The 60,241-nt window shown below is 28.0% G+C and overlaps 3 protein-coding genes across 4 annotated transcripts; all 3 read right to left on the bottom strand.

Moving 5' to 3' along the window:
* Window positions 1-24,353: 24,353 nt before the first annotated feature.
* On the bottom strand, window positions 24,354-27,048 carry LOC113553325. The gene is made up of 3 exons (XM_026956604.1): window positions 26,354-27,048; window positions 25,550-25,747; window positions 24,354-24,830 (listed from the first exon to the last, which is right to left on the bottom strand). Exons 1-3 carry the CDS (start codon window positions 26,463-26,465, stop codon window positions 24,751-24,753), a joined length of 390 nt encoding a protein of 129 aa, XP_026812405.1. The 5' UTR covers window positions 26,466-27,048; the 3' UTR covers window positions 24,354-24,750.
* A 9,023-nt stretch (window positions 27,049-36,071) lies between these two features.
* On the bottom strand, window positions 36,072-41,316 carry LOC113551628 (nucleolar transcription factor 1-A-like). The gene is made up of 2 exons (XM_026953980.1): window positions 41,091-41,316; window positions 36,072-38,118 (listed from the first exon to the last, which is right to left on the bottom strand). The coding sequence occupies exon 2, from the start codon at window positions 38,110-38,112 to the stop codon at window positions 36,391-36,393; it is 1,722 nt and encodes a 573-aa protein (XP_026809781.1). The 5' UTR covers window positions 38,113-38,118; window positions 41,091-41,316; the 3' UTR covers window positions 36,072-36,390.
* A 3,401-nt stretch (window positions 41,317-44,717) lies between these two features.
* On the bottom strand, window positions 44,718-56,971 carry LOC113551629 (cytochrome P450 4C1-like). 2 transcript variants are annotated; one of them, XM_026953981.1, is made up of 8 exons: window positions 56,877-56,971; window positions 48,986-49,203; window positions 48,537-48,731; window positions 48,126-48,375; window positions 47,761-48,052; window positions 47,150-47,226; window positions 46,886-47,075; window positions 44,718-46,806 (listed from the first exon to the last, which is right to left on the bottom strand). In XM_026953981.1, the coding sequence occupies exons 1-8, from the start codon at window positions 56,895-56,897 to the stop codon at window positions 46,475-46,477; spliced, it is 1,575 nt and encodes a 524-aa protein (XP_026809782.1). In that variant the 5' UTR covers window positions 56,898-56,971; the 3' UTR covers window positions 44,718-46,474. The 2 variants fall into 2 exon arrangements, with proteins under 2 accessions (XP_026809782.1, XP_026809783.1); XM_026953982.1 differs by lacking the exon at window positions 48,537-48,731.
* Between the last annotated feature and the right edge of the window lie 3,270 nt (window positions 56,972-60,241).

Below are 60,241 nucleotides of genomic sequence, written 5' to 3'. Positions count from 1 at the left end.
TAAATATTACATTTTCACGCGATATGTTTGTTGTTGTTTGAATATATATCAAACAGCGAAACGCACGAGCGACGCGTATACCTCCATAATATATTATATATACATATAATTTTATGTTATGTACAAAACGTTAAATAATTTATTATGTTTTAAGCTCTGTACTCACAGGCGGAATTATTATCGGTACAACGAGTATTGCAATATAATATTATATATCCAGAGCTGGGTAAGTTTAGTCATTATTTTCAACCAGTTAAAGTTAAATTACTGTAACATAAAAACTAACGAATTTAGTGAAAATAATAGCTTAGATTAGAATAAAAGTGAGGAGTTAGTTTTTATTATTGTTTAAAATATAATTAAAATAAATAATATATGACAAGAAATGTAAGTATCTAATACCACAAAACACTATTTATTAATTATTATCCAGTATTCTAATCGCCAGTCACAAGGGGGTAAGTATTGTGCAAACGGTTCACCCCCATGTGGCGATAACACAAGAAAAAAAAGTCACAAGTCACAAGTAGTTTTACACGGAACATTCTAAATTTCGCGTGATTACAAAAATAAAAATAATTACATTTGAGTATCAACAATTCGAATTTTGAAAGAATTATAAATAAACTCGACTTATGTATTTTTCAAATGATTATATATATATATATATATTATATACATACCTCAAACACAACTTATAAACATTTCAAGCGGCAAGAAAAAAAATTGCGTTATTGCAGCTGTAGTGTGTTTTTGTTTCTATAACGCGCTAAATTAGATATTTTCGTGCATCAACTTAAATTATTATACGAATTAAAACCAACTAGTTACCTATGCGTTAGAAAGATATATATTTAAAATATTTGAAATAGCATATCGCGTGGAAAAGAAATTCGATCGATAATGATGGGATTGACGGCCGGCTGCAAGTGAGATACCACTGTGCAAACACCATGACACCATGTTATCGAATTATCGAGAGTCAACCGTATAGTCTCTACAGTATTAATTATAATATGCGGCAAAACCGTGTCGTATCGTCGGTGCACACTATACGTCTAGTGACTACTATAATATAATAGTACCTATAGTAACAGTGTATCGCGTAAAACTACCTATATTATACCAACGTTTATAGTAATAACGGTAATATTTCACTACACGTACCTATATAATATATTACGGTCTGTATTTTAAGGTGATTTTAGGTCAGGTTAATGCGCGTGCGTTATCTCGTCCCCGCGTTTTACGGGTTCGCGGGCCGGGAAAACGTTTTATAATATTATACCGTGTGAAAAAATAAAATGCCGTTAGGTAAAGTGTTTTGAAAACGAATGGCGTTTCCAGACGATATATATCGACACTGATTTATGCGTTTCGACGCAACATAACATCAACTGCTACCGCAGAAACCCCGTGCGAAAGAGTCGACACAAAGTCGACGACGGAGGCACGCGAGACGATGTGCTCATTTCCGCAAAACGCGATGGAATTACGACGCAACGTAATATTTCTACTAGGTCGTTGCGGACTGCAGAGCCGTAATAAACCACCGCTGCCGATGGCCGGCCGGATGGACCGGAAGAATTATGCGGTGGCTTGAAATCGACGACGTGTGTTTGCAAAACGTATACCGTGCACAGTGTGTCTGTGTGACCAGTGTGGGAGGATGGGATGAATATGAATCATTGTTTTTGGTGGATATCATTTCCGGTTTAATCGTTGCCACCGTTAAGTCAAGTGTGCGTGGTAGTTTTTTTGATGCGCAAAAATAACACGACATATAATAATAATAATATATTATCATATCGATTGATGTGAAAATAATATATGCGTCACTGCAAGGGGGAGGAATATGTTTTAAAATCTGGTAGGCTACAGGCTGCTGAAATGAATATACAGCGCATAATCATTTATGTATAATATTATACTGCTGCTTCTACTATAATATACTACCTATATTACTGTCTAATACTCAAAAGTGAGCAAGTAAGTTCATAAAAAATATTTAATTTTAGTTAAGATGATTTGAATTAATACGCGATAGTTAAGTTTCGTTTATACATTTAGATCGTTGAGTTTAAAATGAATATGAAAAAAAATATTAACTTAAATAGGCTTAAAAAAAATTAACAATCTATTAGTTCAATAAATTAGTTTACGAATAGCATAAAGATACAATGACTATGTTTTTTCTAACTTATTAAATTAAAGTTAATAAATTTATCATAATAATGCACGCTTCAGTATATTGAGTTATACATATCTCAATTAGTAGCTTATCAAATATTAATTGTTTTATATCAAATATTATTTTAAGAACACCGGTCTTATTTGTCACTTTTACAAATATAAAAACTTTTTTTTTTTAAACATTGAATTCGAATAATTATGGAATCACTTAATTTATAAAATAACATAATTTAAAATAAAATATGAATTATATCACAATTATATTATATACCTATTAGTCACTACTACTACTACTACTACTACTACTACTACTACTACTACTACTACTACTACTACTACTTCTACTACTACTATTACTACTACTACTACTACTACTATTATTATTACTAGTACTAGTACTACTACTTCAATAATACTACTTTACTATACTACGATCGATGCACGTATTGTGTGTATATTATTGTATTATGTATATACATACGCAATCCCGAGGAAAATGTCAATATTTGTATTTAATTAAAGGCTCGAGTTCAAACAATACCGCCAAAACACCAATAACACAACGGCCGGCTACTATGCATATAATATTATACAACACCGGCGCCGCATGTCCGCGAGCTTTCAGTTTCATAAATTATAATATACGCGGAACGCCGCGCACCGCTTTTTGTCCTCGTGTCGTCGTTTTCGTCGCCACCGTCGTTTATAATATAATATGACGTTACGTCTTACTACAATATTGTACAGGTACCTACAACGTTTCGAACACGGAAAGCGTACAGCACATACATATATTATAATATGCATTTTGTGTATATGGGACCACTCCGGTCAACCCCTATAGCTATACCCGCAACCATTTATTATATGCATCGACGTGGTATAAAAATTGTATGCATATATTTAAACGTATAAAAAGGGCTGAGAATATAATAGCCCAAAAATTCCGATCAGATGTCTAAAAAAAAAATATGTCAACAATGTCACAATAATAGATGTTTTGTATATTTTAAGCCAAGTTGGAGAATATCCGCTTGTAAATCTATACTTACTGCGTTATTTATGTGAAAAAAGAATACAATATTAGATTAATATTTCACAGTTGAACTTGACGCCGTCCGTTGCTACCACCACCTAACCTAACCCTCGGTTTTTACGTGCGCTTTGTCCGATTTAATATTCTGTTATTTTAGTTTGTATTTTTAATATTATAATATTGTTTTGCAACTAACACAATATAACACCTGTGCTCATAGGAAAATATTTTCTGAAACCTATATTTATTATAAATTATCGTGTAGTCGTGAAAAAAGCACTGTATTTAACACGAATCGGGTTTCTCCTTTATTTGATCGACGTTTAGCCCGTAGGCCGTACACGCCACCATGTAGACATAATTAAAGACACCATTGAAATATAAATCTACAATAAAAATAATTTTAAATCTTTCACAAGCCGATATGCACTAGCACGTTTCCCGTATACTATCCGCACATATCATTATTGCGCAAAAAATGTTTCGATAATAAGATAAGCTTTTCCCTTTACGTGTTTATAAATATAACCGTTTCAAATCGAACTGCAGAATTCTATTAAATATACGTACGATGACATCGATCTCGGTGACCTAATAATATACATAATTCAATAATCGTATTAAACCTACACTATTGGATCGTTACATCGACCTCATAATATCTGTTATACACGCACTCATAAATTAGCGTGTTGAGCTGCAGACCTTACGGTGTACGATAGTGCCCCAGTGACGGTCAAACCGATGGGGAGGGGTTGGTGAGGGGGATAGATCCCCCCGTGACTTTTTTCTTTAATATTTATAACAATTAAATTTATGTCTATATATTTTACTATAATGTTAATGTATTAAGTTTTGTTTTATTTTTATTTCACATCCCCCCATGACAAAATAATTTAACCAACACTGTAGTGCACCGATATAACACTATCAATGCAGCGCTGGTAAACATTAGCTGATCACAAATGCACAGGTTAAACATTTTACGGAGCGTAGGTACTAAGTACAATATTTCAGAGCATGAACTCCCGGTTACTTAGTTCATCAATGTCATCAAATCGGTCTACAGATCATCCACACATTTATCGCCATATTGACTATGTAACTTCTAAATGTTTGATACCATAGACATTCAGTGATCGCTGATCAGTATAGTTCACATAAATTATTGGAAAAATGCCAAAAATGTCTTTCTTCTAATGTATACGATAGGTACTGATATATTATTATAATATGTTCACGTTATTCCTTGATTCTATACGTAGCATCATTAATATTTTAATTTTATGATCAGCATTCTATTATTAAAATTGAAACGTTTTACTAAAATGACAAATTATTTCAGTATCTAATATATTAACTGTGTATTATAGTTATCATACTTTAACAATCCGATCGGACCCTGATTAGGTAATATTAACGTACTTATATATTATAAATTATAATATTGTATAATAACTAATATAGTTTTTACATAAAATGCTGTACAATTCGTTAGTACGTAGCTTATAAATATTTTTAATGTTCAAATAATTCACGTCAATACGTTAACGAGTAACTATGACGGTTTTGATGTTTTTGATTTCGATTTTAATGAAAAGAACGGTTAGCTTGGCCTGAACCAATAATAATATGTGTGTACCCAAATCATCTAACGTGACGTTATGCGTGTATAACTGTAGGTCGTTGATCCGAAAAATCTGACGCCGTTTCCAGGAAGCTTGAATAACGATAACAATGACGGTGATGACAACAACAACAACAATAATAATAATATATTGGCAGTGGAATATAATAATAATAATATCATACTTTTGCGCTAGTACTGCGTATTATTGCAGTGATCCGCCGCCGCCGCAGTAGTCGTCGGCGGCGCGCGCGGATAAGCAATCGAATTCTCAGAGACGGAGCCAGTGGGCTCCGGTATACGCCGGTGAGTGGTTGTGTTCGAGGGGTTGAACGGCTGGTTGAGTGGGCGAGTCAGGTGGTGGGCGGGGGAGGGACGCGACCGCTTTCCACCCCGCGCCATGTCGTGTGTATACGCACTCGACGGCACGCTCGGTACGGCGATGGGGGTAGGTTAGTGTACACACGCACACACACACGCGCGCGCGCGCGCACACACACTCTCTCTCGGGGGCGCGTATAGGGACATCAATACCGGTGCTCGTATACAATATATATACTATACACACACACACACACACACACACACACACACACACACACACACACACACACACACACACACACACACATACCCACTCGCGTACACACACGTACAAACGTACACACGTGCATCGTTCACAGCGTAGCATACGCGTAGGTATATATATATATATATAGTGTGTATATACACGGGATGTTTCGTGTGACGGTTGTCACCGCAAATGATTTATTTTTCGTGTAATTTATTTTGTAAAAACTCGTTAGACGTGGCGATTCCGATGTGACGCCAGGCCCCCGTGGCAATTTTCTAAACGCGGTTTCGACTCGAAACGTTGCTGCACGTTTCCGTCGTTGGGGCCGCAAAGGTCGGTCGGAAACCTCGGCGGTTTGCCGAATTCAGCTGTAGACCATTATTGCATAGTACACGTATAATCAGATGTTCTGTGATCAGATATAATATCGACGTGGTTACCGATCGTTATTCGTACACAACACGTATGGATGCAGTCGCGTGTGCGATAAAGATTTCGCAAAAAACGTACGAGTTTGAGTGTTTTGCTGTTAAGTCATCGGCTAACCAAGAACGTCTTCGCCACGTTTGAGATTTTATCCAACCGCTATAGCCCTCACCGGGTCGTACAAAAATTAGTTCAATCGTCTCAAAAATGTGTACATTTTCAGGTTTAACTATCCTGTGCAAACATTAAAAAAATGGTAAAAGTAGTATTAAAGCATATTACTTACTATATTATAGTCTATATAGATTTAAAATTTAAATCATCATAACCCTCGGGTACTCACGGAAAATTATAAAATAAAACTATATGCATAACTACTTATATAATATTGTGTAATAGGTACCTACTCATGCATAATTGAGAGAGATAATAATCACGCCACTTGCATTGGGGTAATGATGATAATTAGAACGAATATTTTTTTGTCGATCTTTTGTGTGTTTTCAATACAAATCATAAAATAATCGTATGGTTTTTACTATATTTTAAACGCGGCGAAAAATATAAAACAAAATAATGATAGCTTCAATCCGTAAAACGAATTGTTAAAATGTTATTTGTTCACTGTAGAGGCCGAAGCGATGAAACATCCTGTATATTGTATATAATATTCACGTATACCGCGGTATGTATGTACAGCGTAGTATATGAATGCGTGTGAAACAGCCCTTTACACCATCACCAAGATGGTATTTTATTAATGAGCATACTACCATAGGTGAGTCGCTTATTATATACGACGACAGGACGGACTTGTTTTTTGTCATGCGTGTGAATTACAGACACCTTTTTATCCTGTTTATTATTATTTCTATCGCGTGTGTACGTCGGTAAGAGGTTTTTTTTTTTAAAATTTCTTCGCCCATAATAAATTATTTTTATTCGTCGGAATTACATATTTCTTCGTTATTACACTACAATACGTATCACTGGGTACCTAAATATATGTATGTATATACATTTATATGTGTGTGAACTGTGAAGTATTGTATCTACACGCCTTTTTGGGCGGCAAGACTGTAACAATATAATATTATAAGCAATTATTTTTTAAAATATTTTTCCTATTTACTTTGTTTACATATCTCTCAATGTTTAATACCTACCTACTGTAGATCACAATATGGAAATATAGATCACTTTTAGATTCTGAGTAGTACGTTACTTACTTAAATATTGCAGGTTGTATACAATGATATGGGTTTTTGTTTTGGTATCAATCATCAGCTTTTGAAGCAATGAAAATGTTCCAATTTTCAAAATACTACAATAGTGTATGGTAAAAAAACCCTAATCGTTTTAAAAATAAGCAGGAAAAATAAAAATAAATTATAGAAACCAGAAATATTTATAAAACGCACAATTTTTCGACAAAATCAGTTTTGTTACAATTCAAAAAGTTATTAATCGTAGATATTCAAATATTTATTATATTATTATCATTGATTTTGAAAAAAAATATTTCAGTTTCTTTAGTGGCATTTATACACATTTGAAATTTTCAAATTACGTTAAAAAATTGTAAATTACAATTTTTCCTTGAATAATTTTAGTCATGGATTTAATTCAATAGATATTATTTGTTATGCTAACATTATCAGGAGCCCTGAAACTTGTGAAATTAAGTATGACGCATATTACTGTATTTTACACATAATTTAATTTTTCAAAATATTTTACTTTTGGTGCTATACGGCCGATTTATACAACCAAGCTTATATTTAGGGAGGTGGGCAGAGTGAGTAATTGTCCTCCCGCTGGAATTTTGGGAGCAATACATTTTAGTAATATTTTTCATGTTTCACCAACTATAATTTTAATAATATAAAATAACGTAAATATTTATTTTATTTATATTATTATTGTTTTGTTGATCTGTAACTGGAAATTTAAAAAATGTAATTACCGAAATGTTTTATAGGGTAGTTTTTCTAATATATATTAATATGAACGATTCCATAGAAATATATTTTATTACATGTTATACTTCGACTAGTGATGACGAAATTATGCAAAACACAGTCCACAACTGGTATAGTTTTTAGTTGTAATTTGTTACACTACATAGTATATACAACGACATCATGATAACATCATAATAATACTTGTATGTTTAATGCGATAAAATATGTAATGAGAATTTGATTTTACTTAACTACATGCTAATGTTTTAATAGATTCTAATTCGTGTTTCAACAATGTAAAAAAAGGTAAATAATATTAACACATTTATAACTGCTATTGCAATTGGTTTAAGTGCATACAATCAGGAGTATAAATTATATTTATTTCGAAAACTCAAAAATCGATATCATCACCGTAATAGTTTGCGTTGATATAACAATTATTTAGGGATTTTGAGTATTTTTTTTAAAAAACTGATTCCAGTGAAAAATGATACCCGGCATACCGTCGAGTTAGCAGCTGCTGTACGACACCAAGATTTATCGACGGATGTATTCTCGATGCAGTTCTATAGTTTCGTGTTTTTTTTTTTTTATTATTATTGATAAAATGCGCGGCCACGGTCGTCGTCGATCCCGTAAAATAAAAATATAAACGTTTTCGAAGTATTTAAAAGAAATATAGGGAGGGGATAGAGAATACAGAAACGATGAACTTTTTTCACCCCATGTATATATATATGCTATTATATTATATGTACGTGTAATAATGTATAGATAAAAGTTAACGAATTTCCGATCACGTCCCATTATGCAAAATACTGAAAGCCGGTAGTCGGTCAAATACATTTTATGTTTATATTTAAACTCATGTTGCAGTATTTAGTATTCACCAACTGTTTTTCCCCCCTACACCCCCTATCACCGCGCACCGCCGAATGCACCTCCGCGCTCATTGTGTAGGTACACGGTTTAACTGTACGCATAAATCTGTGTGCGTAAAAAGTTTGCCCTAAAAAAAACAGTATTATTAGCTAAAGTCTTAAAAAAAATCACGGTTATAGTTTTTTAACGTTTTAAAAACATCAAGCCTACCGCAGCTCGTGTACCGTATATGTTTCAGAGAAGACGGACTTTTAAGATATCCAATAGATCATCCAAAACCATAACGAAATTAAAAATATTCGTTTAATTACAATATCAATCTAATTATTCTGTATTCTGATTTAATAGCAAAATATCATATGCATATTACTATAACCCATACACATTTTTTCAGGCAATTGTTGAAATCATTGTTAAATCTTTTGCAGAGCTCACTGTCGATTTCGTCGGTTATCCGTTGAAAGTTGAAACATGTAATTACCCTCTTCAGACCGATAATCATTCGAGATTGAAGCACATTAATAACTACAACTTTTTGTGTCTCCGTAAAAATAATGCACTAGGCGTAGGTTCACATTGTCTCAAAGACCATTATTTGGAAAGTGAATCAGACACGATTAAAAGAATTGTCAAGCAACACAGCAATATGGTGATTTTTAGCTTCCAAAATTTTGCTGAGTGTAATTTTTCGTTATTGCTATGGGAAATATATTGATTGAAATTAAAAAAAAATGTGATCTATTGCATTTTTTAAAACTGTCTCTTCTCTGAAACACACCATTATTACTTGTACACAACCGCGATCAACAAATACCAAAGTCCCATACATATTATTAACAGGAACAAGAACGAAAAAAACTGGTTCACTTTAATTTATGACGAATATTATCCACGTGGATATCAACGTAATGTCCACACCCATTTTATTGTAATTAGGGTTGCGAGTTTAACACCGATCCATACTGTACAAACAAAAAATGTCCATATAAATGCAAAATGTAATTCATTGCTATATAATTCAAACTCTAGGTATGTTATCAAATTTGCATTTCACTATAAGCTAAAAATAATGCATTTGGCTATAAATCCACTGAATTATTGAAATTATGGATAATTACAATGTATACGTCATAATACAATGATCGAGACCGGATATCGAAGTGTTATGTACTCGTGTAGCACTACAAAACGTCACTTACACGGAATAATTACTATTATTGTTCTAATTAATAAACATATACCTCTATATATATATATATATATATATATATATATATACATACATATAATAAATACACATAACTACGTATTTATTTTTTGAACGTGATTACAATTCTTGAACATGTTATGCTAACGGTCTTATAAAATACTGCTGGTTTACCGATTTCTGTATACGTCGTATGATATACCATAGTGGTGTCGTGTTTTTAATAACAATTTACAATCTATCAACCATGTTTTTTAGAACCACCGCAGTAAGTAGTAAACGTTGGTATATAGCTGTATAGGTTGGCGTCGAGCAGGCGCCAAGTGGGGTAGGTAGCCCCCCTCCCCGTCGGATGTATCAAAATGTGTTATTTAAATTTAATATTTTGCGTTATCTTATGTGAATATATTGTTATATTATTCAATCACGAATCTTCGTCTTTTATTTTTATAACATGCGTTTAAAGTATTCATAATAATTAATAATAAGAAATTATTGCATTAAGTACTATTGCATATGTATATAATGTATATAAATATATATACATACCCGTATTTACCAGTAGGTAAATAGTAAATATGTATAGATATTTATAATCCGCCCCTCCCGTTAATGTAGGTTGGATCCGCGCCTGGCGTCGAGCCGCTTTGGTAATAGAACTATTATGCGCAAATATTGTTTATCGCCGCAGCGTCGAATATGAACTTTCCGCCATCCGACGGGCGCCCGCGTAAAGGAAACGCGCGTGTGTATAACACTGCTGTTTCTCTGTCTGTACAATTGTTTTTATTAATCTCGTACAAAAATTGGTCCGTATTGATTTGCCTATATACTACGGTTATTATTTCGGTTTGCGGAATACTACGCGAAAATCCTATTTCCGATTTTAATAACACGTAAAAATATTACGGACGAGTAACGACGAATTGACATATTATATTATTACATCAATATAATATATATATATATATTATACTACAACTACGGTATCATATATTCTACTGCGAGTATATAATAATAACGGCAGTGGTATATATACATAATAATAATAATAATAATATGTACATAGAAGCGGGCGAGTTCTGTCGATTTACGAGCGCGGGCGCGTTCGGGTCAGTTCAATACGTTGTAATATTAAATACGTAATATACGTATATCATATTATATAATATGCGGGTCTCTCGCTTCAGAACGACCGGGGGACCGGCGGTCCCTCGTCATCCGCATTCGATTAGGGGGTATGTTCGGGCGGACGAGGGCGCGTCGTATTATATACACAGTAGGTAGGTATAATATTATATTTTAGGCGATCGTGAAATCGGTAAACGCGGACGTCTGTTATTTTCGTGTACGTCGGGTCCGTTTTACCCGCAACTCATCGTAACGAAACGTTTTTTTTTTTTTTTATTATTTATTTCTACGACACGTTATTTATTGTACAGTATACTATTATAATAGAATGACGTTACGTTATATTTTAACACGGCGTTTTGGATAGGCAATACAGGTACACAACCGTCTCGTTCCCGCGGTGACAGTTGCTGTTCTCCGGTGATCCCATGACATAATACCGTTGAGCAGGGTTTCCACTACACCGGTACGCCGCGGGTCCTGCCGTGGTTCCGTTTATTTGATGTGTAGGCATAACAAAACGTCGGTAACGGGTTACCTAAAAGTTGATAATCTTCGATTCTGCTACGCGACACGGCTCTAATGACACTTTTTAATCTACCCTAACCCGGCTTTAGAACGGTAATACGAGTTAACACTAACCGGTTTATTCGTTTAAATTTTGTCCGCTTGGAATGTGTGACGAACATTGAACAATCGATATTGCTTTCAAATTGCATACATCACTTCAACGCACCACTGCCTGAGCTAAGCACGGTACATAGTCGCGTTTGTATTATAATGCACTTATTGTTGTATTTCGGCCTCCGCGTCATTTGAAAAAACGTACTACGAACATAACAACAATTTCAAACGGACAAAGATAGCTGATAACTTAAAATTTAATGATTGAGGAATGTGGAGGAATGATATAGAAAATAGAAACGTGTTGTATATTTTCTGATTTGCCTTCGCCGGTGTTCTTTAATCTCGCAATGTAAACTTTAATGTTATTTACTTACCATCAAAACATTTAGTATAAATATCTGAAGTATATACAATACTTGATTGGTATAAATATTAATGGCCCGGTGTCAAAAATGTTTATCGTTTTCGGACGTTTTTTGGTTAATTGCAAATCAAACCTTGAAACCTATTATTCACATGATCTTTGACGAATAATTTAACTGATGCGTTGTTTATACTTGATATTATTATAATTTATAAATTTTTCACTGATTCGTACCTAAAATAGTATTATACGCATTATATTAGTACTATAATATATTATGATTTGCGTTGCTAAAAATATTTCGCAAAAAATGAGAAATGCTTCTGTTTTCCGACTCGTATTACACGGATCGTATAAGCATCATGATATTATATACGTTCGAACGTAAAGTACGACTTATATTTAGACGGCTAACAATGCCGGTGTCCTGCACATTTTATCCTCTTCCCGTCTCTCTGCGTGTTCCTTCCCTGACTAGTCAAGTATTATTATTTTTCTTCGTGTGTATTCGCGTTTACGTATAAGTACGTCACATTAGCGTGTTCGTATAAAACGTAATATTATATTATGTAAGACGTACACATACGACACGAACGTCGCGCGCGGCTCGACTTTTATTAGATATTATTATATTATAATATACTGCAAATACAGGAGGGGTTTTTATGCGTTTTTCCTCAGATCCTGTTCGGAGAAACACGGCCAACCACCATGTGCACACACATACACGACATAACCACTCGAGTTTCGGTGCATTTTGTGCCGAGACGATGGTTATTTGTTTTTTTTCGTGGCACCTTGTTATGGCACAGCACCGCGAATCGTACGAAACGTAAAAATATCGGTCTGCGCGTAGTACGGCGACCACGCATGTCGTCGAAATAATATAACGCGAAGTGCCGAGGCCGCAGACACGTACATATATATAGTATAAGTATTATAGGTTTTCTGCACGGAAAAAAGCAATCAACCGGGTCCGAGTAATAATTTATGCAAATAAACATCGAATTAAATTTAATTATAAAACGATTAAACATTTTTTTGGTTGTTTTGCGATGTTAAACGGTCAGCGAACGAAAAATAAACCAAAAATTTCGTCTAGTAATTTTGAGTTTGCCACCTCCCCTCTCCGCTGCAGGAAACGGGCACGTCAAATTTTATAGAAACCGTCGAACAAGCGATTGCCGATTTGCCTTCTATAATTTTTTTTCTTTTTCTGGCCGCGTCGTCGATGCAACGTATATTTCCATATAGGTACATTGAAATATTATACGCATAGTTACTCGCCCCGGTAAATGTTCAAAATCTATATACACGTAGGTCATCGCAGATATGTACAAAATATTATACTACATAGTGTATAGGTAGGTCGGCCGTGGTATACGTTTTTATTTTCCATTATTATAATGCCGGTGTTAGTATTGTGGGTATATACCATGGGTCATGTATACCTACTCACCGTAGCTGTATATGTGTATTATATGTATTAAACCTGCAGCCGTGCGTTGAAATTGTTCTACAATCGGGGGTTCCTTGTTTTTCCCCTTATCGATCTCGAATAAAGTCGATTTACTATTTAGAGTTCCGCCGCCGCGTATTTTATTTCGTTTTCTCGTGACAAAGGTCGCGAGGAAAAACAACCTCGTGATATAGCTAGCTACTATACACATTGGGCCGTACGCACTTACTTATTAACAACGTACGCGCACCGATCCTTTTGAAATATTTATTCGTAGTACCAGTATAGGTAGTACCTGCCTATATAACATATTCGTGTGCATCGCGGCTAGTGACTAATGTTATTAGTCTACAGCAGTCCCACGGAGGTCAAAAAATACGCATTGTTCAAAAAATTATAATATATTATACATTTTTATTATTTAACGGTATATTAAGATATAATATCATAATATTATTGTAATTGTATGCAACTTTTTCGTGCTATAATCGTATTGTTGTTGTTGTTGTTGTTGTTGTTGTTGAGTTAAATACTGTTTTGCTAAAAAAGTATTTCGCACAAAATGTATGCACGTACATAATATAATAGCTGTCACTGTGATTGTCTAATATTTCTTCAAAAAAATATAAATACTTTTAAACAATACTTAAGAATCTGACTTAATTAGCGCTTTGCAAATTATTCATTATTAAAATTCGTTAAAAAGTTTTTTCTTTAGAAATAAGCTAAAAAAAATTGTTTGATTTAATTTAACTTTAACAATTTTGTAGGCGATTCGACTAGATATTGATGTAACGATCTCCGTATATTTTCAAGACAAAATAAAAATAAAATTCAAACTGAACTTTTTTTTAATTTAATAAACTTTAAACAATTCATAATTGGTGTTGATTTAAATCTATGATTTATATTTATCATTTTAATTTCTTTCGCATACATTTACATTTTATTAGGTAATATTTTAATAAGAAGTTATCATTTTATCAAAATATACAATAAATAGAATACTGTAAGTGTGTAAAAAAAAATATTGATTTTAACCAAACTATAAAAAATGTTGTTCGGTTCAAATATTTGAAGTAATCAGTTCATTTTTCTAACCTAACCTATCGTTTTAATTTATAATGAATATATACTAACTAAATACGTATAACTACATGACATCCTTAAAATACAACTGTTTATTTATTCATTCAGTTATAGAAAAATAATAATTTTATTATCGACTGGTCACTGGTCGATAGAATATATCGCCACTTAGCAGTTGAATTAAATACCGTTGTGTAGGTATTTTAAGTAGTAATCGTATTTTATAAATCAATCTAGTTTTCATCTTGTCTACGATGTGTAAATGTTTTGATTTTCCTCTGAACCGATCCATCTCAAGACACTCTAGACCAACTTCTATGTGTAGGAAATAGCGTGCAACCGAAATTAGGCTATATTTTTTATTTTTTATAAAAAAAACTAACTGCCGTATAGTAGAGTTCTATACTTATACACATGATTTTCGAAATTTCGAACGTTCAGTTTCAATCCATGTTTAACGCGATGACCGTTTGATCTACTTTTCTCATTTTTTCTTTCACTAGGTTGTCTTCTTCAGTATTGTCATCGTGCATTCATGCGCGTATAATATTGTAAACGCAATTTTATTTCAATTCCGACTATAGTACCCTAGCTGCAGTTTGGGACGTTTGGGTCAAATCCATAATACAGAAATGTAACATCACGATAATGGTTTGCTATACATTTACAAGCTGTCAATATCGTTCACCCGTCGATTATTACCAATACAAATGCGACCGCGACTGCTGTGGACATTTTTTATATAGATAAACCTGCCTAGTAGCTACCACTAAAATAATAATAATAATTATTATTATTATTATCAATAATAAATATAATAGTTTTATTTGTTGCGGTCATACGCGGTAGGTCAACGATAAATAATATATTATATACGTAACTTTTATCATATAAACTTTGGTATATAGAAAAACATTTATTATCTGTGCACCATGCACCATGTATATTGAATGCATTTTTTATTATCTACATACAATTGTTTAGTCTTAGATACAGCGCATTTGCATACTTTCTGCTTCAAGTCAGGCGTAGCAGATATTGCTACCTGCTCATTTTTCCTTCATATCATGATGAATATAAAAAATAAGTAAAATCAAGATTGAATGTATGGATGTGTCATTAATATTTTTTTTTATATTTTACCGTTTCTATAACATTGTACTATATTCTAATAATATGAAAAGGAAGCTTTCAGATTTACCTAGTTTCTTCATTGACATTAGTATTAAAATAATCATTTAGATATATTAGATATATTTATAATATATTGTATAAGTTAAAAATCTAAACCATAACTCTTAATTATTACTAGGCATCGTGGGCCAATTACTATGCTCTGAATGCACAATATGAAAAATTAAATATTTTGATGAATCATTACAGATTTTTTAGGGAGGGAGTGGCTAATAATTTATTATTTAAGGGAGAAATAACTAAACTTTAGTATGATGCATGATGTATTAGTATAATATAGGTACCTATAATATAATTTTTTTTTCATAGCTATTTTTAGTTATCTTTATGCTTTATCACAATTTAAAACATTAATACGTTTACTATGCTATACTTCTTACATGATACGTGCGTACAAAAGAGACCAGAACACTGTTAGTGTTTTTAAATTGTCTTAAAATTTTGGGGAGGGTGACAGGTTTAGCGGTGAGTTTAATTGAGGAAATGAGGCAAACCCTTCACACATATTCTTAAGCTAAGTTTAATTTTTAATATTGTTATCATGTTATAGCTATATTCATGTACAATTTAAGACAGGTGGTCATCAGAATTACTTGAATACCCATATGTTTAGATTTGTTTTCTGATTATTTTCTTGTTTGACGAATGTATTTTCGCATCAATCACAATAATATAGCATCTAATATAAAATATATTGATTAAATACATTTTATCATTGCTATGAATCGTTATTCTTATATTATAAGATATTATACGTTAAATTTGTTATACCACGCCATCGCACTCATAGTGTCTCGTTTATCGATCAGGTAATTATTATTTCATATTATTGTTAGTTAACGCCACGCGTTTCAACGTACAGAGAAATACAAAATGTCGCAACTTGTTTGGTGTTATAATATTATTATGCAAATGTAATCACATTAAAAGTCAAAAAGAAAAATATAAGTCTTAGATATTGGTTATTGTGTCTTTAGAGTGCAGCGATTTTCAGCTGATGACACGATTTTGTTAGGTAGGTAATATGAGTAAGTATCATATTATTATAATGAAAACTACTTTATTGAAAAAATGACTATTTACTTAGACTCATTAGATAATAATGTGTAAATATGTAATAACTAATAATTAAAAGTTAGTAAAACGACTCGTCAGTTTCAATTATTGCGCCTAGGCAACCAATTTAAACGTTTCTGAGTGTTTTTGAACACATGTTTCCTACAAATAATTATTCCAATCTATTGTAGTGGGTATATTACAACACAATTTTACGGAAGCCAGTTTGACAGTTTACCAACCCAACAAAATATAAAGCGTAATGTTCACAAAACCGTATGCAATAATAGGTAATGTAAATGTAATAAATGTTCTACCCAGATAATTGGGTATAACCACTATAACCGCTTTAACCAATAGGTAGGTACCAAAATATTTTAGTGTATGAAAGCTATGCTAAATTAAAAAAAAAAACAATTACTGGTAATTGGCGTGGTAAGATAAAATGTAAAGAATTATATTATCGTATTTATTACAGTTAAAAAAGTGCAGAATTTATCTGCAGGTCGTTGTAGCAATCCCTTCAAATATATTATAATTTAATAAATTTAATAAAATGTGTATGTTCATTAAGATTTTATCAACGTGACTTAACGAGACAGTCGGGGCACTAACACCGAATGTCTTTGAATCGATCCAAGAATCACCAAACGGTGCCAAAGTGGCACGCGTTACTTAGGTATAGGTAGGTATACCTAGTAGTTTTCGGCCAAAGTTTGCTCATACATAATATACGTGTTTTATTAATGATCATTATCGTTCCTCGCGGGCAATACAACCTAGGTACGAACTTTTGTTAGCACGACGTATAAAATTGATTTAAATCTGTTCGCTATGTTTGTATGTGAAAACAACAATCAGGTATTTTCAATTATGTACAGTTTTTGAAGCCCGTTGGCGAAATTTATTGTAGAAAAGTTTTAAGTTGGGAAAGTAAATAAAATAAATAAATCTTTGTTGCAATAAATAGTATGTATTTTTTTTCATCACTTAACTTTATACAGTGGACGCGGAACACCAGATGCCCGTTGTAGTTGCGATTACTCGATAATTTAATTTCATGTCATTGAAGAAAAAAATTATCTATAGGTAAGTGAAAATATATAAAGGTTACAATGACGTAGCCAGGAAGTCATTTTTATTTTTTTCAAGTGTACCTATCAGCAATACATTATCTTACCTCCTCGACACAAGTCCCTCTTGAAAAAAGAGACTTAAATGTATCTAAGTGATCGAATTATACGTCTAAACATGTCAATCAAATTATGATTCGTATTTATTCGTTATAACTTTATAAGTTATAAGTTATAACGATAACTCATAGGTAAGTACACTACGACAGACTAACTAATATTATATATTGAATCTGTATAAATATTTTAGCATTTTAGCATTATCATTAAATCAACGAATTATACACAAATATAAAATGAAATACCTCTGTAATAATTATTATAATCAGTATAGTTAATATTTATAAATAAAAACAAAGGCATAAATAAACAAGGAGAGAAGAAATAGGTAAAAATATAATATTAAAGTTTATTCAAAGTACGAATTTGTATTACGATTATAAGTTAAGCGATAGATAGAACTACTTATAAATGAATTAGTAGAATTAAAGTACTTTACCTATCTATCGAAATATCCTGTGTATAAAATTATTGAGAAAAGCCTTTAAGTAAAAATTTAAATATTAGGTTATATAAAAAAAAATCTGAATTTTGATCAGTAATCACTATTTACTCGAATTCTAATCGAATTCCTACTAAAATATATTCAAGACCTGAAATATGAAAAGAATGTTATCCATTGTCTATATTTTAATATCGTAAAACAATTTTTGAATACTTTTCTTCTATAAAATAACAACAAAAAATACATACAACCTATCGCAGTTTGATAGTTGATGCGTGTAGGTTTTTACTCTTTATTAATAATTTTATTATCTTGGTAGATACGTTTTATTTTTCAAATTGCATTACGAAATTATTTGACCAAGTTGAAGAAGATGAGATAATAAAATTAATTATTTTTGAGTTTCATGTATTTAAAAATGTGAATTAAGTACAAAACCAATTGAAATATAAATGTTTATTTATTTTAAGTGTATCATCTATATTATCTAATATCAAGTTATTAATTTTTAAAAACTGATTAAACAATTGTATACACTCGATTAGATAATAACTAAATAAAAATTGACTATAATGTTATATGTGATAATCATTAATCATTAAACCATTACACATATTTTAATATTTTATCATAGTATATTCTAAAAAAAATTTATTAAAACACATACCTAGCACAATTTTGTATTTTTGTACATATTTTTAATTAAAATGAGCAATTTCAAAGTTAATCAAGATTTGGAATGTAGATATGTATCTGTTCAATATTGACTATTGAGCATTCAAGAAATAATATGACCTTTTTCAGTGTTGTGTGTGTATCAGCGAAACATAATGGAGTTAAATATAGCAGATAATTTCTCTGAAATTCTGATGTATCAAAATTAAAATTTAAACAAATAGATTTCTATTTATTGAACTTTATCTGCCAACCATAGTATATATAGATTTATGATAATGGGTTCAGTCGTTCAGAAGATATGGGGCTATGGAAATGTTAAAATTATAGCAATAATTATTAATCTATGATCTATCAATATTATGCCACTATAGTGCAATCGTTTTATTGTGTGATTTTTTTGGGTTAATATGAATAATATGATAACACACAGATTGATAAATATTACTTTATCAACTATTTCAAAATTTGTATGAAAAGTAATACCATACCAAATTATACGAAGTAATAATGTCTTGAATGGTTATTATTTATATTAATATTATTATTAATTAACTTAATATACCTATAGTATAGATGTATATGAGTAAATTAAATGAACTACAATCTAAAAAGACGATTATGGAAATATGTAAGAATAAACAGAATAAATTATCTCGATTCAAACGTAAATAATGCCTACGGCCTACCTAACTATTGTAATTAAATATTTAATAATAATTTAATGTTTTCAGATGTACATAATTAGTGAGTTTTTCCATTATTTGAACAACGGTCAAAAGTTATGTTTTTAAGTAGATTTTAGATGTAGGTAGGTACTTATTTTTGCTGGTCTACCTACAACATAATTGAATCATATTTTTGTTTTGTCTGCCATAATATAATACTATACATTAGAAGTATTAATTAAATTAACTTAGTTACAATTACGACTGTGGGTATTTTTGTTCTGAAAATTCAGTCATAATTATTGAAAAAAGAATAATTAATATGCATGTTGTATGTTTAAAAAAAAATTGTCGTTTCTCGTTAAACCGTCTTTTCGATTATCCATCAAGGTTCTTGTCCTGGTACTAACAAATCTGACTGATAAATCGAGGTTCTATTGTATTAATGTATTAGAATTAAAATGTATATTTCGGATACATATAAATTATAAATTATAAATTATTATTATTAGCTTGCTACTGCTGCTACTGACAACTATGTGTTTAGTGTTGAAATACATAATATTTGTTTCTGTCGTCCTGTCGCACAGTTTATTCATTACTGCAGTGTTATTGTTACGAAGAATAGGTACGTCGTCTAACATATTATTATTCTGTTCCTTCTAAAAGTATTAAACATACATTTTTCGTACAACTATAATTTTATCAACGGACATTATACTGCATCATTATATTCATTATCATGCAAAATAATACTATTGCATCCGACGGCGAGACCCGATCGCTGCCTGCTCCGGCCGAGCATCTGGCGATGCTGCCGGTTCTAGCTGAGCCAACCGCGAATGGTCGGTCAGCAAAAGTATGTCGCGAGTTTTTTGGTCTGACCCAGGTTAGGTTAGGTTTAGGCCCACCCAGAAATAGAGCTCTAGTTGCGCCTATGCTATCAAGTAGGTATTTCTAAATAAACTTTTGTAATCTTGCATAGTAATATTACTAAAACGTTTTTATATCCATTATTACTAGGGGAATTATAACGCATCTAAATTAAAATAAGAGTAAATATAATTATTTTTATGATTTTTAGATCGTGAGAGAGAAGTATTTAGTACATTTAGTAGTGGCGGAGCTAGTGATTTTAAAACAGTAATAATAGTTTGATTTTGATTTTCAATAATTCTTGAATTTTTCGACTAGAAGACTTCATCAAAACAGGACATGTGTTAGGTATTGTGTTTCCATTTTCCAGTGTTAAATATTGTACCTAATCTACTCAACATCAATACTATATGTATTGTGTATAGTATTTTATTTTTAAAATAAATAAATAATAATATAATTATTAATTGTGTGAAAAACCTTCTCAAAGCAGAATATAGGTAGGTACTTATTAATAATATTAAAATAGCCATTTGTCAAATATTTAATTAACCAATAAATTACAATGTGATTTAATACGTATTATAAAATAAAATTATAACTATTGTTTTATGATACTTGGGTGCTATTATTTTCGCGTCATCTGCAGTTAGTTATTTAACTCAAAATGATTCTATTATTTTAAACATAGATATAGACGAGATACCATCATTTTAAATCAGAGCTTTATCTAACATGAGAAAATATGTATTTTAAAAAAAATTTTTAGTGTTATTACACCGAAGGAATGTATAACTGTTTGACTTTTATTTAATTATTATTACACAAAAATCTGTGTATATTATTTACTATACGTCTATATATTATATATATAGTTCGAAAGAACAATTAATTCTTATTTATATGAATAGTTCTGACTAGTAAAAATAAAACATCATGTATACATAGATTTTTGTAAGTTTTTTTTTATCAATTTTTGAGAATGTTCTTTGTTAAATAAAAATAGGAAACGCTTTTTCTCTTTTTTTTCTTTTCTGATGACGGACACGGCGCTCTGTATAATATTTAACAGCCAATAACAAAGTTAACCGATTTTTTCTTTTAAATTATTAATGGACTAGGATGTTAAGGAATAGTTACTTTCACAATAGATTCAAAAAATCTATTATAAATCAAATAACACATAATCAATATGTTTACATTTTATTTAATTAATGTTGTTTTTCACGTACAAATATATTAAAACCATCTCTACCTAAAATCACAATTTCGTACAAAAAATTGACTTAGATATACAGTAGGTAGAATAAATATTAACAAAACTCAATATTGCACTACGCTAAATACACAATTAATAACACAGTCTGTAAAGTTAGAGTGCGTTTATGTGCTGAATAATTAGTAAAATCTAATTTTAGAAAGTGAATTAGCAATTATATAATAGTCAATAAATAATAGTGGATGTTCAATGTATAAAATAAAATATCATAAGGTATTTATTCTAAAAACAGTATGGTTAGGTAAGATAAATGGCTTATTTTAATTATTAATGTTAACCAATAGAGATAAATTTTAATTTAGGAAAAATAATAATGAAAGAACAACAATAATTAATTTAGATAATCGATATACCTACTTATGTTTTGGATTGAAAATTGGATCCATGTAACAATTAAAAATCTTGTAGAAAACTACATTTTGACATAAGTGAAAGCTTACGTACAACAAATAGTTTGACTAGCTCATAAGGAAATATGTACGTTAATTTTTAATAAAGCATTCCAGACTAGAGTATTTAGAATTTTTTATAAACATTTAAAAATAAAGAAATAGTATTAAGGAGTATGGAAAAATTAAATATTTCAACAAACAGTTGAAAGAGATTCATCTATAAATGTATAAGATTAAAGTAAAAAATTATAATATTCCGTATAGTTTTTGTTAAAAATAATAATTTTTGTTAATAGGTATAAAGTATAAATACCCTATTTTAATTTAAGTGATTTAAATTAATGAATTGCCTATACTATTTGTGACATCCAACAAATTATTTTCTGTTATTCTGACATATTGGTCATATTAAAAACTAACTAACCACAAACCATGTCTTTAAATTAACACTTATTACAACAATTTTGTTAAATGATGCCATTATTGATACATAAATATAAATCATTTTCAGAGTAAATTCACTTTTTTTAACAACAACATTGCCTTGATCAATTTTATCAGAAAAATATAATACAAGCTTAGCTTACTCTAGATAAACTTATTAAAATAATTTGTTGAAAAAAAATACAATTCTTAATATTTCAGAAAATTTAACTGTTTTTTTAAAATTATTATTCTAAATAATTACAATTTAAATAAGTTGATAGGAACAAAAAAAAAAATACATTTAAAAGTGTGTTTCATGGTAGTTTTTTCAATATTACTAGAAATAATATGTTTTCTTTGTATTCATATTATAGAATATTGTTAAGTACAATTAAAACAAAAATCAGTAATGAAGGTTGGTTGTTAACCTCACATTTAAATATAAACTAATACATACACCATTGGTTTCAAAGTCATTAAGTAATATTGTAGTTCAGCATTAATTTTTTTACAATTCCTAAGAACCATATTTCTTATTAAATTGATTTTATTGGAATGTTTGGCAAAACGATTTCTATGCCTATTCATCAACTTTGTATTAAATTTATCATAGTTAGTATTAATTGTTAAAATGTAAAGTATTTATTCCCGTATAAAAAATATACTATAAGACACATATGTTTTGGACCAATATTGGTAGGAAATTGTTATTTCAACAGAAACACAAATTAAAAAATATTTATTTGAAAACAAAAATATTTCCAAGGAAATGATCACCTACATATATAAATATATTTTACAATATTTCAATATTTTTAATGTAAAAATTAACAAAAAACAGGAACTAATAATGACACTAAACTTTTAAAAGTAGTTAGGTATTTTTTGAAACATCTGTTTTAAAATTATGTTCAGTCATTCTTCTAAAATACATTATTAAGTAATACTTCACACATTCTCTAAATTATATCTTTGCAATGTAATAATATGAACACCAAAATAATCTTGTATTTATTTATTCATAGCAGTTAAGTAATTTAAATTACTTAATACATTATATTACCCAGGTTTAGTCATCACTAATTTTTGTAAGCTAAATTAGTTTTTGATATAATATAAATAGCTTTGAAAAAAAAATGGTATATTTATAAGTGAAATTTATAAAAAAAATTAAAGAAAAATAAAATATGGTTAAATGAGAAAAATATTGAGTAGGAAAAACATTACAAATATCACAACCTGACCGTGTGTAATTATTATCAACACTAAACTCTTCTACTTTTTTTTTTTTTTATATTATACTAAATGTTTTATTGTCTGCTATTTAACTATACTTTATTAGTTATTATTAAAAATTATTTATGTTTTTAAAGCTGTGAATTATGCTTAGAAGTAGCAGTAAACATATATCAATTGATTAATTTTAAGTTATCTTGAATATATTATTATATTATTCTTTTAGTCTTTTACAAACAAAATCTATACTCATATAATACTTGATTAAAAGCAGTTAATTTGATTATTACTATTTTTTAAACACTTTATTTCAACATATATAATCCAATAATTTAAGTTTAGGACATGGTTTAGGACAAAATATAATTTTTCTATAAATTAGGAATTAAATATTTACTACAATAATTGTTTTTTAAAAAAAAGATTTACACAATTTTTTAAAAAAATTTACATACAGTCAATTGAATAGAGGAACAAAACCTTTCGATTAAAAAAAAAGTTACAGAACTAAATAAATAAATGAAAAAAATAAAATAAAAGTACTTTTATGCTTTGGTCTGATTATTAAGAGACTAGGAGTATATTAAAACTATAAGGTAGCTTTCTGTTCAACTCAAAAATAATTAAGGCTATAACATCTAGCCAATCTAGGTGTGTTTAGTTTGTTTCATTTTACCTTCGGAACATAAAGTAGTAGTTGATTATAATTTTACATTTCATTCAGTCATTTAACACGTTGCATTTTGTGTTTTTATCATGTCTGAATCACTACTAGTTGATGGCTGGATATTACTCGTCCCAGCTCCTTCTGTGTTAGAAAAATTAACAATGATTAATCATTATAAAAAAAAAAAAAATTATGGTGAATTTATTCTTTGTTTAAAAACAATATTATTTATTAATTTAAATAAATAATATTACCTATAATAATCTTAGAATTCTAACGTATTGAATTTTTTCTTTTTTATATATATACCACAGTCATATTATTTTATGTATTTAAATATGATAAGGATAACAATTTAAGACCAATATTTAGTCATAAATTTGTTATCAAATGATTGAATTGATTCTATATCGAACAATAACTATGTTATGTTAATATGTTTCTTTGTAAATTTCAATGACTTCATACTGAATTACTGTACTAAAAATATAAGAGATTAAATTAAAAGTACTTGGTATAACAGAATAATATATAGTTATATAAAGTAATATAATTATATACATTTAATTTGATATTAATTGAATTAAATTATATTAATCTTATTTAAATGTGTTTTTAATATAATATTCAATAAATAATTAATCTAATCTGTGCATTTCATTTATATTTTGGTATACCTATATATTGTTAATTTGAGGCAAAAAAAATTACAGATATTGAGTACCTAATTTGATAAGTAGTGATGCAAAAATTAATATGCCTACATGGATAATTATATAACTGTTTCTTAAAGATAAAAACATACCATACTATACATTATTTTTTTCCAATTTTAATATAATTAACTATCAACTGTTTACCATTTGTTGTAAGTGCTTGTAACCGGTCAGGCAAATCAGCTGTGGACGTTAGTTTGTGTTCACCTAGAATATCTGGCAATGCATTCCTTCTTCCAGTTCGGCCAGTTGTTAGAAAATCAGGACTGATATCTATGTATTGCACTTGAGTGACATCTTTATCTTGATTACTTGTCATTTCTGCAGCTACCATTCTCAATGCTACACATAATTTAAATCACTATTATAGCAACATTATTTACTCATTTTATTAGAAACAATATTAAAATATAAGCAGAAAATAATTATTAGAATACTTTGAAATGTGTAATATGCACGATTGTAAAAGAAAACCAACTACCTATACCCTGAATGGATAATTATGTTTAGGGACTAGGTACTTATTATTTTTTATATATAACAGCATATTTAAGCTTTTTAAGAACTTTTAATACACAGGATAAACAATGTATTTAAAGAGAAGAAAGTAGAAAGCAATTCAATAAACACATAATAATGTTATTTACTCACAACTATTATTTATAAATATGAAATTTTATATAAAAATATTATTAGTATTGCACTTACAATTTCAAACAACTCAATATTTTATATTAAAAGCAACAACTAATTCAGTCTTGTCTATGTTGTCCAATTGAATTTCAAATAGCTAGTCATTTTACCCGTGATGTCTATCATTAATCATGCTGAAAAACCAAATCTGAACACTCAAAACGTTCAAATAAAATGGACAATCACACAAGTCAAGTAAACCACAGAGGCAAAAGTCGACATGGAACAAGTAACACGTAGGTAAGACAGATTCACCTGATTTATTAAATACATTTTTTCGGTGCTTGCGGAGCGTTATGGACTTGTCACACAGACCGTTGTCGGCCGACTCTGACGTCATAGTATCGCCGCACGAAGGCACCTGCATCGTTTGACGACAATCAAGGAGCACTGTCGGCAGACAGACAGCGGACGGTGGCTAGGCGTCGGTTGCACATTGTGTGCGCCGCCAGCCGTCCAACGACGACCGTATCTCTATTGGTCTCGGCCCTATCAACGTCTGGACGTAATCTCGAGGTTAAAAGGCCTCCGCGCGGGTCGAGCCTAAAGATAATGATGGCAAGTCAAGCGCGCGAGCGCATCACCCGATCGGCGGCCGGCAAACGACGAGAGTAGGGGAAATTGAATAAAAAACAACCAGAGAATATATATTATATATAAAAAAGAAAAAAGGCGAAACGGTGACGATGATGAAACGCTGTTGTGTTATTAAATGCAACGACGACGACGACGACGACGACGACGACGACAATCACCTATAATAAGTAATAACTAATAACTGTACGACAACAGACGATTTACGAAAAAGGCGGCGGCACAACCACTCGACCATCCGTCGCGCGTTATTGTAACTTTACATAACACTATTGTCGTTGTTCGACCGTGTAACGGCCTCGTCGGCATTGTAAAATATACGTTGTTATTATTATCATTACAATTGTGAAAACATTTATTATCATCGCGGCCGTCGTCGCCGTCGCCGAAACGCTTGCAAGTCGCAGCTGCGTTACTCACCGCTATGACTTCGCCGGCGTGCGTGCGTTGCGGGGGCCACAGCGTCTTAACGGCGACGCATTTTTCGTGCGTACGCCGCCGCGTCCTCGAGATTCGTGTGAAGCTGATGGGCGCGTTCGTCCGTTTTTTCCACGATCCGCTACGAAGACTTGGATTCGCGGCGGCGGCGAGCCGACTACGACGACGATATTTCTATGGCGACTCGCTTAGAGTTGCGACGGACACGCGGAACGAGATATTCGAGATAATAATATTATTATTATTTTTGTTGATATTATCGTGCACCCGTTATCAGCGAGCACAGTAATCGTGCGGTCCGTCACGGTTGTTGTTATAGTAGTTGTAGTTGGAGTAGTTAGCAGCTTGGGTTACGATATATAATCATATTTTTAACACAGATCTGATATCGGTTCACAGATTATGAGGAAGGGATGCTGTTTACGATGTTTGCTAATGTTATCTGTGATCGGCGCCGCGCGAATTCGTAACGATTTACAAGACGAATATCGTCCAATGGTCAATATACCGATCACTCTCGACACTTACGAATCGCGATGTCGTCGTCCGCGATTCGTGTGATAAATGATAATGCCATATTAGGGTCGGTGGCGCGCGCGCAAGTACGTCACGTCGGGTGGGACGCACAGGTACAGCGCGATGACGTAGTTCACCCGCCGAGACAAATATTGTCGTTGTTGCAGCTGATGTGAATGTCTGAGCTTTCTATCTTTTTATATTTTTCCTATGGTCCGGATGAGCAACGATTTAAAATAATAATATCTTAAATGTACTGTAATCACACAGACTTCTATTCGTCTTCTATATTCTTGTATTAATGTATTATACTATTGTTTATATAAAACAACTGTATAAATATAATAAATATATATAATCACTGAGACAGAGATAAGTAGTCCAATCTAGCACCATCCCAGCAGGCAGCGATTGAGAAATGTACCGTGAACCAAAAAAAATGTGCACTGTTTACTGCTACGGTTAACGCCTCAGTCGTTTACTTACCGTTAACCGTACATAACATTAATACCGGTATAGAAATAAATAATGTTAATTTAGATTTTTTTAAATAAATATTCAAATACCAGTATACCACCCTACAAAACCGCCACCCCACGAAATAATTACTGGTACCGTAATTTATGTTTTGCTACGATTGCACGGTGTTTACTGTTTAAAAGCATTATATTCACTTTAAATTCCAATATGTCACAAGTTGTAAATCGTATTGCAAATATTTGTGCAATGGAAAACACGATTATGAACGGGTAACCAGTAACCATTGATACAGAATTCGTATTACATTCTACCCTTTTACTTAATTTTTTTAAGCTACGCTTGGTTGGTTAGTTAGAATAAAAAAATATCTCACGACTTAATATAAAATGTGATTTGCCAAACATGCTCACTCAAATTTCTTTATTTATAATAAATTAATTCAAATTATAATTTTTGGAATATTTAAATATATTTATAGACTGTGTTTTCAAATTCTTGATAATTTTTATACTATATATACTGTTTTTCAAATGAATTTTTTATTTTAAATTATTCAGCTTATATGATAAGTAATAACTAATAATCTACTTAATTCAAAATTCGAATGAATAGGTTTTCAGTTATTAAAATATTTATAATATGAATAATAGCATGAACTAAGATAATATATTAATATACATATATATATATTACAATAATAATATTATCATAGTTCATGATAATATAGGTACCTAGTCTTTAAGAATACAAAATAAAATGTGTTATATCTAGCACGTAGCTAGGATTACAATTTTTTTTCACATGTTTGATACATAAAATGATAAAGCTTTTTATTTTAAATTTTGGGTGGGTTCAAACCTTCTTGGAAACGTGTTTATAGTTATATTAATCGCTACTAGTCTCAAATTATCATAGTTCACTATCTTTTAAAATAGTGACAGAGAAAAAAACATTCATCGTAAAATCAATACATTCTCACTCCACTAAAAATCTAAAATGAAATATTTTTTAATTTATACAATTTTGCATTAAACTTTAGAAAAATAACGTAAAATATGAATGTTTTTTTTTCGTTTTTAAGAAAATTACCTATTCCCATAGTGCAGACTATTATTTCTTAATTATTTTTAAATTACCATTATTTATACAATTATACCTATATAACTAATGTAGTAATGTCTAATCATACCCCGAGGCAAATAATAACACGCATTACTGTATAAAATCAATATATTTACCATTCCGCTCATAATTTAAAATGTAAGCATTTACCAAAATAGTAAGGAATGAATAACGATTTCCTCGCAGCCGCAGTTGTAGGTAAATGTATTTTAATAATCGAAAAAACCAAAATTACTTAATAAACAACGAAAAAAAATGAACGAAATTTTTAATACGATTAAAAATAATTAAATAATGGCAGGAAAGCTAGGGGTTTTCGTACACAAATATATTAAAAAAAAATAAAAAATGTAATTATTGTTAGTTCATAAAATATCTAGTTAGTTTGTAGAATAACTAGTTATTTTATAGAATTACGGTATTTCATACATTAACGCTAACATATACAAGTGCATTATAAAACCTAATTAAATCGATTATAGTTAAATTAATTATAAAATGCTGTTATTGTAGCGGAAGTCTGAGTCTATAGTTCATACCCATACTGGTCATACTGGCCTTACTCTATTTAAAAAAAAACAACAAAAAAGATTAAACACAACAAATATAAACAATAAACAAGTACATAAAATGATCAGAGGTCAATTAATTATAGCGGAACAACGTAAAATAGTGTATACAAAATTAAAGAGATCAGTTTGGGATCATTCAATCGTTGGCAAGAATATACAAAATACATAGAGAATAAAATAATGAAAGAAAATTATAAAGAAAAATAGCAAGTAGTGTAGACCCCAAGGGCATCCGTATACAAATGGTTTTAAAACCTAAAAATAAATAAATAATGAATAAAATACCAAAAAGATAAAATATAAATACAAAACCGGGAAATTGCTCAACTCGGATAATATTGAATTGAGTCCATTGAACCTCGAATGGCGTATAAATGTGTAACACGTACAATAATACGATATACTCGTCAATACTTCAGTCTCGGTGGTATCTACTATCTATAGGTACATTCGCTCAAAATTACCACAGCTTTGTCAAATACTTTGTGAACACACAATTTTTATAAATAGGACATCATACACGTCAAGTAAAAAACGAAAAACAATTTCCATCATTAATAATAGGTTGAAGTTTCGATGGTTCGTCGATGGACTTGTTGTAAAATTCGTGTAAGTATTTTTTTTTATTAATTATCCTCATTCCTCTAATAATGTAATTTTATAAAATTTGAAACAACACAATCGTAAAAAGTGTGTCATGTGATACAAAATTAGTAACTGTGTTAAAAGGAAAACTTTGGTTTTTTGACAGTGTAAACACTAAACAAGCACGTTTTTTGTAAGTAGTGGGGTAGTGGCGTCATTTTGGACTGCGCAGGGTATATATTAGCGTATTTAAAATCTAATATTGTAGTAATTTGGCCTACATTATAAATTGATTGGCCTGAATAATTGATAGTGGCTTGCACTTAAGTTGCCTGCTCTATACGCCATGCGTATTAAAAAAAAATTGAAATGATGACACTGTTTGTAAGACTAACTTCCATATGATGTGTCTCATCCTGTTCGGCGATAACATTAATTTATTGGATGAAGCTGAAGGAACTTAACTGAAATCAAAAAATATTTGTTGGACTCTATTTCGATAACACAAAAGTATTCGTGGTAGTTACTCAATTCAATATTACCTCTTTTTCTTTTGCTGTATTACAATAGTAGTTTAAATAGTGTATTATAAGTGTACTTACTTTGTCATTGAGTAGAGAAATGTATATGGCCATATAGGTAATGGATTTATGGATATATTAAATTTAAATTAAATGTATAAAATTGCATAGGTATTTGAATTCAAATTTAACAGTCTTATTACACAGATCACAGATCCGTTTGACACCTTACGTACCTACAGTAAAGCGTAGCAAACGAATTTCGTCACGATAATAATTATCAATTATACTAATTAGTAATTATTGTGTTTTGTGTACCTATTTGTGTCCGATGAAATTTATATGATTATTAACTATACTAATTGCGTCCGATGTCTGTTGATACTTAATTTGATATTGATAATTATTAATTCCCTCTGAATTTTATAGTTTTGATGGCTTATCGTTATCGTACCTAATTAGTCTATTGCTTTTTTCCTCGGTGGGCCACCAACTACCTAGTATATAAAAATACAAGAAATCTCAGCCGTAATCTAACAATATAATTTTGTAACACTAGTACAGTACATATAGGTACCTATTTAGTATAGATACCTAATACCTAGTAGGTATAAAATAAACATGAAGTTTATGTTGGACTTGAGGATTGAAACAACTGAATTCCAACCAAATTCTTCATTATTAGTAAAATAGTAAACGAAACACAAATTCAAATTTCTCATTAAAAATAAGCGTGAAACATTTTTATAAATATTTTTTAGTTTTATTATTATTATTGTATTTTTCGAATATTTAAAAAATTTATAAATTAATAAAAATTGTATTTTATAATATTTTTTTTCAGGGATGGAAAACTAATTTTTTGGTTTTTGTTATTGTTTATTGATTTAAAACTAAAATATTTATTTACGGTTCTTTATTATCTAGGTTATTAACGTTTTTGTTTAACGATTTCGGTTTTTTTTTTTATATTGTTAATTTTTATAAGCAGTGCCGGATTAAGAGATTTGGCGCCCCTAAGTTTGGGGGGGGGAGCTTTAGCTTTAAAATTTTGAAAAGAAGTAAAAAAATGGAAAGCTCTGTTAAATAAATCGTTAAAATTATAATATTGTATTATTGTTTAATTATTATAATTTATAGTGTATGTGTGCAGGGCCGGATTTACTTAAAAGGCGCCCCTAGGTTAATAAAAAACAAACGCCCCTACTCTTTGGAACATCATTTATTCAATAAGAGCTGAGAGTCCCCCTCCTTATTATTAATTTACCAATTTTATAGTTATACAAAAATGTATAATGGTTTAAATTAAAATTTTTCAGTCAACAAAACAAATGAACAATATAATTGATATTTTCGACTAACCAGTCGAGTTTTTGAACTGTAAACGACACTATATACTTCGTTACTTTGTACAGTGGCGTAAACTGGGGGTCGCACGGGGTCGCACTTGCAACCCCTGAAAATATCAAAGGGTCGCAAGTGTATCTTTTTGCGACTCCAAAAAATCACGATTTCAGTTTTCAAAAAATTGAAATATCAATATAATAATAAATTAACTAATTTATATTTTGAGAACCAATGTTTAACTTTGTTTTGAAGCACTGGAATTATTATTATATTTATATCCTTTCCACAATTATTTATAGTTTTGTTATTAATCATTTTTTATTATTATACCAATATGTATATTTATTGTGATCGGCCGACTCGAGTCTCAATGGTAGCTGATAATAATTACAGAGGCCGCCGATTACTACTGCAGTAAATGATATTATTCCTTCAGTAAAAAACCAAGGCTCGGCAAGTTAATGATTTTTTTTAACTCAGTTAAGTTGATATGCGTCAATAAGAAAAAGTAAAAGTTAAAAGTTTAATACAATTTTTGGTTAACTCAGTTAAATATTTTTTTTTATTCGTTACCGTACTTTATTTCTTATCAACACACAACTAAATTATAGACTATAATGTTTATATTTCAAACAACATACAGTATTTCTATATAGTATGTGTTTTAATTAATAGTGTTTAATTGTGTTTTATCTAACAATAGTCATCTAAATAATAGTTAAGGTGCCTAAAAGCTGAAAATAATTAATTTACATTATTAAATAAAGTCTTTCATACAGATATTATTTGTGTGTTTGTAATAGAGTATTAGTGTATTTTTTAATAAAGAACCACAAAATATTTTATTAAATTGATAACAAGGTATTTAATATACATATTAAAAACAGTTCAGTTGTTTATATCATTATATAAATTCACAATGAAAATATTTTTTGACAAAAAAACGACTAAAATAGTGAATGTAAAAAAAAATAAATTAACTTATTTCTTAAAATGAAAGATAAATTCGTTAACTAAAAAATAAATTTAGTAAGTTAATAGTTAAGTAGTTTAATATTTTAAATCTATACTTATAATATATATATATATATTATATTGTATTAGGTATTGTGTTATACAAAAAATATAAATGGCAGCTGATTTGAAGCCTGCCCAACCTAAAAACTGATTGCAACCCTAACAATTTAGCCCAATTTACGCCACTGACTTTGTACATGTTTTAAAAATGGAATCCAAATTTAACGTACATTTGAACAAAGTTATCGAAACGAATAAGACTAACAACAACAGTACTTTTATTATTAAATCTAAATATTATGAAATAATTAATTATTTAAAACAGCTGAAGCAAGATAAGAAAATCAATTCAAAATTATAGAAAAAGTAGTTCCAAAGAAAGAATTGGTTTAACCACCAATCCTTTTTTCACTGTATTTACTTTTTTTTCACATAATGGCTCGCAAAAATTTAAATATGACATTATTGTTTCTCTAGTTATATTTTTAAGTTTTATATTTATTTCATATTCCATACGATTTCCACCACCATGCCCAATAGATAAATGCATTTCATATAAGATTTTAAATAACTCTTCATTATAAGCATATAATTTTACACAATTACGTTCTGCAGTTACCTACTGGCATAATTCATTTTTCGTCTCCTAGTACTGTCATTACCTCATATTTTTTCATTAATTTTGAATTTGTTTTCTCCTCTAGCTTCAGTTGTTTTCAATAATTAATTATTTCATAATATTTAGATTTACTAATAAAAGTACTGTTAGTCTTTTTCGTTTCGATAACTTTGTTCAAATGTTCGTAAAATTTGGATTCCATTTTTAAAACATGTACAAAGTACAAAGTAACGAAGTATAGTAATGTCGTACTGTCGTTTATAAAAATAAAATTATGTATATACTTATTAATTTGTTTTGTTATTCCGTCAAAATATTTGTAATATTATGATACAATAAAATTATTAATCATTGTTTTAAAAAAAATCAATACTATAAATAGGTAATAATTATAATTTATAATAATAATAAAAAATAATATTAGTTGGTTAAAAAAAAATTCGTGATTTACATTGCCTGGCCTGGTATTTTACATTGCTTGTAACATAATATATATTTATAACAGCGAACTAATTTATAATAATTAACATTATTCATTACTAATATTTAAGTTCAACTATATTATAGTTATAATACTATATTATACTATATTATTATTTTTTTATTATATAGTATCTACAAAAAAAAAAAAATTTTACCATCCACGGTTTAGCGCCCCCCAAGTCGTGGCGCCCCTATGCTAGGTGCCTAGTCCTAAATCCGGCCTTGTGTGTATGACATATTTTGTTGTGGTTAAAACAAATTATAAAAAAGTGGTACAAATTCATGTTTAATTTTCGTAAAATTAATTCGATTAAAAAGATTTTTAAAGGTAACATTGTATTATAATAAATAGGCTATAGGAACTAATTTACCCAATTTTGAAATTATGATAAAAATTCGTACTAATTAATAATTATTGTTTGTTGCTGGGGTCAGTGATGTACTTATACCTGAATTTTATTTTGTGAGGAGGGGGTAAATTTTTAAGTAAACAAATATGATGACTTGAACCATATAAGACATTATAATGAACTTAAATAGATTTTATTCGTTATTTTCAATTTGTCATATTATAATTAATATAATATGTACTGGTCTAAAATATTCTAAAAAAACATACTAGGGCGGTTCAATTTAGATTATTACTTGTTATTAAATATTTCAATTCATTTCACTTCATATAACCGTAAAAAAAAAAATATATTTACGTATTAATTTACTATTTTTAAATATATGTTAGTACAACTTAAGATGAACTTTTAACTTGTACAGTTACTTAACTGCCTTGTAAGTTGTTATCTATAAAACTACAAAATCATGTCCTAATGAAAATGTCCCTGTGTTAAATTTTAATTCACATTTATGAATTATAATGAAATCGATTCTAAGTGTACCTGACCATAATATGTGCTAAATAATTTGAAATTTTCATTAAAAACTGAAATTGAAACCCTTCATGAAAAAAAATGTATGAAGCTTTACATTATTATAATTTTTTCTTGAAAGGTAAACTTGTGATAAACATAAGACACATAGACATAGTAATATATTTTCAAACCATAAGTATAAAATAGTATATGTACTTTTCATTGTAATATTTAAAAATCTTTATGGCATTAATGAATTTCATAAACATTTGAAATTCAAATGCTTATAAGAAAAATAGTAACTTATGTACTTCTGATGTTGCAACATACTTTTATATATATATATATATATTTGTAATGGACAAACAATACCGAATAAACTTATATTTGTCAATCGAACAACACATGTCCAAAACTTAAAATACTTTTATTAAGAAAAAATATATTGTTTGTCAAATATCAACATTAATTTGGCTTAAACATAGGCCACAAATAAACAGTCTAATTTATTTTAACCTTACGTTGATTCATAGATAAATAAAACAATTTTATTGGTAATTAATAATTACAAGTTATTAAAATACTATACCTACATTACCATAACAAAATGTATTTGAATCTATATAAAAGAATCAAAAAAAATAATATACAACTATAATTATATTGTACGAAATAATATACCTTTAGGTTAATTATTTTACAATTTTTGAATTTAAATTAATTGTAAAATATAGATTTATTCTAATTTTATTTTATGAGTACATAAAAAAAATAGAAATAATTATAATTGAAGTCCCAGTTTAATTGATTTAACAAACATTATAAATGTAAAAATAATTAAAAATAATATAATTATTTAGTACTAGTTAATATTTTAGGATTAAACTAAATTAGAAAAATAAAAGTAAACAATCAATGCAGATTACCTAATTGTAAGTATACTATTCAACACAATTACATTTGTTGAATAGATAAATATCAAGAGATGCAAACAAAATGTTACAACAATTAAAAATTCAAATTATATGGATCAAACGGGAATAAAATTAACTTATACAATGCAATTTATATTAAAAAAATAATTGAATGAGGTATTAATATTGAATTAAAAATGGTAAATAAATATTTTTGATTACTCTGAATCATCATCATCATCATCATCATCGTCGTTATCATTATCATCTTCATCATCGTCATCATCATCTTCAGATGAAGAATTTTCTTCATCATCTGAAGCACTAGAATCATTATTTTCAGTTAAAAATTCAGGTTTTCTCAGTTGTAGATACAATTGCAAATCGGCTTCAGAAAGACCTCTTAAAAACACTTTCAAATTTTTCATATATTCTTTTTTAAGAGCTTTAAGTTCATTTTCATACATAAGTTGTTTTTTCCCATTTTTTTTGTTCCAATCTTCTAAACTTGTAATTGGGTGTTTTTCATTTGGTTCCAATTTACTTCTGTATAATTCAAATGCATTTTTATAAGGTACTGCTTTTGGTTCATTTTTGAATGTTTTAGTTTTTGAGTTATATTGCGAAGTACCTTTTTTCTTAATTTTTTCTGTAGGTTTTTCTGAGATTACTTCTCTAGCATTAATCCTAGGTACAACTTTTGGCTCAGGTTTCTTAGGTTTTCCTTTGATTTTAGCCATTTCCAATTGTTTTTCATTTTCTGGCAGTGTGTTTAAGTATGCTTCAAATTCAGTTTTATATCGCTCAGTTATAACTTTCAACTTGTCTGAATAAATTTGTCGCTCTTCATTAGAAAAAGCTTTCCATTTCTTTGCTAACATTGACATTCTCTCTTTAGGAGGAACACCATCTAATGCATTACTTTGTAACATTTCTTTAGAGAAAAGACCATAATTATTAACCGGAGGTTTTTTTGGTTTCCCTGATTGGGAATCCAAAATATTTCTATCACCTTTGGTCAATGCACTTTTTGTAGGCATAGTGAAAGCAGGATCATTTTTGTGGTCTTCTTTTAGATTATTTAAATATGTTTGTTCTCTTTCATTTGCCAATTTAATCCATTTTGATTTTTTCTTTTCTGTCATACCATCCCACTTTTCTTTTAATTGGTTTTGAAATTCAGCTTTATCAACACTACCTAATTCTAAATCTGATGATTTTGATTCCATAAAAATTTGAAATGGAGTTTTCGGTTTATTTGACTCCTTAAATTTGAAACCTACATTTGTTTTATCAACCAATTCAATATATTCAGTCTTTAATTTTTGTGCTCTATCAAGTAATGTTTGTTTTTTTTCAGGAGATAATTTATTATATTTTTCGGCAATGATTTGTGTCAACTGAGGTAATTTTAAATCCGGATGTTTTTTCTTGTATTTTTGAAGAAGTTCTGTATAAAATAACATGTATGCGGTTCTAGGTTTTTGTAACCGATTTGTTTTTGAACGATAGGTATCAATGCCTTTAGTTTCCAATAAATTTCTAGCATCATGAATAAGATCACCTATAGTTTTAAATGTTCTAAGCTGATCTTGAATAGCTAACCAAGTGGATTGACATTCATCTTTACTATAACTATCAAATTGAATTTTATCCCAGTCTAGTTTTGTAAATCGACTTCTAAAAGTTTGATTGTCATTCTTAGGAAGTGCCAACTCCATTTTAGATAACAGCTTTTGGATATCATCTTGAGGCCAACGGCTGATGGTAGGATTTTCATTTTTTACTTCATTATTTAATCCATTATCATGATCAGATTGCTCATCAGAATCTTCAGAAGATGATGAAGAAGAAGCAGGTTTTTTTTCTGTTATGCTTTTTCTTTTTTTATCAGTGCTCTGAAGTGCGTTAATTGACTTTCTTTTACGATCCAAGCCCATTTTCACCTAAAAATAACAATAAACGATTTAATAATTGGTAGGTATAATTTCTTTATTTTTATATAAAAACTGGCTTTTGTTATCTCTGAAATAGGCGGCATAGTGTGAATGGGCAGTTAATTATTAATATTCAATATTTTAGCAGTAGGTAGAAGGGTCATAAAGGCAGCTTAATAAAATTTTCTACCGGAATCGAACATTTGTAAACATAATGACAGGCAAGGGTCACTGCAACCAAAATTAAACAAATTTGTGAAAATTATTGATACGGACCCACATTTTTAATAGCATGAGATGTCGTATACCAAAAATATTTACCTTAATTTTAAATCTAAGAATAAAAAATAGATTATGCTGAATACAAATTTTATGCGCTGAAAGTTAGTAAGATAGATCACAACACATATGGACATTTTTTTAATACTATATTAATGTTTTATTATGTCTTTAGAAAAAATAAATGTTAAATTAGGTGTGAATAAGTGAAAAAAACTAAGAACTGTTATAAGATTATATAACATAAATATAAGATAGGCAGTCAAAGTATTTGTCCCAAATGATGTCAAGTGAATTTATTAATTACTGTAATTTTCTTTATATGTATAAGAAACTAAGTCAGTTTTTATTTAAACGTAACAAATTTAAGCATCATGGTATATGATAGAAATAAATAATTTTTTTGTTCAGAAATATCATTTATGGTAATCTGAAACAGGCGACATGATGGATGCCACACTAAATAGCACCAATTTTCAGAAATGGTATCAAAAAACATTGTGAAATCAAGGTTTTTTTTTAGACAAAGTTGGATGTCACCACATTGGTATATTTAGATAATATACCAACAAAGATTGTAAAATGGGTTTAAAGATTATTATAATAATTAAGGAATATAGAGGAAAAATGTAAAAGCAACAAGTTAAAATATATTAAACATAATATTGTTTGTATTTATTCAAAAACATAACAATTTCTGAATAGTTTATATTCAAATTAGTTTTCTTCTTTTTTCCATGTGCTTTCATACAATATTAATTATTAAAAAAAAATTAAACATCAAAATAGATGTAAGTAGATCAAAAAAATGCAGACTTTACTCAAGATGTTTAAGTTTAATTATTCAAATAAACAGTATTGTTTTTTTATTTTCTTAATATTATACAATCTTTGTCTTACGTTGAGATGAACATCAGTTGAATGCTTCTAACAGTCTAATGTTTAGTTACTATATCCTGTTATCTTTATTTACCATAGTTGTTGAATTGTGAATTTTAAAATGAAAATTCAATATGAAAATAACTCAGCAAGATACACAATTTCAAAAAAATAAAATAAAACTACTACATTTTGGCCAAGAGGAGATGCTTGTCAAGTTTCTAGACTAATACAGTTTCCACCACATACGATTCTGTAGTGTAAATGCACTGTTGAATTACTATAGGATCATACTGGATTTATGTTTCTTCTCAAATATGCGGAGTCAGTCCCAATTAAGCTTATAAAATAACATCATTTTAATTTTTCTTAAAATGATAGGACAAATATGAAAGATGAAATTTAAGTTTTTTTTAATGTTGATACCAATGAATAGGTGGACGGTATTATTATTTGAATGCAGAAAAGTTGTTGAAAGCTTAAATGTTTAAATGTCAAGTTATTAGTCATCTCTAGTGAAAATAATTACCTGGCTGGGCAATCCACCAAAGTTGCATATGGCACTAGCGTGATTTTATTTGAATAATAAATGTGTACTTGTGTACAAGTAATTTTTTAAGTAATATCATTATTAAACTAATGCAAATAACACTGTCATTTACTGGTTTATATTAGATTGTTTGAAAACTTTGTAAAAAAACTTCAAATGGTAAGTACCTATTTCCCAAGACCACAGACTGGTTACCTCATATAAGATCTTGTAGGCAATATTAATTTCTTTCAAATTTAGGTAATTTATATTTTAACTTCAAATATAGTTTTCTGACTTTACTGACTTACATATTTGTAATAAAATGAGATAGGTAATTATAAGAAAAAGATTAACGTGGTCGTAATATAAAATTAGTTCTTTATTTTATTATTTAAACCAAATAAAGAGAAAAATAGATATGTAAGGTTAAAATTATTGAAAATGTAAAAAAAAACAATGATAGCAATGAAAAGTATCTCACAAAAAAAAAAATAAAATAAAAAACATCAAGCATGTAAAACAAAATACACTTCTCTTTATTCTATTTTATGTTTTGACAGATCATTACATAGTATAACATACTGAACTAAAAACTATTGAATAGTCTGCCTTAACATATCCAAAAGCAGGCCAGCCAACATATACATAATATACTTAAGTTAGGCACCATAAAATTAATATTATTTAGTTATGGTGAACGTAATATCAAAAGTTTATATTTAATGAATTACCTATTACACGGCCATAGCTCATACAAATGATATTAAATGACATTGTATAATCACAGGTATTACCCATTTAGATGTTGATCAAACAAGTGTTTTGGAATATGTGGAATGAAAATAAAACTTTTAACTAAAAATAATACTTGGTATTGATTGGACTACTCATAGCACCCAACAAGTACATGCGTTTATTACTCAAAAACTTTACTTTTTTAGGTACATGAAGAAGGGAACAATAAGTTTTATCATGATACGGGTTTGATTGTGAATCAGATACACTGGGCGATTGTTAAATGTTGTCAACTATCATGTACACATGACGGAATACGACAAAACAAGCATACCTATTTACCATCTACAATACACACATAACTATTAATTAAAAAAAAATACATTAGGTTTAGATTTTAGGGCTTTACAGTGAATGGGACACTTCTTAAGTTATATTTCCATGATTAATATAACGTCTTGAGATATTAACGGACAAAACGTATTCGTTAAAAAAAAAAAAATGTTGACTTGGAATCGTTACATACACGACATAACGACAAAATCATTATACTTACGTTCGTTGGTTACAATTCAACATAGAAACCGATGATCCAATGGTTACGAAAAGTTCAGCGAACGGCAAATCGTAAAATCAACGGCAGTGAGAATGTATGAATGAAATACAGTTGAACTAGCTCGGCGTAATTAGAGCCGAAAATTCCGTTACAAAACGCTAATGTCGTCAATGCCTCATTGCCTCCTAACCGCGTAAAATTGTTGGGCAGCAAGTACACGCTTATGTGTGGTAGGTTTTTGTTGATAAAGCAGCAATTTGATATTTTGTTTACACCGTGCGGCCATGGAAGAAACAATGATACGATTTACCGGATGTCGTTAATTTATGACGTGTGCGCGCGCAAAATATATCCGACGTAATACCTAACCTAAATTCTAATAACGTCAATGAATATTTTGTGTTTACTAATTATTTATTCCGCGATTCCCGCGGTCTTATATACACTACGTAAGACCGTGTTCTATCCATTAGTTTTGGTTTTTACTCTTTACCTACTCAGCTGTTCTGCTGTTCACGACTTCAAAACTGGTTTATTACTAACTTGTCAATTGTCAAAGAATAGATAGCAGATAGCAGAATGGTTTCAATCATTGATTTTATAATATAAAAAATCAATGGTTTCAAGTGCGAAGTGATGCACAATATCGAAAACCTAATAATTTATTAATTTATGTATTTACGACTTATTATGTTCCAGTTGGCCAAAAATCCCTTTTAATTACAAGGCCACAAGGGTGCCATTTAAAATATAAAATAGCAATAAAGTAACTATCTATTATTACTTATTAGCACTTGAGTAATTAGCTAATTAGCGGTGTAGGAACCGTATAATACTGTAAATGATAAAAACATAACAAAATCAATTACTACTATTTTATTCAAAATCAAACCAAATATAGAAAATGTAATGTAAGAGGTACCTAGTTACACGAAATTTGAATAAATTTTTTTTATATTTTAACTTAAATGCCATGTAAGTATATTGTATATAACTAAATAAATAGTTTATTATATTAAAGGTCTAACCGAAATGATTCTTATTTTATTTATTGTACTTTTGTGTGTTGGTTTTTTACTACATAATATAGGTAATACTATTTATACACAATAATAATAGAAATTCGAATCGCAATGATAGAATGACCACTTTTCGCAAAAATATAAATAATGCCTTGAAATATTGTCCCTTGATAACAAAAGTTCAGATGCATATTATGTTCTATTCCTGTGCGCACGCTTGTTTTGGTTTTCCCTAAAATGTTAGAGATTTTACAACGCTCTTTTTACTTTGTTAAGAATGTAATGGTTAGATTAGATGTTTACCTTTACAACATTTGTAATTAATAATTTTGTGATGGTAGGAGAACTAGGAGATAATGAAAAATAAGTGAACAAATAATTATTTGGTAGTTAGATATATTTGTTTTTTGTTGTGGGGGGAGATTAATAATTTTGATATATATCATTTTAATAAAATGATACCGTCATGTTATTTAATAGTGGGTAATTAAACGTTTTTCTGCGTTAACTAAAAATCTGCTCATGATTAAATAAAAAAAAATGTCATTTTTAAAATTTTGACTACACATAATCACCACATTGTGAATTGTATTCGGTATAGTTATGGTGACCAGATATAAAAATTTTAAAAAAAGTACATTTTAAAACTTAGCTCCTTCTCTGTTGTAATTGCCCAATGCGTATACTGTTCTACCCATTTTACCCATATTTCCATAGGCCATCTTCTATAAAAATTGTTTTTTTTTTCATTTGATAACTCTATTTATTTTATTATTATTATTATCAATTATAAAAACCAATTATTTGAAATTATAATGTCAACTCATTTAGTGTGTGTCTTTATGATGAAAATATTTTGATATTGAAGAACCTAAAGTAAACTTAAACTAAAGTATAAATTATTTTTAAAGGTAAAAATACCGAGTGTAAAATTTAAATATATATGATTTAGTATATCTTAAATCGTGCTACCAACCAATAATAATGCTTTAGGTCGAACCATAAAATATAAATTAATAATCAAATTATAAAAAACACATTAACACGCATATTAGCCAATTATAATTTTAAAAAAAGAGTACAATGTCATGCACTTAACACTAGTGTTAAGGGCACTAGGACATGCGTTTAAAAAGAATACTGTCCTACGACTCCTACGACAAAAAGTACGTCTGGTCACCATAAGTAAAGTGCCAGTAAAATTATTCAAAATTATATTTTCAAGTACCTAAATATAAGTTACCAATATGGCAATATAGTTAGGTATTTTCCATAGTTATTATTAAATCGATACAGGAGTAAAAATAAAATGTAATAGGTACCTATTTTTAACTATGAATTCATAGGCGTAAATAGGGGAGCTTAGTGTGGCTTAGCCCCCTAAACATTTGTATAGTCCCTCTATTTTTTTTTATAAGTTTTTCAATAAATTTCATGTTTTTTGTAAGAGACAATTATAAAATGTACTAGTACTACGTAATTCCTAAACAAGATATCCGATAGGCGATAGGTATCGTATGCTATATTGTTACGTGAACGTTTAAAATGGCCATACATGCATTTTGTATTGTATATTTAAAATAAAATTAGAATGATTGAGCTACGTTAATATTTTATAACGACAACGATAACAGGTTATGTATTTTGTATAATATACAATGGAAATATTATTTTATATTATATTATTTCTAAAAATGCGACATGCGATGTATTTTGGGTCTATTATTATCGCTAATCGGAAAAATCATTCTGATCAGACTATTAATATTTAAAAGGACGCCATACCCGCATGTGTTGTCTCTGTCTTACTAACGTACATCATAACAAATTTGCGTTAAGCAGAATACATTTTGTGATGTTAGCTTTAATATTAGAGTAAATTTACCTTTTATCAAATTTAAAGGTAAGAATATTACCTGGAAAATAACTTATGCTTTTATTAATGTTATAATTTTAAAGTGACTTATTGCTATATAAAATATTACAAATTTAAAATGTTCATAATTCACTTTAACATGATAATATCTATAAAAGCGTAAGTCATTTTCTAGATAATGTTCTTACCTTAAAATTTAAAAATAGGTAAATGTACTCTTATATTGAAGCTAACATCACAAAATGTGTTCTGCTGAACGAAAATTTGATATGATTTCAGATGGATGTCAGTAAGACAGTAAGTACATTTTTTTGACTATAATACAAATATTTTATTTCTCCACTAACCGCTATTAATCTTTTTAGGGTTCCGTGGAACACAGTTTAAGAAACGCTGATTTAGATAAATAGAAAAAAAATGTAATTAAATAATAACTTTTTTTTAACAGAATATTGTTGTATACTTATTACTTTATTAGTTATTTGTACTCAACAGTGACAGTCGACGCTGGTAAATAGTAATAGGTAGGTTAAGATAACGTAAGTTAATTAATTAAATTAAATCTATGATATTAGATATTATAATTTATAATATATAATGGGTAATTGATACCTTTTTGTATAATATATACTAATATACTTGATGGTTTTAAATGAATACATAAAATGAACGCAATTATAAATTGATACACTTATATTTTACAATAATGTTGTGTAGGTAATTATTAAATTTTAAATCGCCCAATGAGTATAAAAATAAGTAATTAAATAATTTTATATTTGATGTAATAACCTAAACGGCTAAACAATATATAAGCTTGACAGTATTTGGAGGTAGATACAAAAGTACAGTACACGTGCAATTACAGACAAATATGTATAATAATATTAATATTTATATTTATAAAATCAAAATAATTAAATAGTTCATTATTAATGTACATACATAGGCAAAACTAGACATTTATATTGGGCTAGGCCAAAATATTTTAAAACTGCCCTGTTTCCTCGTCAAAAAAATATTAACAATTCATATATATATTTATATATTTTTTAATGTTATAAAAACACCCCACATATTTATACAATTAATACTCTGGGTTTGGTTTTTGTATTAATATATTATAAATTTAGATATTGGTAATTTTTTTTTCATATTATTATCATCTTTCTCTTTCCTTTGGTTTCGACGTGATAGGCGAAGTTAACTCCCCCAGTTAAAATCGCCGGGAAGTAAAAATTACCTATTACAGGTTTCACTATCAAGGATCAACCCATGTATTTTTCTTAGCACATTCTACTCAAAAATCGTTACTCAGTTCTTCGGTTTTTTTTAGTGCGTATGTTTCTGGATCGTATAGGGTAGTTCGTAATAATTCCTATGTATAAATTTTTGAGAGTTCTTCTAGATTTCAGAACTTTTTCATTATAGTCATACTACCACCAATACCACAATATTTCTAAGCTTACAATGAATTCTAAAAAAATTTACTAATAATTAATAAAATATACAGCCTATTTTTTTTGAAGATATAGTGTGTTCTGCAACAAAAATACGATATATCGACATCGTTCGTGGTAACCGTTCTTCTTATTTCTACAAATAACCTACCTTACCTATAACCTATGCGTATATTTGACGAAAACATATTGTACACATTTTTCTACAATCGAACATAGTACATTATATTAAAATAAATATATTGTATAGTATACATAAAGAAATTAATTTGTTGATTTTAATAAAATATTTTAAAAGCCTATTCTTATTTCTTACAATTTCTTAATAATTACATCAGATAGAAGAAGCTAATATTAAACATAATATTATGTTATATTAAGAGGACGCAACACCCGCGTTCAGTTGTGAATTTAGCAATTTACGAGCAGGACATTTGCCGCCGTCTCAAATTATAATATATTATTAATACATTTTATTTTTAAGTGCGGTAAATTTGCTTAAGTCTCTGTCTTCTTAAGTATTATTGTGAATAGTGATTAAAATTTCGGGAAAATAATCATGATATTTTAGTTTTTTTTTAAAATAATAGTTACATTATTATGTACCTACCCCATAGTCCCCATCTGTATCATTTTCGAGACCGATAACTTGTCGGCTTTATGTCAGGCTACGGCCTAATTTATCTAACCTGTAGTTTTGTCTATGTTTCTATATTATAATTAGGGCTCGGATTTAAACGCCCTAAAAAGTATCAAATCTGCTAAATATGCAAAAAATGTCCCAAAACAATTTACTAATACTTGAAACATATTTGTAGCTTGGAAAACATCGCGTTAGACATCCTCCAAAAAAGATGAAAATGCATTGAAATCCCAGCCTTAATTATAATATATAAAATATAACTATAAACTAATTAATACTGGACGGAAATCGAGTTATTCTTGTTTTTAAGTACAAAAAATCTACATACATATATTAACTAATTTAATGAACAAAATGCGCATTATTGTAATGTGTTATTCATTTTACGGAGTTCTTGGTACTATTTTTACGTAACAACCGTCGACAAATTTAAGTGTCGTTAAAAACATTAATTTTAGGTGTTTCGGCGTGGGACATCTGTCAGATGGGAAAAATGTATTTTTTCGCACTAGTGTCGATATGACGGTTTTCATTTGGAGCATGCCATATTTTATTCCGATACAGTTCCTGTATCCCGCACTGAATGGTATAAAAGTATATGGATGCCGGCTGCGACACGTATCTGGTAAAAAGTTGTCGGGGTTAAATTTTTCTGGATCAGTGAAGTACTGCGTACTTGATTGTAAAAATAGTGGACAGACCATCAGCGTTGAACCTTAATAATTTAAATTTAACTACTTATATAAGATATTTAAAAATATTATATCTTTAGTAGGTAGTAGGTACTAAATTACCAGCTGGACACAAATATTCTCCGATTTGCATTTCCTCCTCTAAACTTCTACCAAAAACAGGTAAAGGAGGGAAAATTCGTAATGTTTCTTTGATCACACGTTCTAAATATTCCATTTGTTGTAAATCTTCGTATGTTGGTGATCTATTCTGATCGCCGATCGAAAATATCGATTGCAATTCCTCAAACACCTATAACTCAAAAAAATAACTATAATTTAAGTAAACGAAATTGTGGGCATAAATAATTGGTTAAATATATTTGCCTTGTTCTGTACATCTGGATGATGAGCTAACATAAAAATTGCACACGCATTGGCCATAGCAGTAGTTTCTTGGCCTCCTAAAATGATAATCAACTGTTATTTAAATTAATTGCAAATAAACATAAATATTTTAAATTTATAATTGAGAATATTTTATGTTAGAAAAATTCCTTAACTCATTAAGTAAAAATAATTAACTAAATAAGATAGGTGGTTGTGACGTATTATACCTATATTTTTAATACATAAAAACCAAAAGGATAAAATATCATGAAATCAATTATTATTTAGAAATAGTTAACGATTTATAGATTTTTTTTTTTTAAATCATTATGAATTTAATTAATTATGCACCAGTTTACCTACTTTATTTACTTATTATACATAATATGTTACGTCCTGTATTATATTTGATTATCCTATAGTTATTATACTGTTTAGTGTTTATAAGTTGACACTGTATTCAATTTTTTTATCAATTATAATTTATAATCAGTATAGTTAAAAATAAATGATTTGGTGTATTGAATGTAAATGCAAACTATTATATTACTATTAAATTATAATGAACAAGTACTAAATATGTTTACATATTTTTTTTTCGTATTTACCAATCATGATAGTTACAAGTTCATCTCGTATTTGTTCATGCGACATTTCATGATAATTTCCTAACAGAATCTCTATAACCGTTTTTGTTTTTCGACTAATATCTTCGTCATCTGTTTCTACTTTTTTTTCATTATTTGCATTTTGATTCAATTCATCAAGTTTTTTATTAATTATTTCATCAGTGAAATCGTTAATGATTTTTTGACTTTGATCGTGTTTTTTATTAACTGATGAAAGCCGGAATAATGTTTTGCTCAAATACCATGGATGTGTAATTCTGTATTCCCATGCCTAAAATAATAGATAGTGATTGATATTTAAAATGAATAAATAATAATACGATTAGATAACAACATTTTCTTACAATCATGGCTGTTTGTAAATTTTCGACAAATCGATGACGACCGCCATTTTGAGCATAAAATTTTACACCTAGAGCGGTTTTTCCGATCATTTCCATTGTAGCCATACTAATAGGAGAACTTATATCACACTCGTTTGATTTCAAATCATAGTTTTGTTTTAATATGTTGTTAAGAACATTAGATTCTTCGTAAAATATCGGTATAAATGATTTTATAATTTTAAAATTAAAACCTCCGGATACCATTTTCCTAAAATAAAATATTAATAAATTAAATAATGTATTTTTTATTTTATATAAAATTACTTTAATTCATAAACTGTAATTTTTTTGCTTAATATAAGTTACACCATATTTTTAAAGTTTATCTTTATATACTATATCCTACGCTTAAAATAAATTATAGTTTACCTATTACTTTTCCATTTTTTTATGTCATCGATTGAAAATATTCCTTGGCCCATGATGGATTCTTGTAAAACCAAGTATTCTTTAGATTTCTTTTGTAATTTTGGATTAGTAAGGACTAATTCTATATCTTCAGGTCGTGTAAGTACAATGTAAAGGTTATTTAAGACCCATACTTTAAATAAAGACTTCTCATATCTAGAAATCGTATTTAAAAGTTTCGTTGCTTAAATTAATTTATGCATAAATATTAGTTATGTGTAGAATTATAGGGCTTATATAGGTTTTTATTTTAAAAGAATTAGATATTTTTATTGTATTACCACTAAAATATAAATACAATTATATTATCATGATATGGCTTAGTTATTAACTTTTGAAATCTCAGTTTACATATACAAATATTATGAATTATTTATATTAAGACTACTAGGTGTGTTATAATTACTTACTTTTGGTACACTTTTAATCCACTTGAAATAAGTTTTTCTGGCCCTTGTAGAAATAATGGTAATAAGCCAATAAAAATTGAACCATCGGGACCTGGTATTTTATTTGCCAATATTCTTTTTCTTCTGCCTTCCAATCGTAGTATCATAACTACTACTAATATAATTATCAGTGAAATAACAGTTAAGTACCACATTTTTGATTCGTTTAAATCTATTACCTAAAAAAATATTTTAATTGAATATATTACTCTGTATTATTTAAAAAAATACATCTTATATATTATTATTATACACTATACGTCTATATGTCAACATAGTATACAATATTATCTCAAAAAGGGATTTATCCTTCTGATATACGAACATTTGAAATTCTCCAGCAGGAATATACGTGCAATAGGTGAATAACTTTAATATATGTATATATAGCATCTGAAATCTCAATTATAGACAATGAGACACAATATAAGTGTTATATTTTGCTGGTACTACATATTATAATATACTATGTAATATGTGATTGAAAAATTGACTTAAATATCGGTACCATTGCCAATATGGATTGTCTTGCCAAATGTCAAGTACACATTATAATTACTATAATGTGAATCATCTATTAATATACGTATCTTATTTGTCAAAAATATAGGGGCGTTGTTTTGGGCTTATAAATAAATAAAGCAGTATATATATGTGTAGGTACACACACCTATTAAATACATACGGTAATATAATTATTTGCATTATCAAAAATATTCGTTATGTGTATACTGTATAATTAATTAAATACAAATTATATTTTGAATAAGTAAATAATTTGAAAAAAATTATATACATTTTTAAATTTGTTGACAATTATTTTAAAAATGTTAGTTTATTAAATTTGTTGAATCATATTACTATAATATTTATTTTTTACTGTAAAATATTTATTATATAATATTACATATTAAACTATATACTGTATACATATATTTCCCATATTGTTTTGCTAATATAGTTAGTATATGCCGTATTACTTATTTCATAAGTAATATTTGTTAATGTAACAAGATATTTGTCATTTGTGTTGTAAATAAATAACAATGGTCTTATAAATTTACAATATAACATTTCAACCGTTTTGTTTAGTGACTAGTAGGCTTTATTTATATATTATATAATAATAAATGGTTTATAATTCATAGAATTTATATACATCGACGATCGACGATGAGCGTGTAATAAAAAATAATGATGTTGTCAGAAATTTAAACCATTGTAAATATTATTGTTTGATTTATAAATAATTTAAAAGAAAACTTCAATTTTAAGGAGTATAAGATAGGTATATAATTATTTTGAATTTTTGATCAAAGCAAAGAAGTTATTAAACCTTTTTTTCTGTAATATTCAATACCCACTCAAATTATATGATTTTTTTTTTAAATAATTGCTTGATTTGTTTAAAAGTTTATCAATTAATTTAAAATGTCTATAAATTATGCACCAAGGTCATGAAAATTGCTAATATTACCATGCTATAAAGTAATATTGTTACTAGTAAACTGAATCTGCAGCAATAAATATTTATAATCATTTATACAAATTGTCAAAATATTTGTTTTAATAGATTATATAGTTTATATGAATTATTAATTCATCTAATTCTCTAATTATTAAAACTATATGGGTCTTATTTAATTCATTAAAAATTTACAAGGTTATTCAAGTAGTTAAATTATTTTTCGATTTTAAATTATTGATAGTTTAATATTATTTGTATTATAACTATTAACATTTTACAATATTGAATATAGATTGAAACAATAAATATATTGTTAAAATAATCTGTTTAAAATTCATTGATCTAGTTGAAAATAAATCGTAAATTTAATATTAGAAATAAATGAAAATAGTAATACCAAATGTTATTTAAGTTCTTAAAAATACTTATTTTTATGGTATAGTTTAAGAAATAACGTTTCTAATAATATTTTTATAAACTGTATCTATTATTTTTCTATTTTTAAGTTTTTAAAATATACAATATTATAATATATCTATGTAATATAATAATAAATAGTAATATTGGTAATATTACCGATACCTTTAACTTATTGTTTTGAAATAATATTTAATAATCTAAGTAAGTAGATTATTAATAAACCTACTCTTTATAAATATTTTTATGTTTTAAACTACATATAAAATTGATTTTTACATTCCAATTAAATAAATACCTTATTATTATTATTTTTACTCAATAAAAATATTAACAATCCTTATTAAGTTATTAAATCCAAAGTTTCAAATCCATAATATATTTTTCAAATGTTTAGATACTTTTTGATTTGTAGAAATGTGGGAGGTTAAATATTTGACTTCTGGAAAAATGATTTATTTAGAAGTAATAATTATTAATGGAAGACAATATCTATAAAATGGGGACTTGGTCAATACAATCGATTAATATTTAATATACATTTATATATCGGTTTAATTCATAAAGTCGTTAAAGGTAACAAATATATTCCTCCATCCTTAGTTTTTCATTATTTTGGAAGTATAATTTAATTCAGAATAAGTCATTCAATTAAATCAAATTATATATATATAAAAAAAGATCGCTAACTTAATTCCATATTTAATTTAATTAATGAATTATTATTATTGTAAAATTGTAATAAAGTAAATTATTAAGAGAAGATTAAATATTTCAATTTCAAAATTTAATCATTTTACTTTTTACATTTTAGTAATATGTAAATTTAAAGAATTAACAAAAATCTATTTATGTACTTATCGAGGTGTCGTGTAGAATAAACCGGTGCATCAGAATTGCGTGCCAAAAAAATAAACATAAATTGGAATGTCCAAATTGCATGCCGTATACCTATTACCACCTACAAGTTTATCTTTATTTATCATGTACTTACGTGCACAACTTAAACTTTATTTTTGATTTTTCTATTTTTTTTAAAAAACCGCATGCATAGAAACTGATTAGTTTCTAGATTGAAATATTTTTTTAAAAATTTTACTAAATTACGGGAGAAGATGGCACTGTGAATATTAAATAAAACGATTGTAGTTTAAGGTAATCAAGTAAATGTATTTTACATTTTCACATGGAATTTCAAATAAATAATAATATTATAAAATTTGATGAAATTTTTTTGACAATAGACAATATAGTACAAGTATATACATAATAATAAAATAATAAAAATTATAATTCATAATTAAAATAATAAAATTGTTAATATGAAAAAGGGGGGAATAGCTTAAAATTATTGAATTAACTAAATTACCCTGAAAAATTACAAATAATAATAATAATAATAAATCAAAAAATCAATAATAATAATATACGAAAAATCAAAATTAAAATTTAAGTTTTGCATATAAGTGCATCGTGCATGATAAAAAGCTTGTAGGTACATGGCATGCAATTTGGACATACCTCTCCAAGAGGTGGCATGCATTTCGGACAGACCCCTTTAAGAGATGGCATGCAATTCGGATGCAGCCGAATAAACTTATTCTACTCCACAAAATCATCAAAAATATTATTCATAATGTATAGTCGTAAGGTAATAGGTAGAGGTAATTTGTCATTCAAATTTTTTAAGTAAGTGCAGTAATACTGCAATTTTTATTTCGAAGATAATATATTATACAACATATCATAATATACCAAGGTATGATGGCGATACATAACTATGTAAACCTGCAGGTTTTCCGTATTAAATAATATTTATTTTCTTAAATTTTAATTGAACGTTTCTCCGATAAAAATATTGTGTTAGGTTTCGTAAAAGAAAACTCTTCTTTTACAAGAAAGAGCCATTTCGTCATGGCACGAATTTCTCATTGTATATGTTATTGTACCAACATTCGGTTGTGCGCTTGTGTGGACATAATATTATTTATTATTGTGAAAATTCGTTTGAACGTGCCGCCGAGCCTATAGTGGGTTATTTATACTCGTGTTGCTATAATTTGATCAGTCTAGTACTCGCTCTTACTGTAATTCCGCAACGATATTTATTACACACATACGTGTACGATGGTGAAAATAACATAACATTTTTAACAATGCCACGATTATGCGGCGTATTACATCGATTTATTATCATAATTGCAGAACGAATTTTTCAGTCAAATAATATAATCGTGCAGTTTGTGTGTTATCGATTCTACTCCTGAAATAATTTTTAGACATCGCGATGTCTATATTACATTAATATATGTTATTATCACAGTGTTTTAACATTTTTGTCACGTGAGCCGTAAGAACGTATGTACATACAGTTTTTACACTAATTTTGTTGTTATACGTATTATATATTTGCTGGGGTTGCAAAAATCGTACACAGCAGAGTGCAGGTGGATTGCGGACTACCGATTTCTTTGAAATCGTTTATACACTATACAAATATCGCATTGGATGGAAAACGTTGTAGACCGAATATAATTCACAGACCACGGTAGGTATCTGGTATATCATAAAAATTAAGATATTATATATCGTTCTTTAGCATATTATACCTATACCATATTATCATATCTACCTACGGCAGCTGTACAGTTTAAGCCAACTACCTATAATTGTGTGGTGCGTATCTTATTGGTATTATATTGTTGGTATACTACCTAAAGGCATATCGTTATATAGTTTAGGTTTGAAGTTCTTGCACACTATCGTAAATAGTTAAAATATATGTTTATTGTTTATTGATGTATTTCAATCTTCAATGGAGAATTTTAATTGTATAATATAAAGGGTGTTTCACCGTTTCTAATGATTAATATTTTCAAGACATGCAGTCTTTTAACAGCCAAAATTATTCAAATCAATAGTGCGTGTTCATCACGTCACTTAAAAACCCGAAGCGGACAATATGTCAATATATAGAGATAGAGTTAATTTTGTACAAATATTTAAAAAATTAAATTTCCTATTTTAATATTTATATTTATTTTTAAATTGTTAGGTAAGTAAGTTTTCAAATTTAATCAGGTTATGGGTACAGATGTTAGGTGTATATTTAGTAAGCAATTATGCCATAAAAATGAGGACAAACATGATGGTGTGATGCTATCTATATTAATATACAATATTTATTTTTATTATGAAAATGTTTTGAAAACGTTCAATGTGAGTTTTCTTTTTATTTCGCCCATACTCCCTACCTTCTATTCTTTGGTTTGTCATATACTTATATATCATATTATTTAATATTATTATAACTTATAAATGTGTATACAATAACGAAATGGAATTCAAACCCGGAAAAAATAAATTATGTCGTGTGTATTACCGATTCGGACACGGGAACTAAGCACGTAGATTTTATTTCCACATAGTAATAGACAGTATTTGACCGGACAGTATAGACAGTATATTAACGGAACTCTCTCATCTTCTTTATGTTTTATATTTCGTAAAATTTTCGTATGACGCTAAAAAATAGCTACTTTAAAAGCGCGGTGATACAACTTATTTACTTATTATCTAATTTTGTATGTTTATCGGATCTCGTTTTACAATAAACATCATAATAATGATGGTTAGTTCAGAACACAAAAGCGTCGACAGGTTGTCGAATGTCAATGTATCGAATACATAGAAAAAATAAATTATTTTATTCCCAACTTAAGTTAAATAGTTAAGCTCTATTTTTTTATTATTATTATTGAATCATAATAAAAGTACATAATACAATTACTTAAATACAGATTAAATGATTATCTATCTCTTAAAAGCTGTGATTGACTTAGAGAGTAATTAAATTAACTTAAAAATAATAAAACAATAAATTTTAAAAATAAGTAGAAAGGAAAATAGAATTAAAAATTAATCATTTTACATTAGGAAGTAACAAATTTTACAAAATGTAAGCATTATAAATTATAATTATTCTTATTCTAAAAATAGACAATTATAAATTATATTTTTGACATTATTTTGATTACAATGTATTTTTTTTTAAACGAAAGTGGTAAAGAATTAAAATACGTAGGCTATAAATAGTCAACGAATGATTGACCGAAAGATTTGAAAGCATAATACCTACTTCACAAGAATATCATAAATTTTATTTGATCTTTTATTTTCGAAAATTGGCTTGCTATTACCTTTGCAGATAAAGCGTTTAAATATACACATAACAGCTTTTTTTTTTATAAATATTTTACTGGAAATACACTCAAATCACGGTAATTTTGCCTTGCGATTCTTCTAAGGTACAGTTGAAACAGATTCGAACTATATTATTTTGATTAATTTGAAGTGTATTTAAAATATTATTATCTACTCTCCTCCCATACTAGTAATTAATATTGATAGATCAACTGATATAGTGCATAATAGTATTACACGCATTGCGTGTTTGGATATTAGATTTTTAAAATTAGTAAATTTATAAGTTATTGAGTATCACTTCCCTATTAAATTATAAATTTGTTTGTTTCACTTTAGATATTTGTATTTTATTCAATTAAAAAATAATATTCTATTATGAATTCGAACAAAAAGAACATGGTTTTTTATTTTTTTATAAAGCTACATAATTTTACATAATTGTAGTCTGTAATTGTTATGAACATTAAACACTGAAAATTTATTGACTTTTTAAAATTTAAAATTTAAAGTTATAATAAAATTATTACCTTGCTGTTATCAATACAAAAATATATTTATTTGTAAATATTATTTACACTGTTTGATCATCGAATTTAGTTATTGTTAAAATACAATTAGGTATTTAAGGGGAAATTTACCAATTAAGATTTTGATAATTTGTATAAAAACTCTTGAATATTATATAAAACATACCTTTATAATATTTGAAATAATAAAGGTATCAATTTGTAAATTTTCTATTAATTTGTATATAAAAAATGATGATTTAATGACATTTAATTTGATGGACATCATTTTAAATTTTAAGTTACGTATTTTATTATACTGAGAAACCTGAAATTCGTATTGGTTTTTAATTAAAATAATAGTTCTTTTTGTATAAAAACATTTTTGTTTATATAGGTATTGCAATATTTTTATTATTTATAAATACTTTAAATCAAAATAATCAAATATATTTTTTATAAAATTTAAATAGCTTAAAATATAATAGAATAGAAAACTATATTTATTATATTATTTATTTGACAACCGGATGAGTAAACAATTTATTATATAGTAGATAATATTTATCAATCGTGTCAATTACGATTGATTGAGTTATTTTAATATGTACTCTGTATCTATATATTTGTTAAGTAAGAGATTTAATTTAGTCAAATTTGCAATTTAAGTAGTATTTGCAGGAATATAATTTGAAATCAAAATCAATATTATATATTGATTCAAAACTATAATTTTTTAGTTTATGAGAATACAGTTTTTATTGTTTTGAAAAATACGTGTTGGTTGTCATACCTAATATAATTATTAATTTATTAATGCTAATTTGAATAATTTGAATTCCAGTCAATTATATATTATTAAGATATAAGTATTTACTGTACTAATAATTAATAATTAATATTTTTTAAAGATAAACTACAAAAAACTTGACAACTATTATAATGTATTTTACGCTGATCTAGTTATTTGTTGTAGGGGTAATGAACAATTATTTTTTACGATATTGTCAGATCTATATCCATTATGAAAAGAAAGTAGGTTTCATAGATTCCGTATTTTAACGTATTTTAAAAATTAAAAGTTAATGCATTATGAAATCTATATAATATACTATTTTATTATAATAGTAATAAATCGTTCTTTCAGGTTTTTTTTTTTAATCTTTAACGCGTTTTTGTTCATTTATATGAATTTACGAATAAATCATTATTTGAAAGTAACTTAAACTAACTTATATGATAAATTATGATTTACCTTTTGTATGAGTGTGTACATTTTTGTTTATAATATTAATGTAGTTCACTACACTTTGCACAATACCGAATGACAAGTACCATACACAACGTAAGAACGAACAGTAATGTAATTGGACCTCTATAATGGCTCACTTATATTATATTTTCCCTTCCCTTGACAGTTTGATTTTGTTGGTTTAGTATACATTGTATATATATATAAATACACACACGCACACATAAATATATATACATACATGTGTTATGTTTATAAGTACACATATATCCTTACTTATTATTAGACAATTAATGTCGTTAGTAATTTTTTCTATTGTCAATTTTCCACAACATAGATACATTCATTGTATTCTTTTTTAATAAATTTAGTTATCATAAATCGAAGGAGTTAAAAATACCACAGTAGACGAGTACATTCAATTTTACTCCATACTCTTTAATAATTTAGTGAAAACTTAAATAAATTAATAAAGTATGATTGCATAAAAAACATAATATTTTAATCCCTTAAAAAGGTATCACTTTACGTCTATATTCATTTTTTATTAATCTAAATTATATTTTTAAAAATAGATGGTTTTAAATATATTAAATGCTGCAAATTTAGACAATTTAGTTCAATAAAACAAGATTACGAATATATTTCTCATATTAATTTACAGACGTTATGATGTCCAACCTGTGTTTTAGGATTGACCATCATATAACAAATAAATATTAAAATCTGTTTTTAAATATTTATTGTAATTGATTCTTGAGATAAATAAGAGCCTACATACATATTAAATTATTACATTATATGAAATCATCACTTATAATTAAAATTGTACATAATTTTAAACGATAAGCACATCAAATAAATAGCATTTTATAAACTTTAACACTGGTTATATTTAAACAAAAATAAGACTTAAACTGTCTATCAGTCAACTTAGTCAATTCAATAATTTTGCAAAACTATGGATCTTTTTGACCTTTATATTTTTCAACGATTTTAATTCTGCGTTAACAGCAATGTCATATCTTTATTATCATCCTCATCATTTAGTCTTATGCAAAAGAACAAACAAGTTTAAGTAATTAAAAAGAAAAGAAATAAATTATAATAAAAGTATATACATATACATATTTGTGAAAAAAACAGCATGAATAAAGTTTATTACTTACTTTAATACTCTTTTTCTCTGGGTTACATAATTACTAATGCGTATTTTATTCATAAAGAATAGTTTTTAAATAATGTTTATTTTAAATCGTTTATAGCTATTTTTAAATTATTCGAAATCAATTGAAATTGATTTAGGTAAAAGATAATGACATACCTATACTAAGCACTCAATACACATAATAGGCAATAGGTCAATGAAAACAATTTTGATTGGAATTTAGAAATGATTATGTCGATTATGAGCAATGAGGCTATAACTCACAGTACTTATAATATTGTATTCTATGGTAGATATACCATACTTAAATATAACAATAAGATATAAAAAAAAAACGAGAGAAACAATTCACACAAACTATGTGATAAGAAAATTGTACAAATTACCTAATTGAAAAATCAAAAATGGGGGTAAACTGGTCTATATCCCAAACTTTTATCCAAACTGGTGTTTGACCAGACTAACGAGTATAACGATTCGGAATCATAATACACATTACGGTATTGCACATTGGTTTGCATTGTCAAATTTGTTTACTTTTATAATATTATTTATTTTCTGTATCGATATCACAATGAAAATGTCAATAAAGGATTGATGCTACGGGCGCTAGCGCAATGCAGCGGAGCTTCTAAATATTGTTAGTCAAGTGTACATGCCAACGCCATAGACGTCATTTGCGCGTAAATCGAGGACTGCGTATATATCAATATATTAATCACGAATAAACGTTTAGAAGATTTTAAACTAGTAGGTACATTGTACATAACATGATATATTTTGAAAAACTCAATATACATAATATTATTATATTATCATGATATGACTTTCTAAACTATACGAATATAAAAAATATATCATATTGTTAGATATTCCGTTTTAATATAATTCGTAACCGTCACAAATTTGCCATATTATAATTTTTTAATAAATATACATTTTATTATTTCTTGTCATGGGTTTGATATTATATGCGATCGTTTTATCCGGACTTCAACATAATAGAATATCTGTTTTTGAGCCTTAGTTAATATAGTTTGATATTATATAGTAAGACTAGTAAGAGAGTGAACACAAATATTATATCAATCTTAATGAATTGCAACATAATATAACTTTGAGACGTAGTCTTACGACTTTTGGTCATTAATTATTAAATATTATATACATTTATATATGTATGCTAAATTAAATTATTTTAATTATTTTTGGTAAAAAATTGAGCATATTTTGTAGGTAATAATATCTTACGGCCATTTTTTTTCATTTCTATAGTACTAATCGTTTTATTTTTTATTAAATTAATCATGTGTACCTACTATATTATATTGTGTATAATTACTAATTAATATAAAATATTATAGTGTCAGTGGCAAGTGGTGCTAATCACACACCATTTGGCAGAGTTTGGCGGAAGGTATTATAGAACATTTAATGTTTACTTTAATATAATTTAAGAATATTTAAGACATTAGGATTTAACATGATTGTTTATTTTAAATATATTTATTTTTTTATTTACTTTGCGTGATAGCTCTGAGAAGGTTTTTCATAATTGACAATAATATAACAAGTAGCATTCCTCCGAATGAATTTACTGCTGTCATCAATTTCTGTTTATGGGCTGCAGTATAATCTAGTATAATTTGCTTGTAAACATTATCAACTTCGATTTCGATGTGAATAATCTCATATTATTATAATACATTAAATTAACTATACTGCGAAGCTTGCGCAACGTAGTTAGCGGGTTTAACTCTATTTTCGGTTAATTAATAAGCTTACCCGGAGAAAGTGGCTCACATTTGTAGTTAAGTTTGACAATCGTAACCATCAAGGAGCTTGTGTACAGAGAGCAAACGGTCGTTAAAAATAATAGTTTAAATAAAACAGTGGCGGCGCTAGATATTTTTTATCTGGTGGTGATATCCGGCCAAATTTTTTCTGATGGGGCATTTATGTATGGCAACTCGATCACCCATTAATTTGTTTATACCATATTTTTAGGAAAGTATTACTAAAAATGTTTCGGGTATAATATGTTATATTTCTAGATAAATATACCTACTATATTATTATCACAAATGTACTACCTACAGTAATACTTTTCGAATTTCTTCAGTTTTCTTTTATTTGTATGTAACAATACGTAACTTTTATTTTTTAGTGTATGCGATTTTAAAAAGTGTGTAGTTAGTAG

The sequence above is a fragment of the Rhopalosiphum maidis genome, chromosome 2 (genome assembly GCF_003676215.2).
Source record: "Rhopalosiphum maidis isolate BTI-1 chromosome 2, ASM367621v3, whole genome shotgun sequence".
NCBI lineage: Eukaryota > Metazoa > Arthropoda > Insecta > Hemiptera > Aphididae > Rhopalosiphum > Rhopalosiphum maidis.
Note: the sequence above shows the minus strand (reverse complement) of the source record. Positions and strands in the feature narration are given on the sequence as shown.

What these genes read in the sequence shown, in the direction of transcription:
- LOC113553325 (XM_026956604.1), bottom strand. Translation starts at nt 26,465, where the DNA reads ATGCAGGTGCCTTCGTGCGGCGATACTATGACGTCAGAGTCGGCCGAC. An exon ending in AAATGTATTTAATAAATCAG is followed by an intron (nt 25,748 to 26,353) that starts GTGAATCTGTCT and finishes AATTATGTGTAG; the next exon opens with CATTGAGAATGGTAGCTGCA. An exon ending in ACAAGCACTTACAACAAATG is followed by an intron (nt 24,831 to 25,549) that starts GTAAACAGTTGA and finishes TTTCTAACACAG; the next exon opens with AAGGAGCTGGGACGAGTAAT.
- LOC113551628 (XM_026953980.1), bottom strand. Translation starts at nt 38,112, where the DNA reads ATGGGCTTGGATCGTAAAAGAAAGTCAATTAACGCACTTCAGAGCACT.
- LOC113551629 (XM_026953981.1), bottom strand. Translation starts at nt 56,897, where the DNA reads ATGTACACACTCATACAAAAG. An exon ending in ATTTACAAACAGCCATGATT is followed by an intron (nt 48,053 to 48,125) that starts GTAAGAAAATGT and finishes CTATTATTTTAG; the next exon opens with GCATGGGAATACAGAATTAC. An exon ending in AGAATATTTGTGTCCAGCTG is followed by an intron (nt 46,807 to 46,885) that starts GTAATTTAGTAC and finishes TAAATTATTAAG; the next exon opens with GTTCAACGCTGATGGTCTGT.